Source organism: Pleurodeles waltl, chromosome 5, assembly GCF_031143425.1.
Source record: "Pleurodeles waltl isolate 20211129_DDA chromosome 5, aPleWal1.hap1.20221129, whole genome shotgun sequence".
Lineage (NCBI taxonomy): Eukaryota > Metazoa > Chordata > Amphibia > Caudata > Salamandridae > Pleurodeles > Pleurodeles waltl.
In genome coordinates, this window is record NC_090444.1 from 138,079,833 (window position 1) to 138,151,921 (window position 72,089).

Consider the following 72,089-nt stretch of genomic DNA (forward strand, 5'->3'; position numbering starts at 1 on the left):
TGTGTCGCGTATGTGTGTCCCCGTAATTTTTTGCCTCCCCCCTCCGCTGTGTCGTAGGTGCTGTACTCACCGTTGTCTTCTGCGCCGCCGTTCGTGCTCCTGGTAGAGGAGCAGGAAGACAATGGCTGGGAGGATGTGTAGTTCCGGTTCCATGCTATCCAGATTCCTCGTGGAGTGTGTAGAGGTGAGCGTTTTCCGTTCGAAATGTCTGTTTCCGCCGTGTTTTTATCGGCGGGGCTACCGTCCCGGAAAAGATGACGGTTTGGTGGGTCGTGATAGGGTGGGCGGTACATTGTCTCCCGCCTGGCTGTTGGCGGTGACCGCCGCGCTGTTTGTTTGTCCCGCTGTGGCGGTCGGAGTGTTAAAGTGGTGGGCTCTGTTGGCGGTTCCCGCCAGGGTCAGAATTCCATTTTTTTGACCGCCTGCCTGTTGGCGGGTTGGCCGCCGCTTTAACACCGACCGACAGGGTCAGAATGACCCCCTCAGTCTCCCACACCGTGGACGATCTTGCTGCTCAAAATCCAGTATTCTCATTAGAATAATGAGAGCCTACGCGACATGGCACCGCCAACGTTTGGTCAGGCTCTAATTTTCAGGTCCTCCGGAGTATCTCTGTCTCATTATATATCATGACACCTCAATACCATATGCTAAACCAGACCATTCATATAGAATAGTCTTAGACTACAGACATTTAAACAGTCATACAGGTACCTATGCTATTCAAAACTTGCATAGCACAGCACTAATGAGCAACATAGTGCGTACAAAATACAAAACCACACTGGACATTTCCCATGGGTTTTACTGCCAGAATATAGCGCCTGAGAGTAGAGACTTAAGAAGTTTCAGTGCACTAGGCTCCCAGAAAAATTCTGTAATTTACCTCAGGGGTATAAGAAAAAGCCCAGGACTGTTCGCAGCTCGTGTCACTGCTATTTTGCACGAGATTGACCCTGAACCATTGTCCTATATAGATGATATCTATCTCACGGATGATGAATTACTATAACATTAAAGACGGGTAGCCCGCATTGTTGTAGGATTTGCTAAATTTGGCTACACATTTAATTTTAAAAAAACAAAAATTGCCTACCTTCGCGTCCTGTTTTTTGGATATGAGCTGTCAAGTGATTGGGAAGAACCTAGTGCCACAATTCTTAGAGAAATGTGCACAGTTACAACTACCGAATACGATTAAAAAACTCCAATAACTATTAGGTTTCCTAAATTTTGGCAGAACATACATTCCAGATTATGCTACACGCATAAAACCTTTATATGACTTAATACGTCCCGATTTTTCAAGTAATTTCTGGACAATTGAACATACACGTATTCTTCGAGAGTTGCAGACAGATATGCTTGCAGACAACATTTACATACGAGGGACAACAAAACACATTTGGTCATCAGAGTAATAGCTGAGGCCATTGGTTTCACCTATGTGACATTTAATGAAGGTGAGACAGTTCCAATTGCATACAAATCGCACTTGTACTCCGTGGCAGAACAACGCTTTCCTCCCACTGAGAAAATTCTCACTGCTGTACAGATGGCTGTCATCAAAGGAAGACCTCTAGCCCAAGGAAAACACATTATTGTCGTTTCTCCAATCCCAGCACTAGAGGCTGTTACAAAAGCTAGCGTTCCAAACGCAAAAGCATTATATCCACATTGGATACAATGGGCTACGTCTCTGACAGCCACTGGTGTAGACTACATTTTTAACCCAAAGCTTCAAACTGAGGAATTCTTACAATATCAAATAGAATACCCAGTTCCAGCAAATACATTGCCTATTGAACAATATCATAGAGTCATGTACACCAATGGCTCAGCACAACCTGCAATTGGAACTAAACATCAATATTCTGCTGCTTGCGCAGTCGTAAGTGGCTACATGGAGGGCAATAAATGTTGTCCTCCACATACCTTTACACAAACCATAGGGGATTGTACAGCACAATTGGAGGAGCTAAAAGCTGTGCTGATGGCACTGGAACACACGGATCCTGCACAGCCTACGCTAATTATTTGTGATTCATATTATTGTGTCCAGTCCTTTAATGAATACCTGCATTATTGGCGCCAGAATGGGTTCAGAGATTCCAAAGGCAACACCATTAAACACAGATTACTGTGGGGGAAAGTAGCTGACCTGAAAGAGACGCTACCGAGTGTCCATGTTGTACACACACTTGGACACCAGCATGTTGGAATACATGTTGCTGGAAATACACTGGCTGATGAAGCCGCAAAGTCAGCAGTGGCTGTGGCCGCTATAGCTGCAGTGACACGCTTGAATTCAAAACCGGACGCAGACATTTGGGATGCTGTGACAGCTACGGCTGATGGTACCCCCTATCCTAAAGGATTTCCTAGAAAGTATCACTATTGAATGGGAGGTATGCTGAACGCTGAGGTTAAGATACCAGGCGTAGGTGTACGAGACATTCCCAACAAAGACATAAGATCACAATTGATTAAAGCAGCGCATGAGGGGGTGGCATCTGCCCAGGCTGGTGTGGCGGCTACAATTTCAATCTTGCAGGCACGTTATTGGTGGCCAGGTCTCTACAAAGAGACTAAGAAGTATGTCCTTTGGTGTGACATCTGTCAACAAATCAAAGTTTCCACTGCCAAGCGCCTGCCACAGACATCCCTCTTAATTTCAAACAAACTGTTACAATGTGTGTACTTGGACCACTGTGGTCCCCTAACACCTGATAGTGCATACAAATATATTTTAGTCGCTGTTAATTCATGCTCCAGATTTTTATGGGTGTGGCCACAACACTCGGCTGACGCTAAGACCGTTATTAAAGATTTGCGAGTCTTTATCGGTACATATGCAGCTGTGGCTTTCCATTCGGACCAGGGCCCTGCTTTCACCTCAAGGGCATTCAGGGACCCCATGGCTTCATTGGGGGTCCAACTCCAGTACTCGTCTCCATATCATCCAGAGGGAAATAGTGTTGTGGAGCGATTAAACCGTGATTTAAAGCAATCCTTAACAGCCAGAGTCCTAGGTATGTGTCGTAGTTGGCTTAACCACCTGTAGGGAGTCCAGAGAGCACTAAATAATCTGCATAGAAGGTCCCTGGGGGGTCGTACTTCATATGAGTGCCTGTTCAGAACTCAAATGTATGTTCAGGATCTTGATGGTCCTGGCGTGGAGGCAGCAGAAACAACTTTTGATATAAATGAACGTGTCACTGTCTTATAGGAATTGCAACAGTTCCGTGATGATAATTCTTCTAACAGTGCCGCCTCCACAGGAATTAAGGATGTGGCTGTAACATCTACCGGCTGGATTCCCAGAGTTGGGGATCTTGTACGTGAAAAAGCTGCTGTGAAAAAGGAATTTGGCCCGTCTTATTGTGCACCAGTCCCTGTACTAGGGATACACGGTACCAGAACTGTTAGTCTACCACCGTTGGCGGGTGCCAAAGAAAATCGTTTTGTCTCCATTGACAATGTCAAACTACACCATGTGGCCGATCCTGCAAAGCCGACCAAGAGGAACATCCAGTAGTCCCCGAATCCCTCTCACTACTGGCGAAGAAGTTCCTCTACAAGTTGTTTACACCAACACCGACACCTCTCCGAGCTTGGGGAGGGTGGAAGATGATCTAGCATTAATTCCACTAACCTCAACTAATTTAGAAACAATTGACCAAGTCAACTCGACTCCAACACAACGGATGGTGTTATATATAGTGTGCCACCTCAGGAAACACCAACTCCACCACTGACAACGGCTCTGCCATTCGCACAAACTGCTTCTGGTTATTTTGCCTACTTCAACGATGATTTCTCAGACTCATTTGCCTCTTCGACAGCTGATTTGTCAAGTACACGTAAGCTAACAAACTGGCTTAAAGAAACGCATTTTATTTTTCCATGGAACTATCTATGGCTCTCTTTGACTGTCCTAGCCTTTCTACTTTGGATTGGTTTTGTCATTACCTTTTTCTTATTAATACATAGTCACTTTCTTCCTGAAAGATTAACACTTGAAATGGTGGAGGAGGTTTTGAAACCACATTTTTCATCACATAACATCCAAAGAGACTCATGCTTTATGAACATTTCCGCAGTGCCAATTCCTGATGGGATTGTTTGGGAAAAAGTAATGTTTGATATATATGGTCCCACGGAAGTTATTCAAATACCGTATGTGTTCAAATTATCAATGAATGATATAGTGATACCAGCCATTGTTTCTGATGATTGGGATGTGAAAACAGTTGATTCTATGATGACTGAATTGTAATATCATACTGTCTTTGAAAATGAAGATGTTTACCAATTTAAAGAAAATTATGGTGATATGTTTTGCTATAATTACTATGGGCACCATTTCATACATAGAGCGAGCAGTCCCAAAACTGTTTTTAATTACACACAATGGGAACATTGCCCGACTCCCCCACAAGGGATTTCCAAAACATATTCTGAAAAGTTTGCATATTTTTCTGGGCACAATCAAAAGAATGCTGAGTCATATTATTTTAAAGTACCACCTACCAAGGATATACATATGTTACTCACCAATACGAAATTTATATATTCAGAATCCTTTCTTTCCCGGTTATCGCTAGAAGGCTATGAATATTGGCTTAAATCAATTGTTCTGAAAAGTGTGTGGGAAACAAGAAATTGGCAAATTAAGGGAAAGGAAGCTTTGTTTAGAGCATGCCTTATTCTTGTACAAATGATTTTTATAAACAAAACGGTACAACAGACACTTTGTTTAGGCTTAGCTAAAATTAGGGAATTAAACATGCCCAGTATACCTGCCCCTGCAAAGTTTTATAAATGGCAAAAATATACAAATGCAATTCAAAATGAGCTCGATGAGTGGGTCCAGAATGGTACATTTAATGCTTCAGTGACACGTCCTGGTGGGTGGTTATTGTGGCCAATAGATACCAATGGGTGTCACCGATTCCTCTATCCAGTTGGTCTCCAGTTGGTCTCTGACCTTCATGATGTACAGTTACTCATGTACTTAGAATATGACTGTAGGGCAATAGAAAATAATCGGGCAGACCTGGGGATCTCTGAAAAAATTAAAAAAACTACGAGATTTAAACCCCGATCTAAATTTACACCAGCCAACACTCATAGTAACATCGAGTTATTTGCTAAAAGAGTGTCTTCGGATCTATATCATACTTTGAATACTCGTATATATAATTGGCATTATTTAGACAATCTGTCGGCTACCGAAAGGGCGGCTTTTCGGAGCCTCAAAAATGATCAATCTATCGTTAAACGTGAGGCTGACAAGGGAGGTAATGTGGTAGTTATGAACCATAGGGACTATATGGAGGAAATTAATAGACAATTAGCTGACACTACCTGTTATAAACACCTCACACACAATCCCATAGGTGATTTAATTGAATATATTAATAACAAGCTATGGGGTTGGCATGAATCAGGTCTGCTCTCTGATGACGAACTTAAATACCTAAGTGTCACAAATCCGAAGTTTCCTTGCATTTACACACTTCCTAAGGTACATAAGGGTGGCATTTTTCCCCCTGGAAGACCCATCATCTCTGGCATTGACTCCCCAACAGAAAAAATAGCTGAATATGATGATTTTTACTTACAGAAATTTGTTAGTAATTTGACTTCTTACATACAGGAGAGCAAAGATATCCTTAATAAATTTGATGATTTCACCTGGTCTGAGGATCTTATCTTTGTAACTATGGATGTGCACAGTCTGTACACATGTATACGCAAATCCTTTGGGATCCAAGCAGTCACCATGTTTCTTAATTCTAGGACCGCTGACTGCTTTGCACATAATCAGATGCTCCTCCAGATGATCCACGTTATTCTCTCAAGGAATTACTTTCTGCACAATAACGAGTGGTACCAACAGACACAGGGGACGGCGATGGGTTCAAAATTTGCCCCATCATACGCCTGTTTATTCATGGGCTGGTACGAAAAAATCCATGCCTGGAGAATGTGGTAGAAGACTGGCATTGCCCTGGACTGACTTCATTGTTTATTGGGGGTGTTATATTGACGCCATTATCATTATTTGGAATGGGACTATAGATCAACTCAATGAGTATCACGCCTTCCTTAACAATAACCCTTACAACGTACAACTCAGTTTACAGCACCACAAAAATACCATAGACTTCTTGGACATTAGATTTTTCATAGAACATAACAGTATACAGAGTACACTCTTTAGAAAATCCACCGCATGCAACAGCCTTCTTCACGCTACCAGTGCCCACCCTGCTTCGGTCATTCATAACATCCCTTATGGGGAAATGGTACGTGTTAGACGGAATTGCAGTACTAACGATATCTTCTATACACAGATTCAGCACACACAACATCGGTTCACTAACAAGGGCTATGATGTTAATAGTCTAACACAGGCAGTTCATCGCATCATGAAGACTCCTAGAAAAGACACTTTGGCTGTCAAAACACAGGGGAGCAGGAAGACCCAGAAAGATTTTTTATCTTTTGTGACTCGATACACGGCCCATGGTCAGGGTATTTTTAAAATTCCTAAACGCCATTGGCCTTTGTTGACTGATGTCTTGGGCCTCAAAGGAATGATGTCTAACAAACCTAGGATCACCTACCGTAGAGGGCTAACTCTCAGAGACCACTTATGTCCCAGCTACATTGCTTCTCCTAGTCCCGCCACGTGGCTTCCAGTGAAACCTAAGAGTTTCTACACTTGCCATGATTGTAACATTTGTACTTTTGGTCGCAACAAAATCAAGGACTTCTGTTATCATAACACGAGGAAATTCACTATTCACCAGTTCCTTAATTGTAACACCAAATTTGTTGTTTATATCTTGGGTTGCGCTTGTAATAGGGTTTATGTGGGCAGCACAATACGGCCCTTGAAACCTAGAATACAGGAACACTTACGAGCCATAAAAAAACATGATTTTACATATCCACTCGCCACACACATGATATTAGTTTATTTTAATGATCCAACAATTTGGTTCCATGGTATTGAGCACGTTCCAACTCACCCTAGAGGGGGGGACAGAGAAATTATTCTGCGCCAGAAAGAGGCGGCCTGGATCTGTTGCCTCCAAGCGGTAGATCTAGGTCATAATACGGATCACGAATTTCATTATTTTCTTTAACGTGTCTGGTTTGCAACTTCACATGCTGTCTTACATAATGGTGAACTATTTAGGGGGCTACCATTACATTGTCATTTATTTGCAATTTCTTATGATATGTTCACTATTTATCATGATGTACATTATTTCGATGTCTTCAGAATTACGGTTCACTTTGTAGTACCTTATATATTCAGGTTCACATTATGTTCCAATTGGTTGTATTTTTCATTGTACTTATTATTACAAATGTCTATATATTTTTGTTCATTGGTATTTATATGCCTTTCTGTCGGCCAAGTGGACTTATTTTTATATATTTCATTCTCTTGGGTTCTGTTTGCCGTTTCCTTCTTCACTCTCCCTCACACTTTCTCATCTTTCTACTTCCCTCCTTTCCCCCCACTTTCCCTTCCTCAGTTTCCCTTTTCTCCTTCGTTTACTTTCTCCCTTCACCGTTCACTGCTCACATTTTATTTTATTTTATTTTATTTTATCCTTTGTTTGTGTTACCCAGTCAGTTATTTTTTCTTTTTTCTAATAGTAAAATATCTTTTTTCCTTTATTTACATTTTTTTAATATATATTTTGCTTCTTCATGGTTACGTGTTCTTTTTAAAAAAAAAAAATTTTTCACTTTGATACTTAGCCTCAATATTTATTCCAATATGGTGTGTGTCTTCTTTTTGTTATTGTCCTTTTCTTATTTTTACTAGCCCCAATATGGCCCCAATATGGCGGGTTTTTTTTTTGTCCTACCTTTATCTCCACCCTAGGGAGGTTCTTACTCCCATTTCTAGGTTTCGGTGCCTACTCCTTGCACACCGGGACCGGATTACACTTTTCCGGCGTCTTTCCGTTGCGGCGACCACTTTTAACTGGGAAGGCCAAACGTGTTTTCTCGATCATTCAGATTGCGCTCTGAAGCTAATTGGAGTTCCTTTCATAATGCCTGTGCGGACGGGCGGTAAGCCTTTTTGAATATGGATTTACAATTTGAGTCTAGGGCTAACTTATTTGCTTCTGTAGTATACTTTTTTTACATTTTGGGACATTGTTTTTTAGGTGTATTCGTCCTCTTCCTGTGGTGTTCGGCTGCATAACATTGGCCCAGCCACACGTGATTTTCCGCAGTCAGTTGGACCTGCGTTTTGGAGTATTTTGTCTGACTAGAATCACATCGTACGCCCGAATAGCGGTAAGCTTCTCATACACCTCTCAGTCTATCGCAGTTATTTCTGCACACTATTGTGTATTATTTTATACAATTCGTGAACTTGTATTCATATTCGTTTTATGGGGCATACTATTTGCCTTTATATCTTTCACCTTTTTTCCTTTGTATATCTCTTTATTGATATTTTTCCCCTTGGGTTCTAGACATCTCAGGGTTCTGGTATTTTTTTACTCTCAGTATTTCAGAGCATCACTCTGGTGGATGCTTGTTCTTCTTTCTCATGTTATCTAATTTGGTCCATTTCTATATGTGTTTTGGACTGTGATAATTTACTGAATTTTACTTTTAAGGTCAGTTGATTTTTTAATTTTTTGGTTTCGTTTTCAGGTAATTGAATTAATAAGATATTTGTCTTTATCACTACTGACTGGATACCATTCAGGGTATGCTTTTCTGGATTTTTACTTCACTTACCTAATTTAATACTAAGCTGTCCCCTCCCTCGTCCTTTGGGATTTTATCTCTCATTACACTGGCTTAACTTTATAATTTAATTTATTGCCTGCTCACTTGCCATACACGTTGTACAATATATAATTGCATGGCTAAGAACATATCTCACACGGATTCATCACTATCATAAATGTGTTGGTACACAATATGGCCTTTTCCTTTTTGTGATGGGCATTCTCACACTTGCACTTTTGGTTATATTTTTCTGTATAATGGACAGCATAGAATACATATGTTGTTTCTGGTTATGTTACAGCCCTGAAGAAGTCCTGTGTAGGGCGAAACGCGTTGGCTGCCTATCCTGAACATATCTTTTGTCCATGAATTTGTAGTGATTACAAGAACACAAAACTTTCTCTTTACCATTTCTGGTTACAATCTACATTGTCCACTGGATTATGTGGAATCAACATTTTGCACTGTCAACGAAACATTAAATAGAAGGAACTATTTATTTGTATTATCACACTGGATATTTTTCATATATACTGTTTTCTATACAGATTGCGGTGCACCGCCTTTTGGAGTTTTTACCAATGGGTGTCATCAACGTTTTATTAACTCCTCGGGGGTTTTAGGATGAGTAGGCCAGACCCTCGCTATATATCATCAGAGCATGCGGGTATAATTACAACATATAGGTGGTCATTACAACCCTGGCGGTCGGTGTTAAAGCAGTGGTAAGACCGCCAACAGGCCGGTGTAAAAAAAAAGTGAATTACGACCGTGGCAGAAACTGCCAACAAAGACAGCCTCGTTAACACTCCGACCGCCACGGCGGTACAAACAAACAGCATGGCGGTCAGCGCCACCAGACAGGCAGAGGACAATGTACCGCCCACAGTATCACAACCTACCAATCCTCCAACTTTTCTGGGGCGGATTCCCGCGAACAAAAACATGCCGGAAACTGGACTTCGAAGGGAAAACGCTCACCTCTACACACCCCACAAGGAACCAGGATGCCATGGAACCAGAGCTGCACATTCTCCCTGCCCTTATCTTCTTGCTCCTCTACCAGGAGCACAAACGCCGGCGGCAAAGACCACAGTGAGTACTGCACCTACGACACAGGGGAGGGCGCGGGAAAAAACAGGGACACACACACGCAACACCCCTACCCCCACCCTCACCCACTACAACACACACACTAATACAGCATGATACATTACAGTTACACCCCCAAACTCCCCCCCCCCGGAAGAATGCAAAGACAAAAGCAAATGAGTGTAACCATTGTAATATATTAAAATCCAGTATGGAAAAATATATATACACTATTCACAAAAATATACACCAAGAATAGTAGTCCAGGTATTGCTCCATTGAAGTCCGTGGAACACTGGGCCCACACTGCATAGGCGAGGCCCACATTCAATACCCGAACATGATGGAGAGAACACTGCAGGGGCATCAGATAGCAATAAAACAGGCACCTCAGGGGAAAGGGGGGGGCACCTCAGCCGGTTGAGTGCACAACGCCAAATCCACGAGGGGGCCCCATGCTCACTGTTCAATCCTGGGGAGTGCAAAGCCACAGTCTCTCAAGTCTCTACAGTGGGTGGGTTGCCCACTGTTCAATCCTGGGGAGTGCAAAGCCACAGTCTCTCAAGTCTCTACAGTGGGTGGGTTGCCCACTGCCATATCCTGGGGAGTGCAAAGCCACAGTCTCTCAAGTCTTTACAGTGGGTGGGTTGCCCACTGCCATATCCTGGGGAGTGCAAAGTCACAGTCTCTCAAGTCTCTACAGCGGGTGGGTTGCCCACTGCCATATCCTGGGGCGTGCAAAGCCACAGTCTCTCAAGTCTCTACAGTGGGTGGGCTGCCCACTGTTCAATCCTGGGGAGTGCAAAGCCACAGTCTCTCAAGACTCTACAGTGGGTGGGTTGCCCACTGCCATATCCTGGGGAGTGCAAAGCCACAGTCTCTCAAGTCTCTACAGTGGGTGGGTTGCCCACTGCCATATCCTGGGGAGTGCAAAGCCACAGTCTCTCAAGTCTCTACAGTGGGTGGGCTGCCCACTGTTCAATCCTGGGGAGTGCAAAGCCACAGTCTCTCAAGTCTCTACAGTGGGTGGGTTGCCCACCGCCATATCCTGGGGAGTGCAAAGCCACAGTCTCTCAAGTCTCTACAGTGGGTGGGTTGCCAACTGCCATATCCTGGGGAGTGCAAAGCCACAGTCTCTCAAGTCTCTACAGTGGGTGGGCTGCCCACTGTTCAATACTGAGGAGTGCAAAGCCATATTCTCTCAAGTGGATAACAGTATCCACTGGTTCTGGAGGGGGCTTTGTGCCCAGAGTGCTTCATCCTGCTAAGGACAGAGGTAGTGGATGCCTTTCTCCACTGGTTCTGGAGGGGGCTTTGTGCCTAGAGTGCTTAATCCTGCTAAGGACAGAGGTATTGGATGCCTTTCTCCACTGGTTCAGGAGGGGGTTTTGTGCCCAGAGTGCTTCATCCTGCTAAGGACTGTGTGAGTGGATGTATCTCTCCACTGTTTCTGGAGGGGGCTTTGTGCCCAGAGTGCTTCATCCTGCCAAGGACTGTGTGAGTAGATGTATCTCTCCACTGGTTCTGGGGGGGGCTTTGTGCCCAGAGTGCTTTATCCTGCTCGTGGCAGACAGAGTAGCGTCCGTGCCCTTGGCGCTCATGGGCCAGCGGTACTTGTGGCGGCGGTGTCCTGTTCAGCGGTGCTTGTGGCGGCGGTGTCCTGCTCAGCGGTGCTTGTGGCGGCGGTGTCCTGTTCAGCGGTGCTTGTGGAGGCGGTGTCTTGTTTGGTGCTTGTTGTGTCGGGGTCCTTGGCAGCGACTCAAGTGCTGGAGGTCCCTTCTGGCCCAGCGGGGCTGGTGCTGGCGGTCCTGTCTGGCCCAGCAGGGCTGGTGCTGGCGGACCTGTCTGGCCCAGCGGGGCTGGTGCTGGCGGTCCTTTCTGGCCCAGCGGGGCTGGTGTTGGTGGTCCTTTCCGGCCCTGTGGGGCTGGTGCTGGTGGTCCTGTCTGGCCCAACGGGGCTGGTGCTGGCGGTCCTGTCTGGCCCAGCGGGCTGGTGCTGGTGGTCCTGTCTGGCCCAGCGGGGCTAATGGTGGTGGCCTCCTGGGCAGCGGGGATGATGGCGGTGGCCTCCTGGGCAGCGGGGATGATGGTGGTGGCCTCCTGGGCAGTGGGGATGATGGCGGTGGCCACCTGGGCAGCGGGGATGATGACAGTGGCTTCCTGCGCAGCGGGGATGATGGCGGTCTTCTCAGCCGTGCTGCCCTTCCCAGACTTAATGACTTTCTTGTGCCCCTTCCCCACCTTGGAAGATGTCGCAGCTGACTCCACACTCCCACCTGTACCCCTGGGAGCGGCTTTGGTGGCTGGAGTCTTCCCCCTCTCCCGCCGGGCACTGGCCAACTTTTGATGCTTGACAGGTGGGGGACTGTCTGTGCTGTGGCTCCTTGCCACACTGTCTGCCCTGCTGCCTGGTGCACTCCAGAATCCAGTGACTACTGGCACCACTGGTCCCGGAGATTTTGTGGCTGAGGTGCTTGGTTGGAACCTAGAGAGTCGGGCCCTAGGAGACTGACGGGGTGGGGGAGGTGAGGGAAAGAGGTCAAGGGTGGACAGGAAATGGTTCTTGGGAACATTGGGACGGGTAGCTGGAGGGGGTTTGGGAGTGGAGGAAGAGGTTGTGGTTGTAGGAGGTGTACGTTTGGTGACTTTGGGTGAAGGTGCATGCGCTGGAGGCTGTCGTGAGGTGGATGGCTGTTGGGTGGGTGTGTGCCTGCGTTTGTGTATCTTGGGAGGTGGCGTCACAGACACACTGGGAGAGGACACAGGGGATGTGTGAATGGTAGTGGGGGTGGTGACTGCACGTGAGCGGGGTGTAGTGGTGTGTGTGCTGGTGATGGAAGTAGTGGCTGTAGATGTAGTGCATGCAAGAGTGAGTGGAGATGAGACTGGGAGGGAGGAGGGAGACGAGGAGGAGGGGGACACAGTGGAGGCAGTGGATGTTGGTGTGTCTGCATGTGTGTGATGCTTGTGTGAGTGCCTGTGGGATGTGTGGTGCTTATGTTTGTCAGAGCTTCCCTTGTGTGTTGACATGTGTGCATGCTGGTCTGATGGTGGGCTTGGGATAGGCTGAGGTAAAGGGGTGTGGGTCTGGGTGGAGGTAGTTGGAGGGGGGAGGCTAGACACAGGAACAATAACTGCCATCAGTGCTGAGGCCAGAGTCTGAAAAGCTCGCTGAAGGGCTGCCTGACAAGAATGAATGCCCTCCAGCAATGCATTTGTTTGTTGCAACTGCCTCTCTACACCCTGGATGGCATTCAAAATGGTAGACTGCCCAACAGTGAGGGACCTGAGGAGGTCAATGGCCTCCTCACTGAGGGCAGCAGGGGTGACTGGGGCAGGGCCTGAGGTGCCTGGGGCAAAGGTGATGCCCACCCTCCTGGGTGAGCGGGCACGGGGCAAAGGCTGAGGGGCTGGTGTGAGGACAGTGCTGGTAGGGGGGGTGGCGGCTGTACCTGTAGATGCGGGGGGCACAGATGTGGCTGCCAACACCAGGGAGCTCCCATCAGAGGATGAGTCCATATCACTGGTCTCAGCTCCTGTCCCCGCCGTGGAGCTCCCCTCGCCCTCCGTCCCACTGGTGAATTCCGTGTCCGTTGTCTCGCCCTCCAGGGCCATGTGGGATGCAGCTCCCTCCTGCTCCGGTGCCACTGCTCCTCCGCCTGATGATGCTAATGCAGACAAGAACAGGGAGACCACAAAAGGGGGGGGGATGACAGAAGAAAGAAAGACATGTTGAGTGCATGCATTACCGCTACCTTTGGCGGACATGACAGACACAGAAGCCCCTTGCACTACGCCGCGCACTTGGGGTCCACTCTTCGATCCCTGGGACATGGCCTACAAGGCTATGGCCGACATCTGCGCACATGGATGTCACAGGTACTGTACACAGGTGGGGTGGGGTAGCGCGTAACAAATATCACTGTTAAATCCACATGATATGAATTGCGCGTCCTGTCAATTCGGAAAACACCAGTTAAATGTCCTCAAATGTTAGAGCGTAATAAATAACAAAGCTAAATACACATGAAATGAATCGCGCTTCTTGCTGATTCGGAAAACACGTTTTACATGTCCTCAAATGTTAGAGCGTAATAAATACCAAGGTTAAATAAACAAGAAATGAATCGCACTTCTTGCCGATTCGGAAAACACCATTTAAATGTCACTAAACACTCAAATGTACATTTTACTCATACAATGTAATTTGCCTAAAACAAAGAATTAGGCACAAGAACATTGGATGTCTCAACAACGGCGTCGTGGGATTAAGCCCAAACACCGTCTTCCCACCCAGAAATGAAGATCATCAATGAAGGATGAAAGGTAGAGGCCTGGAAGATGAAATAGGCCACCGGGACAGGAGCTCAAGAAGTATCTGCTGCTCTGCACCGGGACCTCTGAATAGTGAGCACTGGGAGTTGGGCTGGCTCTCTTTTATAGAGTCTTGGCCCAGCCCAGAACCACGCCCAGGCATGTTGCAGGGAAAGTCTCTGGAAGGCCCTGGAAAGGGGCCACACCCTAACACACTCTGAAAACCTGCAGCAATACATTGCAAAGGAACAGTATTTGTAAGCATATTAAAAATAAGTTTTCAGGATTGAACTCTGCAATGCAAAAGGTTAAACCACAACATATCAGCATAATGCATAAATTGTGTTGTTTTGAGAGTGCTGGGTTTTTGCATTTTTGTCGCCAATAGAGCGCGTACTGCTCTGGTGTTGACAACTCACCCCCTTGTGGCTGCTGTGATGCCCTCAAGCGCCCATCCAACTCCTGGTACACCACAGCCAGGATCCTGAACATCAGGGGGGTCATGGTGCGACGGGCACCCCTCCCACGTTGGGAGGCCATCCCCAGCTGGGCCTCCGCCATCTTCATGCTCCAGCAGCGAATGTCCTCCCATCTCTTATGGCAGTGGGTGCTCTGTCTGTGATAGACCCCCAGGGTCCGGACGTCCTTGGCGATGGCACGCAAAATGTCCTTCTGGTGGGCGCTGACCTACATGAATTGTACAGGGGAAAAAGAAAAGTTATTACCAACTGCACAGTCACAGTCATTGGCCCCCATCCCTACCCTTGCCATGTGGCACATGCACTCACTGTCGTTACATGCATGCCTCAATCTCCCCCTCCGCCATCTTTCATCCACCCCACTCCACACAGGCATAGCCCATACAGCATGCTCCCAGTGTACTTACCTGTTTGTCTGGAGGACCGTAGAGTAGCGTGTACTGGTGGAAGACCCGATCCACGAGTTTCTCTAACTCCTCCGATGTGAAGGCAGGGGCCCTTTCCCCAGACATACGAGCCATTGTCTCTTCCAGACTGAGGTCACCCCAGCACTTGCAGTGTAGGTCCTCTCCTGTCGAAGATCAGGTATCGAGTGATTGAACAGATAGAAAATGGCGGTCACATCCGCGGTGGTGCGTACCGTCACCGCCGGCGTACATCTTCATTGGCTCCTGGTGACCCATAGGGTCCAATGTTAACCAATGCAGAATTGCGCCGCGGTCTTGGGCCGCCTACCGCAACGGTGTACAACGCCAGCGCAGTTACCTCACATCCCATTGTCCCACTTTACAGGTCAGGCAGCCGCCATTTTAGGGGCCCACATGGCTTTATTTTTTACTGCGTCACACATACCTAGGCCTTGCCTCAACACTCATACATGCTTATTTTGTATTATGAATTTTGTACTGTGTAAGCTGTGGCTACGTACCTCTGAGTTGGTTGACTCTGTGCTGGCTGTTGTCCTTCATAGGCACCGTCCACTGGGACATGTGAGGAGATGGCGGCATCCTCCGGTGTACAGGAAAGACATGTGATCATCACCTACAGGCTTGATCGTGCCACAATCCTGGAACTGTGTGCCCAGTTGGAGCCAGACCTGGTGTCAGCTATCCGCCATCCCACAGGAATCCCCCCTCAAGTGCAGGTGCTGTCAGTACTCCATTTCCTTGCAAGTGGGTCATTTCAAACAACAGTGGCCATAGCATCAGGGATGTCCCAGCCTATGTTTTCCAACGTGTTGTCCAGAGTGTTGTCTGACCTGCTGAAACATATGCGGAGCTACATCGTTTTCCCTCAGGTGGAGGATTTGCCTACAGTGAAAGGTGATTTCTATGCCCTGGGACGTATCCCCAACATCATAGGTGCCATTGATGGGACACATGTGGCCTTGGTACCCCCCTGCAGGAGTGAACATGTGTACAGAACCCAGAAGAGTTATCATTCGATGAATGTGCAGATGGTGTGTTTGGCCGACCAGTACATCTCCCATGTTAATGCCAAATTCCCTGGCTCAGTGCCTGACGCTTATATTTTGAGGAATAGCAGCATCCCTTATGTGATGGGGCAAATCCAGAGGCACCGTGTGTGGCTATTAGGTGTGCACCTGGAAGCAAGTCAGTGGAAATGGCTGTGTGGGTCTGAGGATATCCCTACAGGTTAGTGTGTGTCTAACAGTTGTCCCTCGACATTTGCAGGTGACTCTGGTTACCCCAACCAGTCATGGCTACTGACCCCAGTGAGGAATCCCAGGACAAGGGCAGAGGAATGCTACAATGAGGCCCATGGGAGAACTCGGAGGATTATAGAGCGGACCTTTCAGCCTCCTGAAGACCAGGTTCAGGTGCCTCCATATGACAGGTGGTTCCCTATTCTACTCACCAAAGAAGGTGTGCCAGATTATCGTGGCCTGCTGTATGCTTCACAACTTAGCTTTGCGACGACAGGTGCCTTTTCTGCTGGAGGATGGTCCAGATGGAGGTGTTGTGGCAGCTGTGGAGCCTGTGGACACTGAAGACGAGGAAGCAGAAGAAGAGGACATCGACAACTGGAAGTCTGTGATCCTGCAATACTTCCAGTGAGACACAGGTAAGAACACAAACTTGCCTACTACATGTACTTTGACACTACTACCTCTCTACTGTCTGTCGTTTACACCCAGTGTATGGTCACTGAGTTTTCACTTTCCCTTACGATTTCACAGATGTGGGTCCCACTGTGTGACATCTGCTTTGTTTCCTCATGGACTAGAGCTGTGTGACATATGTATGTTGACATTACAATTGAAAGAGCATTTTGTCACTGTAATTGCTAATACACTATTCCGAAATCACAGACAGACTCCAGATTGTTTTGTGCTTTAAGGGTGTTTAGTTAAGTGCTCAATATTGGAGGGTGCTGTAAAATGGTGAGGGGTGATGGTAAAGAAATGTCCATGGCAGAGTCCAGTCTATTAGTCTCACAGGTGCATTGCCCAAATGGGCTTAGGAAGTGGAGCTGGGGCAGTTTGAGGATGGACAGGATGACAAGGTGGGACAGAAGGATGACAATCGGGGGGCGGTCTCATTTCTTGGCGGGGGTCTTGGCATCATTCTCTGTCTTTGTCCTGGATCTCAGAGGACCGTTTACGGGGTGGTTCTCCCTCTGCAGGGGGTGTGGTACTGGTGTGGTGGTCCAGTGGCGGTGCCTCATGTCCACTAGCGCTGGCGGAGGTGGTGGGTATTTCATCGACCTGGTTAGTGTCAGGGGCCCCTTGTTGTGCCACACTGTCCCTCCTGTTGTTGAGGAATTCCTTCAGCACCCCTACGATGGTGCCCAGGGTGGAATTGATGGATCTGAGTTCCTCCCTGAAGCCCAAATACTGTTCCTCCTGCTGCCGCTGGGTCTCCTGAAACTTGGCCAGTACCGTTGCCATCGTCTCCTGGGAATGGTGGTATGCTCCCATGGTGTTGGAGAGGGCCTCGTGGACAGTGGGTTCTCTGGGCATGTCCTCCCCCTGTCACACAGCAGCCCTCCCAGTTCCCCTGTGTTCCTGGGCCTCTGTCCCCTGGACCATGTGCCCACTGCCACTGCCCCCAGGTCCCTGTTGTTGTTGGGGTGGTGTAGTGGTGGACACACTGCTGATTGACGTGTCCTGGGGACAGAGGTATGTGCCCGCTGGGTGGGTGCTGTGCTGGTGTTTCCAGAGGGGGAAGCTCTGTGGTGGCCTGTGACTGTGTGAGGGGAACTGACTGTCCTGAGGTCCCAGATGGGCTGGGCTGGTCATCTAGATCCAGTTTTACAGAGCTGCTGTCATCACTGTGGGACTCTTCTGTTGTGGTGTGGACATGTGTGGACCCTCCTGTCCGGTGACATTGGGTAGGGGTCCTGCAGGGGTATAAAAGGATGTTTATTGCATCTGTGTGTGCCATGGTGTGCAATGGGTGGGTGACCGTGTACCCCAGTGCTTGCATTCCTGTGTGGGACCTTGTGTGATGGTGGTTTCAGGGGGTATGGGTATGTGCAGTGGTCATGCTTTGGTGATGGGTGTCCATGCTTTGTTGTTGCATGCAGGGCTTGGTGTTGGGATGTGTGGTTTGTGATATTGGGACATTTGTGAGGAGTTGGAGTGATGGGGGTGAGGGCGAGGGTGGGGGTGGGGGTATGTGATGGCATGCAGGTAGGGTGGGGGATGTAATAGTTAAGATTTGACTTATCAGAGTCCATTCTTCCATCTACTCCTGCGAGGCCCTCAGGATGCAGAATCGCCAAGACCTGATCCTCCCATGTTGTTAGTTGTGGGGGAGGAGGTGGGGGTCTGCCACCAGTCCACTGAACCACAAGGTGGTGTCTTGAGACCACAGAATGCACCTTCCCCCATAGGTCGTTCCACCTCTTCCTGATGTCATCCCTATTTCTTGGGTGCTGTCCCACTGCGTTGACCCTGTCCACTATTCTTTGCCATAGCTCCATTTTCCTAGCTATGGAGGTGTGCTGCACCTGTGATCCGAATAGCTGTGGCTCTACCCGGACGATTTCCTCCACCATGACCCAGAGCTCCTCCTCAGAGAACCTGGGGTGTCTTTGCCGTGCCATGGGGTGGTGTGGGTGATGTGTGGGATGGTATGTGTAGTGATAAGTGGGGTGATATTTAGTGTTGTGTTGTGTGAGGTGCGTGGAAGTTATGTGGGTGATGGTATTGTGTGCCTGTGGATGCTTGGTAGTAGCTTGTAGGTTCTCTCTCTGGCCATCTTTTGGTATTTTGGTCGTAGGGGTTTGTGGGTGATGTGGGTATGTGTTGTATATTGTCTTGGGTGTGTGGGAGTGGTGTGTGTATGTGTATCAGGTGTGTGTATTTGGAATTGTCCAATGTGGCAGTGTTTTGTAAATGTGTGTGTATTTTGAGCGCGGCGGTGTGTACCGCCAATGGAATACCGCAGTTGAAAGACCACCACGTGGATTGGTGGGTTGTGATAGTGTGGGCGTATATCTGTTGGCGTGACGGTGGAGGTTTAGTTTTTGCCAGTTTATCACTGACCTTTAGTGTGGCGGACTTGTGTGTGTATCTGAATTTTGGCGGTTTCCGAGCTGTGGATCGTAATAGCTGTGGAGGAATTCCGTGGCCGTGTGTTGGCGGTCTTCTGCACGGCGGTAAGCGACTTTTACCACCAATGTTGTAATGAGGGCCATAGTGAGGGAAAATTATGCCAGCAGTAGCTAAAATCATCCTCACTAGACGCAGTTAGAAAATACCTCAGTCTCCTGTCTAACTCCACTGAATTACAAGATTTCTTGTCATGCCCCAGAACACCACGTAGGAAGTGTTTCTTATATGCAGTATATACAGAGATTTGAAAACTGTCTCAACAAGATGCTGCTGCCCGGTTAAGGCAAATAGATCATGAAAATCTAAAAAAGGCATTAGCTGTTGTGGGTAATGTGATTAACACCTTGTCCGACCGGATATATACCATAAATAATATTGTCTCTTCTGCTATAGACATTATACAATTAGCTATGTCTGGTCAAGCTGTGACCTTGGACAAAGTCAGATCAGGTCCATTATGCAGTTAGGTTGGACACTTCAAACACTGAAGGCGGGTCGCATCCCATGGCAGCATGTCGGTGCAAGGGACATATTTTCTTCTTTGAATTTAATACGACCACAACAACTAATGGCTAAGAAGGAAGCGACTTATGTCATGCTTAACATCGAGAAATCAGAAAAGTTGCCTTTTACTGTGGCCGAAATACCAGCTGCTGTGTGGTTAATACATGGGGTCATTAATCTGCCTATTTATACACTACAATTCACCTCCTCTTTAAAACACATTCCGGTAGGCAGATATGAAAAACTGGGAGATAGTTACATTCATGAGGTGTGGGAGCTTCCCGTCTCGTACAAATGCTTCAGTGGCATGAAAGAGGTCTTTCTTAGCGATAGTGAATGCGAGACTTCAGTCAGCCATTCGATGGTTTGTAAACAGCTGTCTTTGCATGAGGCGTGTAACGCCTCAGCTGCAAACTTGGCTTGTTATCTGAAGGGAGTCCCCTTGATTAGACCTACGTTCCAGGTGCTTTTAAACGGCAGCTACGTCCTCCTCAATGGTGAAGGCTGTTGTGGCATGTGGGCCGGAAATGTTTACGTTGTTTCGGTCTCTAAGGTCGTTACGTTCTGCGGGAACGTACTGTTTGCCCCCACTAAATTTAAGGAGGTAGCTGATATTTGGCCTCACATTGCTACTTTAAACGTGAATTTTGACAAGTTAAGTAGACTCAAGGCTTTATTGTTTCAAAAGCATGGGGCCCTTACATCTGCGCGCGAGACCTAGGCACTTCAAGTGGCAAGGTCAGCAGCAGAAATACATTCCCTGTTAAATACAAACTTTCCGAGACACTTTGGTGAACTCGTGGGATTAATATTTAATGCGTTCAGTACAACTGGAATAGCACATTTTTTCAAAGCTGTTGGTTCTGGTTTCGTCCACACCTTCTCCTCCATATTCGGTTTCATACCTCCAGCTATCCACTCAATTTTCGGTAACATTTTTGGGGGATTTCCGATAACTTTGGCTTTATTAGCTGGCATCCTTCTGCTACTGCTGTTTATGCGCAATGGCTGTCCCGCCACAACAAGGAGAAATGACTGCACTCCCATCAGCACAGCTGTGTCGTGAGCGTATGATGCAGTATTTTGGAGCAACACTCCTGGAGCAATTGAAGTTTGACTGGTCTTTGTCATTCAGACCAGTTTTGCTTTGTGTGCAGCCCGTGTTTCGTGCCCTTTGGTGCTCTTTTGAGCATGCACTGGAAGTCTGTCTTTCTCAGCAGTGCTTGCCTACAGTAGATGCGGATCTGTTGATGTTCTCGCTGAGCGTTCATTACCAGACATGCGCACTGAGGTTGCTTTTGCTGCGTGAAGCTAATTGTGAGTTACTCTTCCTGGAGGAAGTTGTCGACAACTCATCAATGGGCACTCCATGGGATGCCACCTTGGCTGACACTGGGGCTATGGAACACACATTCTCCTTGATCCTTTTTTGCTAGGACTTTCCGGCTTTGACATCTGCCGAAGTGGAAGATCTCCTGTTCTCCATGACTCGCACCTAGTTTGGAACTTTTCTAAATTGACATGTCTTTTTGATTTGCTTATAAGTCACATGCTCATGTTTTAAATTGCCACGTAGTATGCTTGTGTGTCCTTTTAACTTGTCCAAATTGACGTGGTTTTTATATATATCTTAGGTTGAGCTTTTAGCAATGAGATTTTAGTTTTGGCTTTGAACCACTTTCAACCAACAAGGGGAGGGTGTTGTGTAGCCATTTTAGTTATAGCTCCATGCACGTTACTTTAACACACTAGGCCCCTGTGCACTTTAACCTAGATATATTTTATTTGGCTTCGCATTGTTATTTTTACAATAACCATTTTTACGGTCTTGTTTTATTTTTCATATTTCTAACTGTTTTTGCTTAGCCCAGCACTGTGTTCTCAAAGAAGACATTCTTGATCACTCTGTGCTTCATTCAAGGCTACAGTTTGGTACATTGCCGATTAACATGGTAGAAGTTTAGTCTCCAACATTCGTAGAAAATACACATCCTTAGTAGGGACATTTTCTCAGAACATCAGCTGTGTTATTATGAAAACACTTCCTAGTCCCATTATACGTTAAGAGGGAGATTCCAGCCAGGGAACCACGACTATATGCTGATTGCTAAATGCTTTGCTACAGATACTAATGCAGACTACATGCCATTGCTCAGGTATGAGGGTTGATGTCTCCTGGGGGAACCTGAAAGGCAGAATTAGGAGCTTAACATGCTGTGCTCAGGTCATGACTTAGATAGGAAATAATCCATATCATAGTGACAATATTATAGCGTTATTCTTATGCTTCACTCTTCTCGTCACCATTTTAATACTGTCATGTTGTGTCATGCTGGTTATTGCAGCTCACGCTTTGCTAAGATTCAGTTGTTTTATTAAACTAATCATTAAAACATATACTGCTTCTGTTTGTCATTTATATATGAGACTGAATTGTAAATGAGAGAACCGGATGCGACCTGAGTGACCACGACTTCCCTGAGAAGCCTAATATGTCATGCGCTCGGCTGCCCAATCATCACTATCCTCTGGTAGAGATGAAGCACTGCTAGTTATCCGGAGCAAAACCCAGATTTAGAGTGACAGGTGTCACCCACAGTAGGTTAGACTCAGTCTCCCACACCGTACACATCTTGCTGCTCAAAATCCAGTAGTCTCATTAGAATAATGAGAGCCTACGTGACAACCGTAGGAACATGTCTTCTGGCCTTTTCTGGCCTTCTTCATTTGGTCTTCTCAGCTGTTATGAAAACTTTCACTCACCTGTTGTGTGATTTACCTGCACAGAATTGACCTCCGTGGGCTGCTAGCATAACTAACTTTAGAATGCTCTTTTCCCCAACTTTATAGCAATACATAAAAACACATTACCATCTGCGCCCGTCAAGGACGTTTTTGTACGTGATTAATATTTCAGCTGGCAATGATGTGGAGAATTTATTCAATATCAGTTTAATGAATGCCCAGAAAAGGGATCAGACATTCTTTTGCTAGATTCCAACCTTCATGTGTCTGCGTGAAACAATTACAAACTATTGTACTTATGCCGGTCACCCACTGGAAATGTAATTAAAGTGTCTCCGTTAGATTTTCTGACGCCTGGAATGGATCCTTGGATTTTTTAATTTGTCAGAGCAGTCTCGATTGATTAAGTTAGCTGTCTGAAAGAAAGAGTAGAATACAGGTAAGTAGAGCGAGGAAGAGACAGAAAATTGGCCGTGGGTGACAAAGTGTAAAAGGAACCGGATGAGAAAGAGAAAAAATGCGCCCATTTTGGTCCTACATTTATTTGCTCTGTAGTTAGTAGTCTGTGGGACTTTATGTAATTATAAAGTGCTGCATTCTCCCCCAGACGTCATGGCGTTAACAAATTGAAAAGGCAGCTCTCAAAGAGGACTTGGTAAGGGGACTGGTGTAAGCTGCTGTCTTTCCTGCGTCCACCCTGCTCTGTTCTGTTTAGCTGTGTAGTCAGAGTTGTCATTGTAAGGCTGGGTTGACACAGTGTGCTGTGCTGATAAGATGCTGCTCCTGCTCGGGTATTTACTAATTAACTTGTACCCTACCATTGGTGCTTAATATGTGCAAGTTGCTGCTCCTGGCACCCCTTTTTGTCTACCAGGAAATATTTTTTTTTTATTGTCAGACCTTGACCCAGAGCAAGAGAGCCAAAGGCAGAAAGGGGCAGAAACGTGAGAAAGGGAAAAACAAGAAAGTTGCGAGGAAGAGACAAAGAATGAATGAAAAAATACTACAAGAGTTATATAAAGAGACTGGAAGAGTAGGGTGGAGGAAGAAAGAGGCTTGCATTTGAAACAAAAATAAGTATCCCTGATAATCGGGACCACCGGCACCCACCAGCGTTTGTGGTGGGCTATTAAGAAAAGTCTTGGACCCACCACTTATGTGCATATACATTTTCTCAAATTAAGAACTGGAGCACAGCGGTCTTAATTTAAAAATGCAGGGACCTCGGCCGATTACATTGTATTATCTCTTGTGACATACGTATGGTTGAGGACAGATGGGCTGCCATCCCCTCGTTCAGTGAAAGTTATGCTGTTGGCTCTAAAGTTAGCCGCACCTCAGGTAGATTGATTGTGTGGAAAAAGCTTGGATTGAACTGTATCATAAGGCATTTACACATTGATATCGAGGACTTACAATGCCTGGTTGTCAAAATTCCCACTGGATGCAAAATTTCATTTTTTAACGTTTATAACGGAGGCGACTACAAATCCAGGAAATCTGAGGGCCTTATTCAAATTAGATAGGTTTTTATCTTGTAGAGGTAACAATATTGTTACCTTGGTTGCTGAAGAGTTCAATGTCATTTTTGGACTGATTGGAATGCCTACAACATTACAGGAGGATGAAGAGAAAGTGTGGGATACCCCTTTCTCTGGACAGGGGTATCCCACACTTTATCCCAGTGCTATGTCTCGTCAGATGGCCACGTTGCCCGCCATCAGCGGCCCCTGGGCAGCCATTGGGCGCACTTCATTCACCAGTTCCCCATACCCAACCTGCAAAAAGGGGCCCTGACATCCTGCATAGATTATATATTGTTGCATTTTTCGGATTGGCACAAAGCCATTGATACAAAGATGATAGACCTGAAAGTGACCACGAGCCACTCTCTCTTTTAATCAACAGTGGAGATATTCTCAATTTAGCTGCTACATAATGTGCGGGTCTCTGAAATAACTCTATGAAATGATAGTAGGCGAGTGAAATGGGAGACAGCAGTAAAGGCTAGAATTACTGCTAAAATGTATAATGATCCGGGTCCCTTTGTGATGCTGCTGTTACTCGGTTGTTATCATCTATCAGTTAATGCTCACCCTCAAATGTTCCACGTTCTAGTATTCCATTGCACTGGACAGAATGGAACAACATTGAAACACAAACAGAGACAGTATCAGTGGAAGGACAATGTTTGTAAGCTATGGAAACACCAGCCTTCAGCACCTACTCATTCCTAAATAAGGTGTCAGTACGCAAATCTTGAAGGCAGTGTAAAGGATTAGTAAAGTCAAAAAGGTTGCAATGGAAGGCAAATCAACTGTGTGACCTGATTTCTAGCATGTTGTGCCTCATAACAACCTGTTTTACGCAAACGAACCAACAATAGGCCCGTATTTATACTTTTTTAGCGCCGCATTTGCGTCGTTTTTTGACGCAAAAACGGCGCAAACTTGCAAAATACCATTGTATTTTGTAGGTTTGCGCCGTTTTGCGTCAAAAAGCGGCGCAAATGCGGCGCTAAAAAAAGTACAAATACATAATGTCAGCAGAGCGGATTAAGCATTGATTACTTTACGCAGTGACATTGTAAATAGTTCTACTTCTCTGCTCTCCTTCAATTTAAAAAATGATACCGACATATTTATTATCCAATTACTTCTTTATGTTTTTAAAAAAATAATATCGGACAAAGTAGCAGGTGTGGCAAAAATTCCAGGGATTTTTACAACCAAAAACGGAAGATTTGGGGTTGCTACATTTTGGCCTTTAGAAACGCAGCCAGAGGACCACCAATTCCTGAATCCTTGCTTGGTGCTGAGATTTTACTCATTTATAAAGGAAAAGGTCTAATTGATATTCTGCAAAATATTTTTGTAAAATGATATTCATTAAATTACAACAATGGTTTCAGGAGCCAAACATAATCTCTCACGTGCAGTCATGTTTTAGGAAAAAGGTTAGCACGATTGTCTACATTTTTATATTAAATCTTCATTAGTGTAAATAATTATTGTTACATAAGCAGGCTATGTTGTGTCAGTTGGCCTTAAATCAGACTTCGATACTGTTCCTCAAAACACTTCGTGGACATTTTTGAATGTTATGTTATGTTAAGGCAATTTATATTGTGCACACCTACTCAAAGAGTGTCCTGGCGCCCAAGCCAGAAATCTAACAAACGCCAGTGAAAATCAACAGGGCACAGTACATAATTCCAGAGGTAGTTGTTCCAGGCTGATGATGTGGGTCTCCCTGCACAACTTTTAAATTTGACTAAATACCTTAAGACTGTTAATTATGCTTGAGCTCGATGGGGCCCAAACAGTGATCTTACAGATCCAATTCAACTTAACCATGGTGCATGCCAGGGATGTGTTTTGGCATCGACTCTATTTACTTCATAGATCACTGTAATGGTAGATGCCCTTGAAAAGTCTATGAATGATCCACCTCCCTTGAGGATTCCAAAATATATAATTTTTTGTTTGCCAATAATACTCTTTTGTTAATAAAATTCGCAGCAGGAATATAGAAAATTTATTAAAGATTTTTTGTACATTCTGTAGGCATTGAGGACTATCCATTCATCATATAAAAACTTGTTTGTTGGTGATAATCCCTCATTAAATTTCATGTGTTCGATCTACCTATATAATGATCGAGCTTATGTTTTTGATTATCAGAGAGTACATATTTCTGCAAATAGCAAGTGGCTAAATCAAGTGGCAAACTTTCACAATATTGCGCAAGAGAGCTAATGCTGCTATGACTTTTGTCAAGGTGCGGCACTGTGTGGATCTGAACTGTAGGGAGTAGCAAAGCTGGATTTATTATAAACTACAGAAAACAAGTTTTTCAGACAGTTACTTCACCTTCCAGCTAGTTCTCCGTCCCCCGCTATTTTTGATCTAGGGAAACACATTGATCATGAGACAAATGTGAGATATTGGATAAGAATGTGAAGTAATTTGGTATTATTGTGTTACAGCCAAGCTCCCTCCGAAATTTTGAACACTGATTGTGTACAAAATATAGGCTAATTTTTTTTTTTTTTTTTTTTTCTTTTTTATATTAGATCATGCTGTGAGAAACGTTTTAAATTATTTCTAGCAACACTCAGGCCGATAGTCCCACTGACAAAGAACTCAGTACCACATATACTAACATATTTTCCCATAAAAAAACTAGTAAAGATCTTCAGCATAACAGGCCTTTTCTTAATAAAGCATACTGGACAATTGTAGAATCTATCATATTTCTCAACCAGAGCTGCCCTTTGGTTGAGAAACTGAATGTGAGAATTTGGTTGGTTGAGTGGTATGTTAACCCTGCTCAAGCAACATCCACAATACCTGTTAAGGTGAACCACAAAAAAGCACTAAACTAACCTGTGCTTAACCATCGGGTAGCTCGTCACAAAAACAGTGAAGCTTAACTTAGATGCAATGTGTAAAGTACTTATGTAGAACACAAACAGTAATAAAGTGAAAACGTAACACAAGAAAAATCCCACACCAATAAACACATAGAGTAATTTTTAATACATTAATTGACGCTGAAACGACAAAAATCCAGAGTAATGAATTTTTAATGCTTAAGGTAAAAAATAGTGCCAAAAGATCACAGTGCCAATCTATTCACGCAAGATTGGATCAAAGTAAATAAATATGGCTGTCCGCGATGGAGCACAAGTCAGATGTAAAAAGTACATTCGGCCCAGTTGACGCTTACCTTCGGACTTAGAAGAAATGTAAAGAAAAAGTCTCTGAGAAAGTGGAAGTTTAGTGGGACACATCTGTTTCTGGACTTCTCGTCTGGGCCACCTATGTCTGCTTTTTGGGGGAGTTAGTGCTGGGACACTCAACTGGGTAGCTATGCTCTCTATAAAAACTGGGAAATATAGTATATTATAGGTTGCAGGTGGTGTGTGATGAGGAGACGCTGTTGTAGGATAGCTGCTAGATGAAGTCACAGTGAAGATTTCTACCTTCAGGCTTACGGCCTGATTTAGATTTGGTAGACGGGTTACACCATCACAAAGGTGATGGACAGCCCCTCCGCTGAAATATAAATCTCATTATATCCTATGGGATTTATATTTTGGCAGACGGGCTATCCATCACCGTTGTGATGGAGTAATCCATCCAGCAAAACTCAAATCAGGCCCTTAGTCTTTTTTTGGGAAGTCAAAAATCTCCAGCAGGACAGAGCTGGAGGCTATAGGGGGTGACAGCATCACAAGGCCGGATACTCCTTTGGAGAAGGATCCCTGAAAACGATTTCCTGCTGTGGAGAAGAAGGTAGCAGATGTTCCTGCAATGTCACGCCGAACAGCGATACACCTTGGAGGAGGTGGGTCCCGGTCTCCTCTCGATTTTCAGAGTAGATTCTAATCTAAAATTTTCTAAGTCCCAAGTTTTGGATTTTGGCTATCTGGACACCTTTGAACACCATCACCAAGGTTTCAGGACTGTAAGGACACCACTTGGGGGGTTAGGACTCACTCAAGGTGGGTGCAAGTGCGGGTTAAAGACGTTTGGAACCATTAACAACGTAGATTGTATTTAAATTTCAACTCTGGTATATTACCTTTGACTTCCTACACATCAATGTACAGCTTATTAAATGTTGCATGTACTGCACGCAGACACAATTACACTTTATACTGTTTTGCCCTTTACATCATGGATTGTGATCAAAATTAATTATATTGCATTATTTTAAATTTTGGGCATACTCAACTATTTGACGGTGTGTGTTAAAATCTAATACATTTTGTCTGTTTTATTCTGTTTGCGGGAAAAAAATACCTAATTTTTACTTTATTGTGCCATGAATCACATCTATGAACATCTGTCTAGTGCACCTAGTAATTACTTTCGTGGAGTTGAAGAATGATTTTAGTATCATTTTATGTGCCTATTTTAGATCATTGTGTTTTATACTTACAAACACATTTGTACTCATTCATTTTTCACTTGTGACTAATTGGCCATTATTTTTTCTTGTACGAAATATGCATTCTCTGTTTACTTAAAAAAAAAAGACCTACCTTTACAATAAATCTGCAGCTTCCTTATTTTCTGCGTGAAGTGGATGCCTGACTTTCCTTCTAAGAAAATATACTCGATTACCACAGTTGTAACCACGTTTTCACTTCTTTTCTAGGGTAAAAGTAAGTCAGGTTCGAAGTAGAAACGTATTCTATAGTTTTGTTCTAGCCCAGTGGCGGCTGGCAGCTTTAGGAGGGAGGTAGGCGGGCGGGAAGTACACACACACTCATTCTTTCACACATGCATGCACATCCATTAACTACACTCATAACATTTAAACATGCATGCACGCACCAAACATTCATTTTAAAAGATCACACTCAACACACACTTACCTTCAGCCTCGGAGGTCCCAGGAGGGTTGGGACTGCTGCCTTCCCTCACTGGCTGACCTTAGGTCAGCCAGTGAGGGAAGGCAGCAGTCCCAGCCGTGTCACAGAGTGGGATGGGGTCAGTGAGACTGCTGACCCCACCCCACTCTGTGACGAAGTGTCACTTATTGACACTCGCCCTGGGCGCATCAGGGCTTCAACCTGAAGCGCCCAGGTCGAAGTCAATGGGTGACGCTCTCCTCGTCACCCAGGGGAGGGCCTCGAGGCACCTTTGCTGAGCCGAGGAGGTCACGCCCATAGGAGCTGTGACCTCCTCAGCCCAGCAAAGTTCAGCTGAGGCAGCCAGGAGTCTGCGCAGATCGCGCATGTCTGCTCCTGGCTGCCTGACCTGAACATGAAGAGTGTCTGTCAGGTTGAGCTTTGTTCAGCCTGACAGACACTCTTCATGACGGAAAAAAGGTGGGGGAGTATGGCCCCTCCGCCCTAAAGAATGGGCTGCGCCCATTCTAGCCACTGCAAAGGTTCGATCTCCAGTTCCAAACTTGGCAGGCAAAAAAATGGTTCAGACCAAGGGCTGGGTTTTGGAAAAGAGCGAAGGATTTCAGTCCCTTTCAGGCCAGAGGGAAGCTGGTCCAGAGATAAAGGCCAATGCACTTGTTAAAATGATGCAAACACTAGTAGAAGCTCTTTACATTATTCTTTGACTGGACAGCTTTAGAAAGTTCACCGGCCAGCTGTTTCAGCTGAGTTTTTTGATGCACTCAGCGACGTACATAGCTAACGGAGATCACTAAGTGGCATGGAGTCACACAAGGGAAATAATTAAAGGACAAGGGATAGGAGGAGTTTGCCTCATCTCATAACCTTTCCCAAACATACCAAATTTTGAATGATATAAAAAACGTGTTTACTTCTTTGCAAATACAAAATAAATATTTGGGCTCCATATGAAGAAGACAGTTTCCCGAGCATGTATCCTGAATAAAATACATTCCATTCTGAAATATGCACCCTAGCCTTTTGTCTTAAATTGTTTGTACCTGACAAGGAGATATATGCCAGCTTTACAACACACGCCCACTACATTTGTCTGCAAACCTGAGAAAGTAGAATCACATATTCCATGTCCTAACACAGGTGCTTTATTACAAAGAAGGCATTTAACAGTTATGCCTTATATGCAATATGCTATGTGAACGAATTTGATTGTCTTTTTATATAAACACATTAACCTTATTATGACTGGAAAAGTTTCATGTATTTCTGAGACCTAGAACACATTTTATCTAGTGTTGAACAATTGCAAAGTCCATGCACTGCCTAGTAAGTGTAGCCTTGCTTTCTGGACTGACAGCACGAAGCATTAAACTTAGAAATTAGTGGAGTGAGCGTGTGTTTATGTACTGCTGCTCTAAGGACTTCTTGCATTTCTTCTCTTGAGATTATCCTGCCTCCTACTTATTGTTATGCCTTGTTATGCCTTGTTATGTGATATTGATTTGTATAGCGCACTAATCATCCAAGAGGGTATGCAGGCACTTGGTCAGGTGTATAGGTGTGTGGTCACCAAGGTGCTTGGCATTGCCGAATTAATGGTAGTGTTTTCTTCTTTACCATGTCTCCTTTCTTTCCTGGCCAAGTGGCCTTTTTTGTGTAGCCGGGTGTGTGTGTATGCGTGTGTTTGCCACAGGGGAACATTTTGTCTTTGCTCTAAGCCTACTTTGTTCTCCATGTGGCAAGGGGCAATTTAGTGTAGCCAGTGAGCTTTTGCCAAAGGCCTCCAAGTGTTCCTTGTTGTCCATGCCTTCTTGCTTGTTGTTCTGAACATGTGGCCGGTGGCCATTTTGTGTACTCAGTGTGCTTTTGCCCTAGGCCTACATGTGTTCCATGTCATCCATGCCTTCGCCCTTGGTGGTCATATGGCAGGGCAGCCATTTTATGGAGGCAGTGTGCTTTGCCTTTGCCATAGGCCTGCATGTGTTCTTTGTTACCCATGCTTCGCCCTTGTTGGCCATGTGGCTGGTGCACATTTTGTATAGTCAGTGTGCTTTTGCCATAGGCCAGCATGTGTTTGATGCTGTCCATACCTTTGCCCCTGGTGGCCATGTGGCAGGGCTGTCACTTTTACGAGCCAGTATGCTCTGCTTTTGCCATAGGACTGTAAGTGTTCTTTCCTGTCCATGCCTTCACCTTTGTTGGACATGTGGCAGGCAGACATTTAATTTATATAGCACACTAATCACCTGAGAGGGTATCCAGGTGCTTTGGCAGCTGTGTAGGTTTGTGGTCCCCAACATGCTTATATTAAGAGCCAGGTTTTCAGCTTTGTGCGGAACTAAAAAATTCAAGGAGGCTCTGATGTGTAAGGGAAGCAGTTCCATGTAATGGGTGTGATGTAGAAAAGTGAATAGCCTTCAGTTTTGCTTTTAGGGATGCAGGGAATATGTGCAGAGTTGAGTTGCAGGCATTTGGTTCGCATCTAGTCTGCTACAATGGTCATGCAGTTGATGAATTTGGTTCTGGTCATGGTTGTCTTGTCCGTCAGGGAGAGGACGAATTGGGTGTCATTGTGTAGGAGATGATGGTGACGGCTTGTGATCAGATTATGTTGGCGTGCGGTGTCATGTATATGTTGAAAAGGATTGGTCTGAGAGACAATCCCTGTGGGACTGTGCATATAGGTTTCTTGTTCTCTGATGTGAAAGATGGCAGTCTGATCCTTTGGGTTCTTCCAGTGGGGAAGGAACAAATCAATTTGAGAGTGGATCCTTGTATGGCAATCTCGTGTTGAAGGCTGTGAAGAGGTCGAGCAGAAAGACGGCTGCTGTTTCTCCTCAGTCAAGGATGATTTGAATGTTGTTGGTGCCGCGATGAGTGCTGTTTTGGTGCTGTGTCTTTCTGAATCCTGATTCAATGTTATCTAGAACATTGCGAAGTTTGAGGTGGGTTGTAAGTTGCTTGTGAATGGCCTGCTCAATTACTTTGGCTGGACAGGGGAGCAGGGAGATGGTTAGGAAGTTGCTCATTTGGTTCGGGTCAACTGTGGGCTTCTTGAGGAGGGCATTGATTTGTACAATTTTCCATTCTTCCGGAAAAGTGGTGGGCATGGTGGAGGTGTTGATGATGTGGGTCAAGGTGTTACTGATTGGAGATGTTCCCATGTTGTAAATGTAGTGGGGCCATGGGTCTACTGGGGCCCCTGAGTGGATGATCCGCATGAATGCCACTGTTTTGTTTCTGGTGACAGTTGTCCATTCAGTCGGGTGACCGTTTTACTTGGTCATGGGTAGTTGAGGAACAAGTTCCCTCGGGTTTTGTTGGTGTGCAAAGTTGCTGTAGATGGTTGTGATTTTGCTGTGGAAGAAGTTGGATGGATTATCACAAAGTTGTTGGTAAGCAACAATGCTGTTGACCGGCTCAAGGCTTGGTGAAATTCTTAACAATCAAGAAGATCTCCTTGTAGCTGTTGGAGCTTACTTTGATGCGTTTCCGCTAATACTTTATTCTTCATGTCTCTTATTTGCTGGTGATAGCGTGTGAATGCAGAATTGTAGGCACTTCTGTCGGTGGTGTCGTGGCTGGCTCTCCATTTCCTTGCTAGCTCTTTACAGTATTGTTTTTTGTCTTAGAGGTCTTCTGTGCACCAGCTGGCCTGCTTGTTTGCTCTACTTTTTTGGGTTTGATGGGTGCAAGGGAGTTTGCACAGTTTTTGATCCGGATGATGAAGTTGTTGATGTCCTTATTGGGGTTGTGTGTGGAGCTAGGTTGATCCTTGCTGAGGGCGCTTAACGAGTCTGCTTCTGTGATTTTTCCCTGGCTGTGGCTTGGAATGATAAACCTGGCAGGGGTATTAACTTGAGGTGTGTTGATTTGGAAGTGGATGCTGGAGTGGTTGGTTCATGTGAGCAGTGTGGTGGAATTGTATTTAATGCCGTCATTGATGGTGAGGATGGGGTCGGGATTGTGTTCTGTGGTTTTTGTTGGTTGTGGGACAAGCTAGGTCAGTCTGATGTTGCTTAAGCTTTCAAGGAGTGCTGTGGGGCAAGGGTCATTGTGGTCTTCTAGGTGAAAGTTGAGGTCACTGAAGAGAATGTAGTCTCTGAAGTGGATGGTGAGCAGAGCAAAGAAGTTGGTGATGAGGTTGGTAAAGGTGGCTCATGGTCCGGGTGTCAAAGGAGCCACATACCTGAACTCTCCTGAACTGCAGGCAGTTCTGATGAGGTGAATCTGTCTGAGCAATATCCCTAGTGTCAGGTGGTGGAACATTGTACTGGTGGTAGTACCCAAAGGAAAGGGGGATGGGAGAGAGAGAGGATATTTTCTACAGCCTAAATCCTTCTCCTGGTCGCTGATTTGCAGAATTAGAATATCCACCCAGATAACAATAATTAGAACCAGTTGTATCATTTCACCTTCCTTCAATATTCTCAGTATTGACTTATGCAACCCACACCTAAAAATATTTAAAAAAAGCACAGGCCAGCTTTTGTTGTTATACATCGCGCCACACTGCACATGTTTATCTATACCTCCTGTCTCCTTTTTTATTTGTTCTTTTTTATAGGTGCTGAAAGTGAAGGGGGAATGCAGTGGAGGTGAGCCGGCTGGTCCAAGGCGAGGCTGAAGACTAGGGATGCTGCAGGGAGAGGCGGAGGATGTTACGGGAGATCCAAAGAACATGTGAGTCCCTCTAAGGTGAGGCTAAGCAATGCCTTGTGTTTGGGTGCAGATTTTATACCCTCATGACCTAAGATGGCCACCGGAACACATACGTTCACCAGATCTCGGCGGTTTCGAATGCCACATGTCAAATGGCTCAGACAAACATGAATTCAAGGTCTACCACTACCACCAAGGATTTTGGCATGGATATCTGAGTAAATAAATATTACATTAGTACATTTTTGCCTACTGCTTCCACCACAATAAATATTATATTAGTACATTCTGGCCCGCCACTGCCACCAGGGATATGTGCAGTCTAGCACAGGTTTTGATAAACAATACCCCAGGGATGGAGGCCATTATCATGGGAAACCAATATCCATTCATGTTTGGGTCAGGAAATGGCATCATGTGGAAAGTATGTGGTAAGGCTGTGGCGGCGATCATTACACCGGGTGGTCGGTAGGTGAGGGTTCTGTTCAGGGTGAAGTTTTCAGAGATTTGCAACTTGAAGTGAAGGTGTTCTATGAATGGGGTAATATTCTCTGTTGATATTGTGCATTTGATGGATTCTATGTAGATGATAGTAACATTAGTCAGTTTACAGAGGTGGAGCTTAGTCAGTGAGGTTCGTGGGAAGGGTGAATCTCAAATTTCCCAAACAAAAGGCAGTGAACTGAAAGTGGAGGGGTGAGATGACCAGGGTTCAGGATGGACTGTTTCCACAGGAACAGGGTGAGTACTGATTTGCATTAGGGTATCGGCTGATAAACAGTGGTTTGGAGTTGTACTCCGAACAATTGCCATTGGTTAGACTGTTTACTGGTTGCCATCCAATCACCTTTTGGATGTTTGATTGCCAGCAGTATCCCTGGAAACCTGAGACTGGCGCACCTTTCCTAGTCCAGTACTGCCAATGTTTGTGAATTCCAAAAAGCAGTACGTTTGCACTCATTTAAGGAGTATTTCAATGAGTGCAGATTTGCTATTTTTTGGTAAACAAGTAGCTATTTGGTTCTGATTCACAAACGTAATTTACACTTTTGATTAATTTATATTTTCTGTTTACTACTTTCTGGTAATTCCAAAATCTGAGTGCAAATTTACTTCAAAAAATTAACTTACATGGCACCACCAAATTAGAGATCTTGGGGCTGTTCATAGACTAGATTTTGTAGTACATTTTGTAGTACTACAAAAGTATGACAAACACACTACAAAATGCTGCTCACAAATTGCCTTCTAAAGGACTACTGCAAAAAAGGAAGTACTTTAGAAGTGCAGTTTGTGAATAGCATATTGTAGTATGTTTGTACTGCTGTTCTAGCACTATAAAATGAAATGTACTATAAAATGCAGTTTGTGAATAGCCACGATGCCCTTAATGCAAATCCTAAAGTGTTCATATAAACTCCAAACGCCGCTGTAGGAAGTTGGCTCTGTATGTACTATTTCAAAGTAAGAAATAGCATGCACAGAGTCCAAGGGTTCCCCTTAGAGGTAAGATAGTGGCAAAAAGAGATAATTCTAATGCTCTGTTTTGTGGTAGTGTGGTCGAGCAGTAGGCTTATCAGAGGGTAGTGTTAAGCATTTGTTGTACACACACAGGCAATAAATGAGGAACACACACTCAATGACAATTCCAGGCCAATAGGTTTTTGTATAGAAAAATATCTTCAGCGATGCAGGCAGGCAAGGAGGGGGCTCCTCGGGGTAGCCACCACCTGGGCAAGGGAGAGGGCCACCTGGGGGTGACTCCTGCACTGGAGGTCGGATCCTTCAGGTCCTGGGGGCTGCGGATCTAGTGTCCTTACCAAGCGTCGGGTCTTTGAAGCAGGCAGTCGCGGTCAGGGGGAGCCTCTGGATTCCCTCTGCAGGCGTTGCTGTGGGGGATCAGGGGGGGGTCAACTCTGGCTACTCACGGGCTCGCAGTCGCCGGGGAGTCCTCCCTGTAGTGTTTGTTCTCCACAAGTCGAGCTGGGGGCGTCGGGTGCAGAGTGCAAAGTCTCACGCTTCCGGCAGGAAACGTGTGTTGTTTCAAAGTAGCTTCTTTGTTGGAAAGTTGCAGTCTTTGTGGAGCAGAGCCGCTGTCCTCGGGAGTTCTTGGTCCTTCTAGATGCAGGGTAGTCCTCTGAGGCTTCAGAGGTCGCTGGACCCTGTGGAACACGTCGCTGGAGCAGTTTCTTTAGAAGTGGGGAGACAGGCCGGTAGGGCTGGGGCCAAAGCAGTTGGTGTCTCCGTCTTCTCTGCAGGGTTTTCAGCTCAGCAGTCCTTCTTCGTCTTAGGATGCAGGAATCTATCTTGCTGTGCTCTGGGAGCCCCTAAATACTCAATTTAGGGGTGTGTTTAGTTCTGGGGGGTTAGTAGCCAATGGCTACTAGCCCTGAGGGTGGCTACACCCTCTTTGTGCCTCCTCCCTGAGGGGAGGGTGGCACATTCCTATCCCTATTGGGGGAATCCTCCATCTGCAAGATGGAGGATTTCTAAAAGTCAGAGTCACCTCAGCTCAGGGCACCTTAAGGGCTGTCCTGACTGGCCAGTGACTCCTCCTTGTTTTTCTCATTATCTCCTCCGGCCTTGCCGCCAAAAGTGGGGCCGTGGCCAGAGGGGGCGGACAACTCCACTGGCTGGAGTGCCCTGGGGCGCTGTAACAAAGGGGGTGAGCCTTTGAGGCTCACCGCCAGGTGTTTTACTGTTCCTGCAGGGGGAGGTGAGAAGCATCTCCACACAGTACAGGCTTTGTTACTAGCCACAGAGTGACAAAGGCACTCTCCCCATGTGGCCAGCAACATGTCTGGTGTGTGGCAGGCTGCTAAAACTAGTCAGCCTACACTGGTAGTCGGTTAAGGTTTCAGGGGGCACCTCTAAGGTGCCCTCTGGGGTGTATGTTACAATAAAATGTACACTGGCATCAGTGTGCATTTATTGTGCTGAGAAGTTTGATACCAAACTTCACAGTTTTCAGTGTAGCCATTATGGTGCTGTGGAGTTCGTGCATGACAGACTCCCAGACCATATACTCTTATGGCTACCCTGTACTTACAATGTCTAAGGTTTTGCTTAGACACTGTAGGGGCATAGTGCTCATGCACTTATGCCCTCACCTATGGTATAGTGCACACTGCCTTAGGGCTGTAAGGCCTGCTAGAGGGGTGACTTATCTATACCTGTAGGCAGAGTGAGGTTGGCATGGCACCCTGAGGGGAGTGCCATGTCGACTTAGTCTTTTTATCCCCACTAGCACACACAAGCTGGCAAGCAGTGTGTCTGTGCTGAGTGAGGGGTCCCCAGGGTGGCATAAGACATGCTGCAGCCCTTAGAGACCTTCCCTGGCATCAGGGCCCTTGGTACCAGAGGTACCAGTTACAAGGGACTTACCTGGATGCCAGGGTGTGCCAATTGTGGAAACAAAGGTACAGGTTAGGGAAAGAACACTGGTGCTGGGGCCTGGTTAGAAGGCCTCAGCACACTTTCAAATCATAACTTGGCATCAGCAAAGGCAAAACGTCAGGGGGTAACCATGCCAAGGAGGCATTTCCTTACAGCCGCCTAGACTCTTATTGTAGGTGGAGTAAAATTATAGCCTATTAACTCAATCTTATTAGGTGCTTGTAGAGCTCACATCCTGAACTCGAGTAAAGTGCTCCCATATGTGTTAAGAAAGCAAAAAGGAAGGCCGTATTTATTCCAGGTTATCTGGTGTTACATTTTGAAATGAATCCAGGTGTATAGCTCTGTCTCTCCTTTCAATTTTGCAGCAAAGGTCACTGTTTTTTATTTTTGGCCCACAACAATAAACCCACAGACTTGGCGGACCCGACTCTGGCCCTACTGACCCAACTTTAAGGTCATGAATGCATGTTTTGGGGATTGTCTAAACCCAAACACCACCCACAACCCTTCTCCCCGCCACACCCCAAAGCTACACCCCAGTTAGTTTAATTGAAATAGCAATTTCTATCATGTGTTCACGTTTATATTGACTTGCATTGAGACTAAGATATTTAAAAGTGTGTTTGAAATTTGTAATATATTCTGTAACGAGATTTTGGGCGAAAGCTCGGGTTCGTTGAAATAACAGCTCTCACCAATTTTGCTTGCATATTAGCTATTTTTGTATTTTACACGTATTTGACTTTTAGGCTACCCGACGTTTTGTGTTTTGTTTTACAGACCTAAAATCAGAAACAGCACCTATCTGATTTAAGGTCCTTTGAATTTGTATCAGTTAAACTGTTCTCCCCAATGCCCACTTTGGGGGGTTATTTACTAAGCTTTTGTGCAGGTGTTCATGTGACACAAAGCAAGGCAAAGCATTGTATCGATTTACATACACATTAAAAGTGCATGCAGGGACAGCACAGGAGCATCTGCGCAATCCTTAAAGAATCCCCTGTTTCTTTATTTTGATGGCTAATGCTAATTCTAATGTTTAACTAAATAAACTCCACTAATATGCAAGAAATATGGACCTTTATCTGCACCTGCAGTGTGTAACAAAGTTAACATTTTAATCCATCTTCCTGTGATGCCTTCACCAAGAGTTCTCTTTGCCAAAGAGTTTCATTACGGAGAATGAAAAGATCCCCAGTAGGATAAATGTATTAATGTGATAAATCCCCAGGTAGATTGGCATCCTCTGTAGCATGTGGTCATCAGGGGTAAGTCTGCACTCTGTACTCTCTGTAGCAACCATAAAGAATCAACGAATGGTAGCTCTGTGGGTCTTGAGACCCTTTGATGTGAAGCATTTGGAATGGCCCAGTCGACATAGAGGGTCTTTTAAAAAAATCCTTTTTAAAGCACCGTGAAGTGCAGTGTTCAAGGCTCGTGCAAAGAATCTTAAAGGATCACAAATTATCACCAATGGGGTTGGTGTCTGTCGAGTCCTGTTCAATCCATTAATATTCAATTGCGACATTTTTTGGACCTGTGAGAGATGATACTGAATCCTAGCATGGAGTCCCCTAAATAGGATGGGACAGTAGTTAACTTTGTATTTAGTTCCGTGGGGGAGCAAGGCCATAAAGCATCTACAAAACTCCAAGTTAGACAAATCGGTTGCCCTTGAACATCATTGGCTGAATCCTAACATCTGTTTGAACCCAGCTAAGGTCAACAGGAATTTGTGAGACTCCCATGACATCAGCAAACTTTCTAAACACTTAACACATGGAAAGACATTAGTTTACAAGAAACCCTAAGTTTAAAGTAAAGCTTTCTGGAGAGCCAAACCTCTCTGGCAAACCAACTAGAGCCATGAACAGTAATTCTCCGTTCTGAATCCACCCCTCAGCAACAACTCCTATACACATGTTAATTGTTTCTGACCATTTCTAATCCAGCATAGGTTTTGGGGAAACACAGTGTACGATTGCATTGGGAAAGGTTAGAGTAAACGTGTATTGCAACTTTCCATAGCTGTGACCTTATGTGACTGTGAGGTCTAAAGTGCCTCATTACGAGTGTGGCGGTCCGAGCCAGGGCCAAATTTAGGGAAAGTTCTTGCACCTCCCTGGCCCACCCTAACGCCACCATGTGTGCTCCGTATTTACCATGGCGGTAGTTAGAACAATAGCATCAAAATTATTGATGCTATTGTGGCTCTTTGCTACACTAGCGTCCAAAATGACAGAATGAATGGCACAGTGAAATATTTTAAATTTCACTGCACCATTTTTTCGGGCCTCCTAACGGTGGAACCTCTCCCCACTTGCACACCTTATTCCTGTTGTAGGCATAATGCGGCGCAAGGGGTTACAAACTGATGCAATGCATGCATTGCGCCACTTTACAAATATGGTGTGGGGAATAGGCCACCTTAACCCCCTTAGGGGCTCTTAAATCTGCCTCATGGTGCTGGTAACTTAATGGTCAAAGAAAGACAAAAAAAAGAGGTACTTGATCGGCATATGTCTTAGGGAGTAGATGTGCCCAATTCAGCAGGAACTATGTCAAGGAAGAGCAGGGCTTTGAGCAATGAAACATGGCACAGACCATCCCCAACATTTCACACCCCCTTCTACACCGGAGGCGCTGTTTGCAGTCATCACATTTGCTGTGAGTGGGAAAGGAGAGGTGAGAGACAGAACCAAGCAAACTCTGCCTCTCTGGTGGCATTATTCTTCAAACTTACAATGAATGTAGGTGTAGAGGAACCAGCCACTGTGTTCAGAGATTCACAATTGTGTCACATTACCTCACTGCATGAGTTCCACACTGCCAATGCACAATCATCCGAAAGAAGAGCGAACCTGCTTCACAAGGCTTGATTTACATTGGTAGTCGGGCAGATTCACTAGACGTTTATAGGATTACACTCTGTTGTTCTGAGATATTATATTATGCAGGACAATATGCTGTTGATTTTAGGTAATTATGTAAACCGATGCAGTAGAGAGGATGTCCTTTATTAAAATGTCCCAGTGACTTGGATTCCTAAATAAAGTGTGCAGGGAACCACGTTCATTTTACAAATTGTTCTGCACACAAAACCTAAGGCTATTTTTTTACCATAGTTGTCAGCCTGTGGGCTTTTCAAACGCTCGAACAGTAAATAGGACACACTATATATAGAGTTGTTTTCTGTGCACAGAATTGAAAGGGCGCTTGTTATCACCTTTGCACGCTATTCCCGTGGGTATTATTTATTCTTGTCCATGTGTTCTGCCTCACCCCATGTCCTCTGACACCGTGTTTCAGCTGGCCACATGTTTCACTGGCTCGGTGGAAAGGACAGAATCTCTCCAGAGATATCAACCCTGGTCTTCTCCCAATATACCTGCCTCATTTAATTGGTTACATTATTTCCCTGGCATTGTATTCTCCTAGGCCGTTGGGTACTTCTTTAGGATCGTCTGATGGGTATTTTTATTCCCAGCGGAGTATCTTAACAGTACGTTGCTTACGGTGTTGTAAGGTGTATTATTTATGATTGGAAAATATTCTCCAAGGTACTATTTCTGCTGGGACATATTCGTCCGACCAATGCGCTTTAAATGGCTATGTGGTTTACAGAAATGTATAGCAATCTTTCAAGCAACCTCAATGCACCACAAGAAAAGACCCCATATAGGAATAGGATGTATGTAAGAATCTGAAAATCCTCTTTCTGCCCTTGAAAACGATGTATATACTTACACTGCTTCTGAAAACACATGACCTTTGAAGGGAGACTGAGAACTACAAACTTTGAATGTGCTCTGAACTGGCATTCTACCGGATTTTACAACTCCTGGCCAACGCTGCAGGGACGCATGTCCGCATAGGACTGAGTGCACTGAGGCCCGAATTTAAGAAAAGTGGTGCCGCATCCAATGCAGCACCATTTTTCTTGCGCCCCTTAGCCCCCCCCCCCTTACCGCCACCATGTGTACACAATATCTAATATATGGCACACCATGGTGCAAGGTAGGGGCAATAGCATCAAAAATGTTGACTGTATAGATGTACTGTGCAGGATTAGCATGAAAATGTTGGCGCTAATCCTTCAGAGTGCATAGGGGCCCGTTGAAAACAAATAGTGTGCCGCTTTTAACGCCTGGTCTGTGCAGGCATTAAAAATAACTGCTAAAAACGGTGCGGTGCCCCGAACGGGAGAACACCCCTCTTTCATACATTATGCCTGGCACAGGTATAATGTGGCGCAAGGGGTTACAAAGTGACACAATGCATGCATTGCGCCACTTTGTAAATATGGCATGGTAAATTTGATCTTGTTGGGCCACATTAGCGTCATAAAAATGTTGCTAATGGGGCACAAGGAGGCGCTAGAGGCTCTTAAATATGGGTCAGAATGTTTAATTTTACATGCCTTGTCTGAGAGTTGGCCTACTTTCTTACCCAGAATGCTCTTTCCCATTCTATGACGTAATGCCTCTTTTTCTTGTTGACTTTTATTGGTCCGTCATGCAGTGTGAGTCCTTCCACAAAATTATTGTGATTTTGTTTGTCCTTAAATGAATACCAAAGATTTGATGCTGCTCGTTTCACAAACACCCAATAAAGTACAAAACAAAGTGATCTAAATCAGTACGCAAGAAATGTTTTGATGTTTTTTAAGTGATTTTCGAGTTGCGAAGTAGGTTGCCATGCTTCCTAAACCAGTATGAGCAAGACTATGAGACAAGCCACTTGAATTATGTGATTGTGCGGCGGCAGCGTTCTTCGCATAATTATAAATCTGCCGAATTTTCCACATATTCTATCACTTGCTGCATAATCTGCAGGCTCCAACCAAAAAAAGTCTCTAGCTCAAACGTTACTAAAATTGTAGCGACAATTGTTGCAGCTCAGTGGAAGGTCATTTGCAAAGGTTGACTAACCACCTTTCTGTTGCTTATTGGTATGTTTGGGTGTTAAACCGAGGTGCAAGCTGTGCCCAGATAGCGTGAAGTATAAAAATGAAAAAATAATGTAGTGATACTATCAAAAAATGTGCCGCATCGCACTGAACTAATTGCCTTTTCGTGCCGCATAATTACACCGCTGATGCTGAATTTATTAATGCGCGAGAGCACTTAATCTGCGAGTATTCATAATTAGTGAAAGAGCAGCGCGTGAACAGTGGTGGTGGGGGCGGGGGGGGTGGGGAGGTCAGCATCTCGCTTTTGTCAGAAGTGATGCACGTTTCATTCACTTGTTCTTTGATAGCGACTGGGATGTTATCAATGTCCACGGAGTGGGCTGCATGGAGAGCTTTGCCGCCATTATCTCTCTAAGGATGGAGCCCAGTAATGCAAAGCCGCGTGCTAGCTCTTAATGCATCACGCTTTAAACCACTGTTAACTATTATGAGATGAGACACTTGGAAAACAGTTTAACACCCGCAGGGAGATTATTTTTTTGCAGGCTGTTAATTACCAACGAGCTTGAAAATCTTCCAGGTTTCACAGTCGTTAATTATTCACTCTCATGCATATTCATTATTTGCCTTATGCTCAAACCGTGCTGATAGCTGCGGGCAACGGAAAGCCACATAAAAAATACCTACATGCTATAAGTGATTTTATATTTGACTTTTAATTTCAGTTCACCGATGCTTAGTGGACTTTGCGGAGGAAAGAAGCATATTAAAGTTTTATTTAAAAGCACAGAGCAGATAAGGCCCTCCCGAGCGATGTGAGGAGCCATTTGTGACTCTTACGCTGAACAGCTATGTGTGGCTTTATTGCCAATTATAAATTACTTTCCTGTCTCCTCCGCATACATGAAGCAAAACCAAGTCTACCTATCTAAAGGTAATTTCACGCCCTTCCCCCTCCAGGAAGCGAGCACCTTCCCTTAAAAAAGCAGCGCGTGCCCTGGATTGGGTTGTTATATTGGATTGCGCATCAAAGAAATTCCATTATTTGTTGTTTGTATCCTGGGTACTTGCATAGATTACATCTTTTATCTAAAGAGAAAATTAGTTCTTCTGTTCTAAAATTCAGTTCTGAAAGTGTTCTGAGTTGGTGTATTTCTAAGAATAGATTTAAAGTGCCACGTACCCATTCACTGTTTTTTGGCACTCCGTTCTAGTTTGTGTTATGTCTGTGTAAATTTTTGCCCCATCAATAACACCTAGGTTCAAAGATGCTATTGGTCCTCATGGTTGCAAAGTAAACCCCTGAGAAATTCTCGGTAAACCTCAATTTCCAGACTTTTTCCATGATCCTTGCAGCCACCGGAATCATATCCATGAACAGCAGAATCCTTCAGAACCATTCCACGCTGGGTGATAGAAGTACTGGAATAATCTTTTTTTTTATTTCTTGACCCACAAGGTGGTCTGAAAGAGGGACCTCTCGTGCCACTGTTCCCAGAAACATTCTTCTACAACAATCGAGTACCACTGTTAGATGACTCGTGCTTGGAACAGGAAGAATGATTCACTCTACAGCATTTTGCCTTACAAAAATGCAGAAGCGCACAGCCACTTCACCTTCAGTCTGCGTCCGGGCTTAAGTGCACGAATGGACCATTGTAGATGTTAGACCTGGCATCCTTGGCGTGGTCTCTAACTTTTTGCCTCTACCTCCCATGTTGTTGCTGTGTGCTGGACTCTGTTTTTGCTGTTTTTGTTACTCTGAGCACTTTACCACTGCTGACTAGTGCTAAAGTGCAAATGCTCCCTGTTAGACTTGGCATCCTGGGTGTGGTCTCCCCCAACATTTTGCCTCTGTTTCCCAAGTTGTTGATTTGTTCTGGACTCTGTTTTTGCTGTTTTTGTTACTCTGGGCACTTTACCACTGCTATCCAGTGCTAAAGTGCAAGTGCTCCTATTTAAAATGTATGTGTAATTGGATTTCCATGATTGCATATTTTATGTACTGATAAGTCCCTAGTACAGTGCACTAGAGATGCCCAGGGCCTGTATATCAAAGGCTACTAGTGGACCTGCATCACTGGTTGTGCCATCCACATGAGTAGCCCTGTAATCATGTCTCAGACCAACCACTGCAGTGTCTGTGTATGCAGTTTTAAACTGCTAATTCGACTTAGCAAGTGTACCCACTTGCCAGGGCTAAACCTTCCCTTTTCTTACATGTAAGACACCCCTAAGGTAAGCCCTAGGTAGCCCCAAGGGCAGGGTGCAGTGTATGCTGTAGGTAGGACATATACTAATGTGTTTTATATGTCCTGACAGTGAAATACTGCCAAATTCATTTTTCACTGTTGCAAGGCCTATCTCTCTCATAGGTTAACATGGGAGCTGCCTCTAAATATGATTAAAGCATAGATTCCCTTTGGGAGCAGATAGACATATGGAGTTTGGGGTCTCTGAACTCACAATTTTTTAAAAAAAGTTGTTTTTGAGATTGTGTGTTCGAACATGTCAATTTTGTAAAGTAGGCATTTTCTTGCTTAAACTATTCTTTGACTTTGCCTGTTTGTGGATTCCCTGTCTGGGTTAGTTTGACAGTTGGGCTGTTTGCACCTTTCTCTAGACAGTGACACAAAGGGAGCTTGGGTGTAGCCTACATATCCTATTGAGCCATCTGTGCTAGGAGGGAGGGGAGGAGTGGTCACTTACACCTGAAAAGGCTGTGCCTGCCCTCATATAATGCAGTCTCCAACTTCCTGGTGTGTGTCTGGGGCCTGGCCTGGACAAGGCAGGATCTCACAAACAAGGGAGACTTCCCTTTGAAGTAGGCCTACTTCAAAGGCAGAAAGGAGTATAAGAAGAGCACCCAACCACCTGAACATTACATCACTTCTGGACTCAAGGGGAACCTCTGCCAAGGAGAAGAGCTGAAGAGCTGAGGAGAAGTGCTACCCTGCCTGTGACTGTGCTTTCTGGAGCTATCCTGCAGTTGCTGCTTCTGCGTGTGAAAGGGGACAGAGACTGGACTTTGTTGTGCATTCCTGCTTGTGAAGAATATCCAAGGGCTTGAACTGAGCTTGCCTCATGTTGTTGAAATCTCAGGGCCATCAAAGACTTCCCCTGCCAGCACATGGACTCTCTGCTGGGACTTCTGCCCTGCCAAGTGGTGCCCTATACAGTTCCTGGGCACTAGAAAGGTGAGGCTGGCAGAGAAAGACTGAAAATCCATGCACAGACTGCTGTGCGGGGGAATTTTCGATGCACCTTCTGTGACCCGGCTGCCAAACGACACACTGCCAACTTTGCAGCTGAAATCAACGCTCCACCTGCATCGCGGCTGGAAGATTGAGGCAACGCAGCAGAAGAAAGACACGCAACAGCCGGTAACAGAGGCTGATAATGCCACAAATCCCACACAGCGCAGTTTTGTGATATTGTGCAACTGGATTTTCAACGCAACATCGCTGGGTGCAGAAAAACAATGCAAAGCCTGCCCTGACCCGAGGTGCCTGTCCAGAACAACGTATCGCTCTCTTGCGGAAGAGGAAAAACGACACACGCCGACCCAACCGGAGGAGGAATGACGCACGGTCTCGCTTGCGAGTGAGAAATGGATGCATCGCTGGGCTTTTCCGATGCACACTCACCCGTGCGGTGTTATTTTGACGCTACCTAGGTGCTTTTGCATGCTAACAGTGTTCTCACTGTTTACTAAAGGATTTAAAACTCATATTCTTTAAAAAATCATAACGACTTATGTATTTTGTAATTTTGGTCTTGTTTTATTTAGATAAATATTATCTATTTTTCTAAACCTGTGTGGTGTCATTTTGTAGTGTTTTCACTCAGTTACTGTGTGTGTTGGTACAAATGATTCTCCTTAACCCTGACTAGAGTGAGGGTCCTTTCTTGGACAGGGAGCAACCTAACTGCCAATCAAAGACCACATTTCTAACATTGGTTATCAGCGGTTAGGATTGGACTAGTATTTGTACCTGACATACAGTGATTAAGTGTACACTACTGTTTTCAGTGCAGACCACTACGTGAGCACATACTATTTGTCTTGTGATTTTTGCTTTTTCTCTTTTGGGACTCTTTTTGTTCTACTTCCATATTTTTCTGATCCCCTGATTGACTTTTTTGAACATCATTGGGAACTCGTTTTTCTGCCTTTGGAACTTTGCACTTTTAACTCTCCATCATGTCTCAGTCTGGAGATGCATCAAACTGGGGAGCTATACAGTTGCCCAGTTAAAGCAGTTCTGCAAAAACCTTGCTTGTCCGATTAAAGGCTACACCAGGAAGGAGGAGCTGTAGAAGGCACTGAGGGCCTGGGTAACAGCAAAGGAAGCTGAGGGGCACACAGAGGAGGTGAAGGATGAGGAGGAGGAGGCTCAACCCATTCACAATGGTATAGTGGGTGGGCCTGTTATGTCCAGGGAGAGAGTCTCCAGGGCAGGTAGCAGTGTTCCCTCCAAGAGTCTGACCCCTGAAGAGTTACAGGACAGACAAGCAGAAATAGAATACCAGTTGGAGCTGAAGAAGCTCAAGATGGAGAGGGAGAGGAAAGAGAGAAAGATGGCCATTGAAGAAAAGAAGATACTGCTGGCTCATGAGGTTAACTTGAGGGAGCTAGACCAGAGGAGTCAGTCTAGTAGAGATGGTGGCAGCAATATCAGAGTGCAGCCTGAGAGGATGGTGCACATTCCTAAAGATCTTGTGAAGGATTACAAAAGGGAGGATGACATATTCTTGTGGTTCAAGGGGTATGAGTCTGCTCTCCATATGAATCTGATCCCTGAAGCTCATTGTGGGGTGAGTCTGTGAAAGCGCTTTGAGGTAGAGGGGAGGGATACGCTGACATCCTTAGTGGATCCTGAGGGACTCACCTACTCTATCATGAAGGATGCCCTACAAACAAGGTATGGTCTCACCCCTGAGCAGCATAAGGAAAGGTTCAGGTCCTATCAGAGGACGGAATTCCAAACATGGTTGGAATGTGTTGATTCATTCTGCAGGTCACTGGATGGTTGGGTGAAGGGCAGTAAGGTGACAACGTATGAGGGGCTTTACAATTTGATTGCTTGGGAGCACTTGTACAGTTTGTTTTCCAGAGCTGCGCCAGCACCTAATTGACAGCAAGCTGACTCACCCCAAGAAGCTTGCACAGGAAGCGGACTGCTGGGAGAGCACCAGGGTCCAGAAGAGGTATGGGGGATACCACGCCAAGGGTGGGCAGGGTCCCTCTCAGAAGAAAGGGGGGTAAGGGTAACAGGGGGAGTCCTCTAAAGGGCCCCAACCTATTTCCCAGGGTAAGAATTCCCAGAGTTAACGCGTCTGACCTTAATAAGTAAACTTACAAGGGGACGCGAATAGGTCGATGAACCTTTTGACTCTCAATTAAGATGATCGCACCATAATTCCAGTGCATGCAGATCAATAATCAATAACCAATACACAATATCAATAAACAACACTAATCAATAACATTAATAATCAATAGAGTAAGTAATTGTCACACTCCATGAACTTTCAGCCATGAATAACCACACCTTTAGTAAAAGTTAGGATATTTATTTCCCTATATTAACAATGCTAAAGTCATGTAAATTAATCCCAAAATCAAATAAAACACATACCGAAACAACACTGTCTGTCCAAAGTGACGGAAAAACATAATCTAATCAAAACTTGATCTATTACACTTTCTAGGGTTACAGTGCAAATGAATAACAAGAACAATTTTGTTGCGAGATCACATACAAGTAGATTTAGCAAAGAAATTTATCAAGCATCATTCCTTATTAGCAGGTTTTAATTAGTGGGATCCTTCAGTAACACCAGATTAGCATCAGCATGTTGGGCTTCATTCAAAACAATTTAGTAACACGAATTTGGAAAAAAACATCTAACTATGACTCTTGCAAAACAGTGCGGTTGGTACCTAGAAAGAAAACGCAAATATGCATAACAAACACATGGGTACGATTAATACCTCTCCTTAGTTGGATCAGCAAGTCAAGATAGCCCTCGTTATCAGGACAACAGTCGATCAGCAAGGCATCAGGAGTCAGCATCAAAGTTCAGAAAACACAAAGGCCCTCATTACGAAGTCGGCGGGAAATCCCACCGAATTCGGTGCTGGCAGTCGAAACAACAACCGCCAGCACGTTGAAGACCCCGCCGGCCCAATAAACAACATTCCGCTGGGCTGGCTAGCGGAAACAGTGTTTCTGCCAGCTGGCCCAGCCGCATGCTGGAGCCGTCTGCAATGTAGCAGTGCGACGGGTGCAGCAGCACCTGTCACACATATCACTGACAAGCATGATGGGGCTGTGCACAGGGGCCCCTTCACTGCCCATGCCAAGTGCATGGACAGTCAGGGGCCCACAGTGGGGCCCGAGGCACCCATTCCGCCAGCCTTTTCCCTGGTGGCCTAAACTGCAAGGGAAAGGCTGAGGAAAAACAGGTTCTTTATCCGGGAGACAGCACTGCTTGCAGCGCTTCCCTGTCGGATAAGGAGCTACGCCATCGTCAGGCTGCCTGGTGGTGGTAGCCTGGCAGTGGCGGAGTTCCGACTATGGAGGTTTCCCAATGTCCATAATATGGCGGTCCGGACCGCCATGCCGGTGGCGGTAATTTCCGCAACCGCCGGCATAGCGGTCTGGCCTGCCATGTTCATAATGAGGGCTAAAGTCTTTAGGCAACTTGTAAGAATAAGGGTAAACCCTCAAGAAGAATAGAAAGAATGGCATCAGGCAAAAGCGCAATGGCTCGAAATGCTAGTTTCTTCTCAGTGCAGTCTTGTTAAGTTAAATTCACTAAAACTACTTCCCAAATCCTTGTTGGTCAAGGGATTGCATGTTCACACTTTGTCCAATAAAACTAAAACTCCAAATCTATTAATTCTACCACTACTCCGTTCACATGTCGCTGATTGGTTTTTCCTGCAATGTTCTCATCATCCGGCTCGTCAGGTAACAATATTGTTGCAGCTTCTACTCCAGCCAGTCTCTCCATTGTTCTCCTCATGAGAAAGTCAGTCTTACACACATTACACACATAGGGCCATATTTATACTCTGGTTGCGCCGAATTTGCGTCGTTTTTTTCGACGCAAATTCGACGCAGAACTAACGCCAACTAACGCCATATTTATACTCTGGCGTTAGACGCTTCGGGCGCCAAAGTGCCCGGAGTGTGCGTCATTTTTTAGCGTGAACCCCTTCCTTGCGTTAATGATATGCAAGGGAGGCGTTCCCGTCTTAAAAAATGACTCCCAGGCCTTTACGTGGTATTTATACTCCCGGGCAAAAGAGACGCCCGGGAGTGGGCGTGGCCAAAAACGGCGCATTTGCGCCGCTTTTTAACGCCTGGGTCAGGGATGGCGTTAAGGCACAAGTGGGCTCAAAATGAGCCCAGAGTGCCCTCCCCTGCCCCCAGGGACCCCCCCTGCCACCCTTGCCCACCCCAGGAGGACACCCAAGGACGGAGGGACCCATCCCATGGACATTAAGGTAAGTTCAGGTAAGTATTTTTTTTTTTTTTTTTTGTGGCATAGGGGGGCCTGATTTGTGCCCCCCTACATGCCACTATGCCCAATGACCATGCCCAGGGGACAGAAGTCCCCTGGGCATGGCCATTGGGCAAGGGGGCATGACTCCTATCTTTACAATGATAGGAGTCATGTTGATGGGGGATGGGCGTCGAAAAAAAATGGCGCAAGTCGGGTTACGACGATTTTTTCGACGTAACCTGACTTGCCCCATTTTAAGACGCCCATACGCCATTTTCCCCCTACGCCGGCGCTGTCTGGTGTACGTGGTTTTTTTCCACGCAAACCAGGCAGCGCCGGTCTGCTTGCGCCGGCTAACGCCATTCCATAAATACGGCGCCCGCATGGCGCTTCAGAATGGCGTTAGACGGCGCTAAATTTTTTGACGCTAAACTGCGTTAGCGCAGTTTAGCGTCAAAAAGTATAAATATGGGCATAATGTTACATTTAGCAAGAATAGCATCTTCTAGCAGTCAGTTCTCATGAGAAAAGATTCTCAGCTACGAGCACATTTACACAATACAATTGAAAATCACAGTTTAACTCTCTAGGACAGACATTTAATAAATGTTAAGAAATACAGGTTGACATGAGAACTTTGCTAAGTTAAGGCCTACAACTAATAAAGCTAATTCATAATGCACAACTTTTAATATGACATATTACCACATTATTCAAACATATGCTTCCCATTTCACAGCATTAGACTATTAATAAGTACACTTCTTGAACATTGACAGCCACTCATCGTAATTACATTTTCAAATGCGTGCATTATTTTCTAAATTATTTCATTTTCTACGCAAATCCATTCCACAGAATACACGAACATTCAATAACTTTTATTAAAAGACCTGTGCTAGCAATCCCTCCTCTGATGACTAAATGCGTCATCAAACTAACTACCACCCACAAATGTTTGCATCAGCTAAAATTCTGTCAATTCAATCCCTTCATACTTGTGTTCCCTTTTTGAGTTTTCCCTGTACAATGTTTCCCTTTTCTTTTCTTCCCTTCTCTGATTATTCATTGACCTTTACAATTTAATTATTTTGCATAATTTACACAATACCCATATTCCAGTTAGGCAAACCACAGTAATCAATATCTCCTGCAAGACTTTCAATAGAATCCCATTCCAAATGTTGCTGAGCCAATTTCCCACTGAAGCATAACCTTTGGCAATCTTTTCCCAAACACCTGGTTCTTTCAATTCTTTCAAATCAGCACTTTCGTTAGTCAGATTAATAATTAAGTCTCTAATTTCTGTACTATTATTAGGACTATACAAACAACAATGCCTAGAATTAATCATTCTACGAACTCCGCCATCCTTCGCTAAGAGAATGTCTAAAGCAAGACGATTCTGAAGAGTCATAGCTCTTTCAGCAGCTAATTCAGTATCTATCAGGAGTATGGCTCCTGAAAAATTTGTCAGCATGTTATCCACAATAGTAGACAACTTTCAAATCTTTATCAAATTCAGAATAACTGCTACTGAAGAAATCATTGCTCCAAGTATATCTCCAGTCACTTCAGTCATTTTCAGAAACTTCTTCAAATCATTCATTTGATAAATCTTTGGGAAAACTATCCCCAAGTAACATGTCCCATACCATCCTCTTGGAAGACGGTAATATGCATTAAGACCACAGATGTAATAAATCCCAGGAATAGCTGGGTCCTGTCCATTCAACATAAACGTCCATTTACTCTGACACAAAAACACATCTACATTCACTTGTTCCCACAAACAAAGTGTTAGTGTGTGCTTTAGGTCTATATATACAAAGTTTCCCTATGTGTTGCTCATCTAAAGCTAATTTTCCTTGCATTTTAATTGCACTATAAGCATAATCATTCCCGTAAGTCCTTTTCTCTAAGCATTTTTCTAACTTCTCCTTTAATGCCTTTCTCCTGTCATCTGTGCGATCTAAGAAGCTTTTCTCTAAGGGTGTAAGCAAGCATATCAGATTATACCTGTGAGCATAAACTGTGCTAAACATCAATGTAGGTTCAAAGAAACCTCTAACTAATACTATGTAATTATCCTTAGCTACTCTACTCCAATACCTAATTGTAGGGGCAAACTAAAACACAACATCATAATTCAAGTAAAAGTACTGGCTGTACTCCTGGTTATAAAATCTTGTTAGTAGCAGACTACAACTTATTCCATATGTTAAAGGCAGACTATGATACATAACTCCTTCCTCAACTGATGAAAGAATCTGTGTACACACACAATTCCTCACATCCATCGTCTCAACATACTCACTCAAGAAGCGATAGAAGACATTAGAAGAAAGTTCTTGTACATTAGTTAGAGTGCACATCTATACTGAAGACATAAAAATTCTAGCACTGGATCCGATGTAGGTAACAGACAGACACTGCCTAACTTGTCAACCCTCTACTCTGACCTGCAAAAGACGCTTATTCTGAATTGATTCCTGACAGCCGTCACTTGATTTGTATTTGGAATTCCTTCACTGTCTGGGGAAATGGAGGGACTGTTTGGGATCATTTGGAATCTGTCCATGGACTGTGTAGTTGCACCAGAGATCAGATATCTTGCAGTTCTGTATCTCTAACTGACAGATGCTCCCAAACATGTGGGCTTTCTCTGATAGGGATTGTGAGAGTCCAAAATACTGAAAGCACTTAGTAGAAGCCATTAGGCTGCTGTGCTGGTTGGCTGTGGCTAGAACCGTGCACACAAGGTCAAATTCTCAGATACAATTTACAAAGAAGGACATTGTGACAACTAATAGTAATCATAAACAAATGAACAGTAAGGGTTTAGATTATGCTGTTAATCTGGTGATCCCTAACTGTTTACCTCTAAATACCTTCAATTGGTTTGTCTGTTATGCCTCCAAAGAAATTCCTGGGCATCCCAGTTGTTTGGGCAAAGTGTCAGTCATGGCTGAAACCAGGAAGGGGTGGGGCAGCGCGTGGAGCCGGGTGCAGCCTGTGGAGCAGGGGGCACACGGGGGGGGGGGGCAGTTAAATAAAAATAAATAAATGTACCTGCCCCTCTGTGATGCACCGCTCTGCTCCAGCCACCTCATCTTCTCTCCTCAGCCAATCATGATGCTTCTTTCATGCTGATACACAGCATGAAAGAAGTGCCGCAATTGGCCTGAGTGGGCAGAAATATCGCTCAAGGGAGAGTGGGGCACTGCGCTTGGTCTCCACCCGGCTGCACTACGAAGGCAGAAAAATAAATGGATAATAAGATAGTTTTATTATCCCTTTATTTTTCTGCTTTTCGTCAGTGGGGCGATGTTTCTCCACCATAGCGTTGTAGTTCCTATTGTGGGTACATTCTGTATGGCAAAAAACTATCCCCAGGGTCCATGCACCCACAATTCCAGTATGGGCTTTTTATAGCTCTCTCTTACCTCCCAGCTCAAACGTAGCACATCCAGATCAGCGAACTGCACCACGAATGAAGTCTACTTTCTTAATCCTCCATTACTTCAATGCCTTCTATCACGCCTGGCACCAGTGGGGTTGGAAGGGTCACTTCTGTGAATAGGAAGAGTGGTACAGAGACCTGTTCCAATACAGATGTCTAAATAAGACCTACCTCAGCAACAGGATTCCACTTCTGTTCTTAGACCTTGCCGACCAACCTTAATGGTGCACAGGCTCCATAGTCAACCCCTTGGGAACAAGGATAGGAGGAGAGAAACACAAAGACAGAAGCATCTATCAGTGGTGCTCGTGTGGCAGGTTTCGTTATTGGTAAAGTAAACACATAATTTAGCCTAATGAGGCAATTAAATAAGTCTACTGCATGTGTCATCAAACAGCAAATTATCACAGTCACATACAAGAAAAGAAGAAAGACATATCTCTATTGTGGCTTGAGAGAGAGTAATGTTCTTAGTAGCATCTAACTGCAGTGGAGCTGAAACATATTGGAGATTTCAACAATTGGCAATTGAGAGATACCCTATGTAGAAAAGAATAAAACCAACACTGGAGTACCAAGGGCCTGATGTACAACGCGATTATGTGGTCACAAAAGGTGAATTTTGCCTATTGCAACTGAAAACTGTCCATTCCCAATGTACTATCCCTATTTTGCGAGCCGACATACAATTACCAACTGGCAAACTATGGATTGCAACTCCCAATTAGGAAGGGGTGTTCTGAGGGCGTCCCTTCTTAATTGCGAGTCGCAGGGGGATGGATATTGCTTTGTGACCGCAATTGCGGTCGCAAAACAATCGCAGTTACCACCAATTTCAAATCCTTCCCCTTTGTGAATGGATGCGAAAATATTTTTTCAGAGCAGGCAGTTCTACGAACCACTGCCTACTGTGAAAAAATTAAACTGAACCGTTTTTTTAAAAAAATGCATCCAGTTCTCCTTTAGGGCAAATGAGCTGCATTTTAAAAAAAAATGCTTTATTTAAAAAAGCAGTCATAGACATGGGGGTCTGCTGTCTCCAGCAGGCCACCACCCCTATGAGTGCAGTCATTCCCAATGGGGTCGCATATTGCGGCCTACCTCATGAATATTGATGAGGTACGTCATTTGCGACCCCATTGGGAATTGCAAGCAGTTTGAGTTACACTGTTGTGCAAATCGCAGTTGTACATCTGTCCCCAAGTCCAATAACTGAGGGGAACAGGAAGAAGAAAAATAACAGAGCTAAGTAATGAAGAGCCAGCTGTTACACTGCAGTGAATGCAGGGACACCCACACAACCACAAACATTGCCAAGTAGGGAAATAAAAAATGCAGGGTCATCAAATACCATTCGGAATGGCATTACTAGGAAGGCCATCCCTTATGTCTTGTATCCTGGACATAGTTCCAATTCCCCATGTACCAAATGCCCTCCTCCCAGATCTGCTCAGGAACGTTTCCCTATTTACATGAGGAGTTTTCAATGGATATCTCTTCTGTTTCCAATAGCACCTTCCTCTCAGTTACGTGCTGTTGTGTCTTCCCCACTGCCCCTTTTGGTACACAGTGGCTTCACCGTCCCATCATAGGCATTGTTTGGCTGGTCCTTTTGAGTAACACCGCTCATACAAAGGCAAACAAACGTGTGAATTTTGTGTGATCATACATTTTGAGGTGCACTTCTTATGAGCTCAGTCAAAATATATGTAATTTCCCAAAACTGCTACCCATGACAAATGCAAGTTCACCGTTTGGTAATTTCATCCTAGATGACCAATGTGTTTCAGTTTGATTTTGATAGCCTGCTGATGTCAAAGTTATAGATTTAATATTTAAATAGATTATGTACAGTAGGAATGTGTGTTGCAGCAGGATCGATGGAAAGGCACAATAATATACTATCACATGCTAAGCTTTTGGAGCTGGTGCGCCAAACAAATGGTTCACTATTACTTGTCTTACCTGTACCGTATGAAAATGTGAAGGGCACCTGGAGATTCAAAGTAATCATGTCCGAATGGCATTCATGGCACTTTCAAAGGAAAACTGTTTATCCTTTTAACAGAGCACATCTGGCTTGACATGTACAGCAGTTGAAAGCCATGGCACAGATGAAAACACAAAATATCAACACCTAAAAAACGGAGAAAAGACAATCCCCATGCAAATACTTCTCATCTAACCTAAACCTCTCTATTGAGGTTAGTGCAGTAGTTGCCTCAAAAGCAGAAGTATGGTTGGCTTCACTCTTATCAAGAACAGACATATCCACAATCAATACCACAAACAATATCCCACACATAATCGGCAAACCAATATTCATATATTTACAGAACCTAGTATTCCTACCCTGCTGGCTAATGTTACTCATGATCTGTAAAGAATTAGAAAGCAGAAGAAAATTTTGAAAAACTGCAGAAAAAATCGAAAACAAACAACTCTTCTTTCAGCAGTTATTTACAGCTTTCAGTCTCACTTCCAGGATCCCTTGTCAAAATTGATAAGCAGCTTGTCAAAATCAGGTTTCAAAAGTCAATTAGGTTATCAATGTCTCTTCCAGATACTTTCAACAGTCTCTTTCTCAAAAAAAAATTCTCTCAGATTGTTTCAACAGTTCAGTTCATCAGTTTCCTTCAGGTGCCAAAATACTGACCCGGAATGTCTCTATCAAAACAAAAAGACAAAAATCCTTGCTGCCATTCACCTGTAGTTGCATTCGCCCATTCAGGACCTGCATATCTTCGACTTGCTATTCTCTTTCTCCTCAACTTTCGATGGCCATTCAATTCTCCTTCACTTAGATCTTCTCTCCTTGTTGTATTTACTTCTTCCTCGATTGTTGTCTCAACAACCACTTCCTTTCCTTTTCCTTGCAGCCCCGGCCACTTATCTCCTTTCAGTGGACCTTTTGTCAGTGTTCTCTTCAGAGTCAAGCTTGAAACTTCTCCTTGTTCTGCAGTGTTTTCTCTTGACGGACCTGCAGCAGGTTCAGGAGGAGTCAGATCACAGTGACTTCGAAACACCTCAACTCCTTTCCACTCTGGGTCTGGCAATTGCTCTGCTTGTCTCTCAAGATCATCTGCATCTGGGAAAGTCCTCCTCTGACTAGGCACTACTGCTGCCTCAATTGAGATAGGCTCTCCGTCACCCTGCTGGAGGTCTTCTTTTTCGTCTCTCACGGGAGTAACAAAACCATCCTCAATGGGCTCAGATCCGGTCTCAGTTCCTCTTTGTTCTCCTCTGGCCCTGAGACTTGTTTTGCTGTTGTTAGTACTCTCAACAACCCTTCTTCCTCAGGATCCAGTCGACATGCCACTTTCTTCTTGTGACTGGCATGGATCTGATTTGGAATTCCAGCACACTTAACTGCTGTGGTAGTTGTCAGAACTACCTGGAACGGTCCTTTCCAACGAGGCTCCAAACACGTTTTCCTCACGTGTTTTCAAACCACAACCCAGTCTCCGGCTCTCAGGTTGTGCCCTTGGACATGGATCGGTGGCAGTGTGGTGGCTTACACCTGCTGAGAGAAAGAGCGAAACCCAGTAGCCAGACCTTTGCAGAAGTCCAACACCATATTAACTGTAATGTTGACAAGTGCATTTGCATGCACCACTGGCAAACTCATGGCTCGGCCCATAAGGATCTCACGTGGCTACAATCCTGTCTTCCTGTCCGATGTGTTCCTCATTGACATCAAAACTAAAGGCAATGCGTCAGGCCATTTCAAATTCGTGGACACATCTTTGCAACTCTTGACTTCAAGGTAGCATTCATATGTTCCACTAGTCCTGATGCTTCAGGGGGTACCTACAATGCAACTTCTGCTCAATGTTCAATGCTGCACACAGTAATTTAATTACTTCATTTTTTAAGTGACTTCCCCAATCTGATTCTAAAGAAACCGGAAACCCAAAACGTGGTATCAGTTCCCTAAGCAGTAGTTTTGCTACTGTGAGACTATCATTTCTTCGTGTAGGGTAAGCTTCAATCCAGTGACTAAAAATGCAAACAATCACCAACACATATCTCAAACCTCCACACACAGGCATCTCAATAAAATCCATCTGCATTCTGCTGAAAGGACCTCCTGCTCTTCCAATGTGGCTCAAATAAACCACTGTCCCTTTCCCTGCATTCAGTTGTTCTCAAATGACACAACGATGGCAAACTGCTTCAGCAACCTGTCTAAACCTTGGGTTGAACCAGTCATGTTTGAACAACCGAATCCTGGCATCCTTCCCAACATGTGCTTGACCATGATAATACCTAGCCATTTGAGACAACAGACTAATTGGCAAAACCAATTGACCCTCTTCTGAAACTCACAGTTCGTCTTTGCACACATTTCATTTTTCTCCATGAACGTTTTTCCTCCCTGTCAGCAATATTCTGCAACATTTTCAATTCTTCCAAGGACATGTTTTGTCTTCTTCAGGTAACAGTTCCCACTTATCTTTCAACAATATACAGTTCAATGTGCAAAACCTTGCGACTTGATACGCATATCCATTTCCCAATGATACAAAGCCCTGAGACATCAGATGTGCACTGCATTTTACCATGGCAATCTTTTCAGGCATTTAAATAGCATGTAACAGTTCTTTAATCCTTTCACTATTTCTCACTGGTGAACCAGAAGAGGTCATGAAACCTCGCTGTGACCACAACTGGCCAAAATCATGGACTATTCCAAATCAATACGGGCTATCCATACAGATTGTAACTTTCAGCTGAACAGAAACATGGCATGCTCTAGTAAGGGCTACCAGTTCCGCTACTTGGACAGAATATACTCCTCGAAGCCAGAAAGCTTCCAAAATACCAGTAATTGTGCACACGGCCTATCCTGCTCTCAGTGTCCCTGCATTGTCTCTCAGACAAGAACCATCAACAAACATAATTTGGTCATTCTCTTCCAATCGGGTATCTCTAATTTCAGGTCTCGGTTTTGTGCACAAGTCAGTTACTTCAAGACAATCATGCTCAAGGTCTTCCATCTTTTCAATTTCAACATTTTCATTTGAGAATAAGGTTGCCGGGTTCAGCACTGTACATCTTTTCAACTACACATTTGGTGTCCCTAGAATACTTGTTTCATATCTGGTTAACCTCCCAAAGTCCTAAAGTCAAATATTGTGTTTTCGTCCTTGTAAGTAGAATCTCAATAGAGTGAGGGACCATTATAGTCAGGTGATGTCCCATCACAATGCCTACACACTGTGTGAGGCTTTGACCAACCGCTGCAACTGTCCGTAAACAACCTGGTAAGGGTGCTGCAACTGGGTCCAAAGGAGCCCGAAAAACATGCTACTGGGCTGTTTACACCTCCATGGTCCTGTGTCAAGAAAGACAAAGAACATGCATCACGCTCATGACAAAACAATGTGAAAGGTTTCGTGTAGACAGGCATACTCAAAGCTGGAGCCTTGCACAGACTCTCTCTCAATTCAGTGAATGCTTTCATTCCAGAATGGTCTAACACTATAGTTGAATAGTGAATTCCTTATGAGTCAGATTCTGCACTGGTCTTGAAATGACTGAAAAATTTGGAATCCAGAGGCGACAATAGCCTACCATCCCTAAAAACATCCTGACATCTCTCTGTGTGGTTGGGGGATTTATCTGCAACATGGCTGTAATCCATTCTCTGGATATCTTTCTTGATCCTTTCTCAATCTGGTGACCCAAGTATTTCACAACTTTTTGACAGTATTGTAATTTAAGCGGAGACACTTTGTGACCATTCTTTCCCAAATGGTTCAGTAAGGCAATCGTATCATACGTGCACTCGTCTTTTGTTTTAGACGCAATCAGCAAGTCATCAATGTACTGTACCAAAGTCGATTGGAAAGGCAATTCCAACAACTCCAAATTGTTTTTCAAGATCTGATTGAATATGGAAGGTGACTCTGAAAACCCTTCAGGAATTCTGCACCAACAATAAACTCGATCCACAAATTTGAAACAAAAGAGAAATTGGCTGTCCTCAGGAAGAGGCACAGAAAAGAAGGCTTGTGACAAATCAATGACAGTGAACCATTCAACATCACACGGAATCTGAAACATTATCACAGCTAGATTTGGCACCCTGGGGCAACATTTGACCACAGTCTCATTTATTTTTCTCAAGTCCTGGACAATTCAAACTTTTCCACAGGGCTTTTGCAAACCCATTATTGGTGAATTACATGCGCTGCTCAATACGTCCTTCAAAACCCCTTGCTTTACAAAGTCTGCAATTATTTGGGTGACCTTCATAAGGACAACTTGCGGCATGTGGTACTGTGGAAGTTGAGGAAAAACAGCATTCAGCTTTACAGTAACTTTTACTGGTTCAACTCCCTTTATCAGACCTAATTCTTTTCCTGTCAAATCCCACACTTTCTCCTTAACCGTTCCTTGCAAATCATTATAAAGCTCCTTCACTTTGAACATCGGGAAATATTCAATCAGGGGTTACTCCTCATTTGTAGTTTCACCTTCTATCTCTGGGGCTTGGTCATCTTCATCATCACTATTTGTCTGAATCTCAATTCTATCATTTGAACCAGTAATCGAACATTTCATTTTACACAGCAAGTCTCTTCCCAGTAGGGATACCGGACTTGAATCACAGACTAAAAATGCGTGCATTCCCCTGAAAGTTGCCAATTTTATCCAGAACTGGTTCTGTAATTGGGTTGGTCAAATATTGATTCGCTACTCCTGCAATCTGAACTGCTTTATCTGAATGGGGCAAGTTTGGTACTTCTGCACTTCTTACTGTAGAGCGTGTAGCTCCTGTGTCAACCAATATTGAAACTCTGTGACCCACAACCTTTCCCTTCACACAAGGACCTCTCTGATCTACTTCTAAGGAAGTTGCAAGCACAAATGTCTCCTCATCGGAACTGTCACTCATTAAATCATTATTTATTCCATTCTCACTGTGTAACGGGAATTGGTGCACTGTTATTACTTTGGTTAAGCCTGTGACCTGTTGAGAAAGCATCATCTGTTGCTGTTCCATTGGGGCCTGAGGTATTTAAATTTGCTGTCTAGGTACCATGGGAACCTGCTGTTGCATTGGCTGCAACTTTGTCATTTGTACACATGGCATTTGCACCTGCTGCATGTGTTGAAAATTCTTCCCTTTATTCACAATATTTTGAAAATTTGGATTAGGACTTCTCACTCTTGGTCCTCTCATGTTCTGGAATAAATTGACGTCATTACTTTGCTGAACGACACCTTTGTGCACCATCATTGGACACGCCAGTTTCCAAAGTCCAACGGCTCAGCAAACGTGACATGGCAATACTTTCTTCATTCCCTGCACATCATTCTGAACCCCTACAGTACCCAAGTCTGGACCACGATTCACATTATCTCCATGACCTCTACATCTCATCTGGGGCTGGAACATCATATTTCCCTGCTGCTGCTGCAGGAACTGTTGTGGAAAATTCCCTTGCATTCCCATTTGAGCAGCTTAATCTGCATCACCATCGCCTTCTCTTTCAGCTTTCTCTGCTTCAACTCACTCTCATCACTACAGAACTTTGCATACTGCAACACCTCATCAATCGGCTTTGCTTGTCAGCAAATCAAATGACTCTTAATCATTTGGTTAATTTCAGGTCTCAACCCTTCCACAAATCTGAACACAAAATTAATTGTTTCTTTTGCCTCAATTGTCTCTGTACCACTGTAATGCTTGAACACCTGTAACAATCTCTATAACACGCATGTATCAACTCCTTTGGTTCCTGAGCTGTCCTGTCAATCCTCTGCCAATCAATATTCTTGGGCGAAATTCTCGTTTTCAAAAACTCAATCACCTTATAGTAATATTTCATTACCTCAGGAGAAGGTGCACCTGTATTCTTGTCTCTCTCTCTCTGGTTCGCTTGTTGGCCAATCTACACTCTTCTTAAACTCTATCCACAGACCAGCTGGAACCACTATCTCTAGCAACGTGTTCAAGTCCTCCACACAGGCACTTCGCAAGTTTCACAAACCTGTCTGTCTGCTGATACCACTCTACTGGCTTCTCTCTTTGTAAATGATAGAATGTCACTTCTGCTCCAAGGGACTTTAATAAAATTCCCTTCTGGAATCCCTCTCATTGGTAACATTTTGACTGGATCTTTATCCTGCTGCACATTTGCAGTGAGCTCCACAGAATTCCTTTTTCTCTTGTCTCTTTTCTTTACCCATCTGCCTTCCCATTTGTCTAATGCTCCCCAAGTCTGGGCACTTTGAAGCAGCTCCCTAAGTTGTGCCTTCATTTTGGCAGATCTCATGTGTTCAAAATCTTTAGTCTCAAAACCTAATCTGTAACTCCTTTTCAAATGCTTTATTTTCTCTGTTTATACCCCGTACTTCTCTGCTAGGTCTGCTAGTTTCAGGTGCACATTGCCCACTTCCCTCACAATCTTCGGGCACAAATATCTCAACTTTGCCTCTGTGTAGGATTCTAACCTGTTCACACCCATAGTTACCTCAATGAGTTTGCCCGCTTACATGGTTGGCACAGCATAATTCAAACACTCCTCTCCTTTAGGAGCACTCTGCGGGATATTCACCCTGTCTACCCATTCAGTCAGCTGCTGAGCTGTCAAACCGTGTAACAAAATGTCACTGGCTTGGACTGGTAGCACCTGCTGTGCAACTGTATTCAGGGTCTGCAGTGGCAACAATTTCAAACTCTGGCTAAAATTTGACCTTACCATAGTATCTGGGAGTGCTACAAATGGAGTGAGGTCTAACAATGATCTTGATCTGTCAGAAGTCTGTCCCACAGGAGAGACTACCCAAGCCTTTTCATTATGTCCTCCAGTCATTATATTCTGGGACATGGCATCCTGCTCACCTACAGTAGGCTTCTTCTATGCAAATAAGGGTACGGCTGGAACAACAGTAATAGGTAACGATATAGCAACTGGGGTTGGTCTGGCACGTACGCTCCATGGGAAATTAACTCCCATGTTCTGATTCATCATTGAAGACATATCTGACTGTGTCCCTGTTACTGGAGTGAATCTTGGCATGACCTGAGGCTGCACTTGGGGCAGTAAAAGTAGAATTAGTTCAGTCTGAACCAACATCAGTCTCTGAAAAATCTGTTCTGTAGGCACCATTAAATTCAACGTTGTTTCCACAATGGGCACATCAGGGTAAATTCTCTGAACATGTGGAGGTTGCACCTGATTTTGCACTACAGGCATAGTAGGCACATTAAGACCACTTTGCATCACATTCTGTGTCAGGCTAGCATTAACCTGCATCAGACTCATTGTCCCTTCAACCTGTGTGGGGGTTGTCGGATCAGCACTGGTACTCGGACCACTCTCATGTGCTGCATATGGTGGTGGGCGATTTCTCAATAACTGTAAAATAAACTCATCATCATCTGATTCCTCCTCCACTGTTGAAGACTTTCTAGCCTCCCTACTTTCAGACGGCCTTCTGTTAGTCTTTCTAGTAGCTTTCCTTCCTTCCTTTTCATTGTTCTGCGTAATTGCCGGAAACAACTTAATTCCATGCAAAGTCTCCATCCTTCAAACTCTCTGATCACTTTCCCACCTAGCCTCTGTTAAAGTCTTTCTGCTTTTCCCATTGTTAGAAATTGGGTCTTTGGTTGTCAGTTAAGTTACCCCCTTTTCAAGCAAGGACCCTCACTCTAGTCAGGGTAAAAGAGAATCTCCCTGAGCTAACCCCCGCTCACTCTCTTGGTAGCTTGGCACGAGCAGGTAGGCTTAACTTCAGAGTGCTAGGTTTAAAGTATTTGTACCAACATACACAGTAACTTAATGAAAACACTACAAAATGGCACAACAAAGGTTTAGAAAAATAGAAAATATTTATCTAAACAAAACAAGATTAAAACAACAAAAATCGCCCATACACAAGTCAAGTTATTCATTAAAAAGCAAAAAAGAGTCTTCATGTCCTTTTAAACACAACACTAATGCTGTTAGCGTGAAAATGTACCTGGGTCGCGTCAAAATAACTCGCAAGGCGAGTTTGCATCAAAAAAGGTAAGCAGTGCATCGATTTCTCACCCACAAGTGAGGTCGTGAGTTGTTTCTCTTTGTCTGGTCCGATCGGCGTGCGTCATGTCTTTCCTCGCAGGAGAGAGATGTGTCGATCTGGACAAAGCACCCCGGGTCCTGGCAGGCTTGCGTTTTTTTTAAGCGCCCAGTGATGTTGCGTCGTTTCAGCCTCCGTCAGCGATGCCGAGCGGCGTTTCTCCAGCCGCATGTGTTGAGTTCACAGCTGAGCTGCAAGCGCTGCGTCAATTTCAGCCGCAGAGATGGCAGCGCATCGTTCTTTTAGCTGCTCTCGGAGGTTGCGTCGAAAATTTCCCCGCACGGCGATCTGTGCCTGGATTTCCAACCTTGGTCCACCAGCTTCACCTGTCAAGGCCCCAGGAACTGGATAGGGCACCACTTGGCAGGGTAGGAGTTTCAGCAGAGGCTCCAGTGCTGACAGAGAGAAGTCTTTGCTGCCTTGACACTTCAACAACAGGAGGCAAGCTTGTTTGTGAAATCCTGCCTTGCCCACGCCCGGCCTCAGACACACCAGGTGGTTGGAGACTGCATTGTATGAGGGCAGGCACAGCCCTTTCAGGTGTGAGTGACCACTCCTCCCCTCCCTACTAGCACAGATGGCTCATCAGGATAGGCAGGCTACACCCCAGCTCCCTTTGTGTCACTGTCTAGAAAGAGGTGCAAACAGCCCAACTGTCAATCTGACCCAGTCAGGTAATCCACAAACAGGTAGAGCCACAGAATGGTTTAAGCAAGAAAATACTCCATTTCTAAAAGTGGCATTTTCAAACACACAATCTGAAAATCAACTTTACCAAAAGATGTATTTTTAAATTGTGAGCCCAGAGACCCCAAACTCCACATGTCTATCCGCTTCCAAAGGGAATCTACACTTTAATCATATTTAAGGGCAGCTCCCATGTTAACCTATGCCAAGAGTAACAAAAACAGCAAAAACAGAGTCCAGCACACATCAACAACCTGAGAAACAGAGGCAAAAAGTTAGGGGATACCACGCCAAGGATTAAAAGTCTAACACTCTTCCTCCTCTCGAATTTCTGTTGCTGTTACTGTCTGACTTCGAGCTCCCAAATTGCTAATGCCTCAAACTGTGCTCGTCTCGGAAGGGGCTTCGATTCATGTAGCACCATCCTTAAAAGCTCTAGATCCCTCAAATTGAACGCCCCATTTGTAGGAAATACTAAGTTACCATCCTTCTCTGTCACTTTGCACCATTGCTTTAGCCAAAAACATGGCGCAACGCCCTTCTCTTCCATTACAATGTAAGCTGGTGTACCTTCTGGCGGTGTAGCCTTGCTTAATATAAATATCTCCCCTTAAAGTGCTCTTTAAAGCTTTGAAAAATGTCATCTTTTTGACCTTTTGTTATTGAAAATCAAATCAGGAAGTGACTTTTAATCCCAGAATTCCCTTCTCCTACTTTCTCGACCAATTGCTTTCTCACAGACGGCTGCCAATCCATGCACGACCCTTCTCACTAATGACCTATCCCAGTGTGGCTCCAATGACCTCATACTCACACATACTGCCCCTGACAAAGTCTTGCAGCTTGTCCTCTCAGACTTGGATTCACAGAAAATGAATGCAAAAATTGCGAGCACTAATCAAAAACCAAAAAACTAAGGCCCTCATTTCAACCCTGGCGGTCGGTGTTAAAGGGGCGGTAAGACCGCCAACAGGCCGACGGTAAAAAAAATGGAATTATGACCGCAGCGGAAAACCGCCAACATAGACAGACAATTTAACACCTCAACCACCACGGCGGTAGAAACAAACAGCATGGCAGTCACAGCCAACAGACAGGCGGAAGCCAATGTACCGCCCCACCATTATGAGAGGCCAATACGCCACCTTTTCCGGGGCGGATTCAACGCGAACAAAAACACGGCAGGAACAGGACTTTGAAGGGAAGACTCTCACCTCTACACACCCCACGAGGAACCAGGACGCCATGGAGCCGGAACTCCAGATTCTCCCTGCGATAGTCTTCTTGCTCCTCTACTAGGAGCATGACCGACGGCGGGGATGACCACGTGAGTACTGTGCCTACAACACAGGGGAGGGGGGAGGGAAAAGAGAGTGACACACACACGCAACACCCCCACCCCCACCATCACACACAACAACACACACACCAATACATGCTGAAACGTTACATTCCCCCTCTTACCCCCCCCCCCTTTAAGGAGAAAAGGAAATGAGTTGAACGATTGTAATCATGAAAAATCCATTACTCAAAAATATATATACACTATTAACAAATATGTACACCAAGAATTCAAGTCCATGTACTGCACCTACATAGTCCGTGGACCACTGGGCCCAAAATGCATGGGTGAGGCCCACACAAGATACCCGATCCAAACGGAGAGAAGACTGCAGGGGCATCAGATCGAAATAAAACAGGCACCTCAGCCGGATGAGTGCACAACGCCAGGTCCACGAGGGGGCTCCATGCCCATTGATGTGTCCTGGGGAGTGGAAAGCCACAGTCTCTAAAGTCTCTCCAGTGGGTGGTTTGCCCACTGCTTCATCCTAGGGAGTGCAAAGCCACAGTCTCACAAGTCTCTTCAGTGGGTGGGTTGCCCACTGCTTTATCCTGGGGAGTGCAAAGCCACAGTCTCTCAAGTCTCTCCAGTGGGTGGTTTGCCCACTCCTTTATCCTGGGGAGTGCAAAGCCACAGTCTCTCAAGTCTCTCCAGTGGGTGGTTTGTCCACTATTTTATCCTGGGGAGTGCAAAGTAACAGTCTCTCAAGTGGATAGCAGTCATTCTGCCAAGGACTGAGGTAGTGGATGTGATACTCCACTGGCTCTGCAGGGGGCTTGGTGCCCAGAGTGCTTCATCCTGCCAAGGACTGAGGTAGTGGATGCCTTTCTCCACTGGTTCTGGAGGAGGCTTTGTGCCCAGAGTGCTTCATCCTGCCAAGGACTGAGGTAGTAGATCTGAGGTGGGGCAACACGGAAGCCGACCTCCAGCCTCGTACGAATGACCACTGGGGATGGCAGCCATGTCTGCGGTGGTGCCACTGGCACAGGATGTGGCATGGCCGCTGGCGGTGCTGGCGGCGGGCTCAGTAGCCGCGGTGCTTGCAGCGCTCAATGGGCAGCGGTGCTGGTGGGGTGCTCACTGAGAATGCTGCTGGTGGCAGTGTCCTGAGCGGCGGTGCTGGTGGGAGGCTTAATGAGCTTGCTGCTGGCGGCGGTGTCCTGAGAGGCGGTGCTGGTGAGGGGCTCACTGAGCTTGCTGCTGGTGGCGGTGTCCTGAGCGGCGGTGCTGGTGGCGGCCTCACTGAGCTTGCTGCTGCTGAAGGGCCCAGTGTCTGCAGTGCAGGTGAAGGTCACAGTATCCTGGGTGCTGGTGGCGGTGCCCGTAGTGGCGGTGCATGTGGCGGTGCCGGTGGCGGTCTTGTCTGCCGTGCAGGTTGGCGGCGACTTCCCTTTCTTTCTCTGGCCCTTCCCCACCTTGGATTATGGCGCAGCTGTCTTGCCAATCCCAACTGTTGCCCTGGCTGAGCCCTTGGTAGCAGGTGTTTTGGCCTTCTCCCTCCGGGCAACTTGTTTTGTTTTGGAGGTGGGGGAATGTCCTTGGCCTCGCTCCTTGGGACACTGGCTACTGTGCTGCTTGGCGCACTCCAGAAGCTGGTTACCGCTGGCACCACTGTTCCCGATGATGTGGTGGCTGAGGTGCTGGGTTGGGACCTTCGAAAGGCGGGCCCTAGGGGATGGTAGGGGTGGGGGAGGTGAAGGGAAGAGGTCAAGGTTTGACAGGAAAAGTTTTTTAGACACACTGGGACGGGTAGATGGAGGGGGTTTGGGAGTGGAGGAAGAGGTTGTGGTTGTAGGAGGTGTTCGTTTGCTGACTTTGGGTGAAGGTGCATGGGCTGGAGGCTGTCGTGAGGTGGATGGCTGTTGGGTGTGTGACTGCGTTTGTGTACTTTGGGAGGAGGTCTCACAGACACAATGGGGGAGGACACGGGGGATGTGTGAATGGTAGTGGGGGTGGTGAGTGCACGTGAGCGGTGTGTGGTGATGGGCGTGCTGGTGATGGAGGTAGTGGCTGAAGATGTAGTGCATGCAGGTGTGAGTGGAGACGTGACAGGGAGGGAGGAGGGAGACACAGTGGAGGCAGTGGATGTTGGTATGTCTGCATGGGTATGATGCTTGTGTGAGTGCCTGTGGGATGTGTGGTGCTTATGTTTGTCAGAGCTACCCTTGTGAGTTGAGATGTGTGCATGCTGGCCTGATGGTGTGCTTGGGATAGGCTGAGGTGCTGGGGATTGGGTATGGGTGGAAGAAGTTGGAGGGGGGAGATTGGACACAGGGACAATGGCTGCCATCAGTGCTGAGACCAGAGTCTGAAATGCTCACTTTTGGGCTGCCTGGCCAGAATGAATGCCCTCCAGGTATGAATTTGTCTGTTGCAACGGCCTCTCTACACCCTGGATGGCATTCAGAATGGGAGACCGCCCAACAGTGAGGGATCTGAGGAGGTCAATGGCCTCCTCACTGAGGGCAGCAGGGCTGACTGGGGCAGGGCCTGAGGTGCCTAGAGCGAAGGAGATGCCCACCCTTCTGGGTGAGCGGCCACGGGGCACACGCTGAGGGGCTGCTGGGAGGGCAGTGCTGGTAGAGGGGGTGGCGGCTGTACCTGTAGATGCGGTGGGCACAGAGGGGCCCGCCACCGGAAGGGAGCTCCCATCAGAGGTGGAGTCGGTGTCGCTGGTCTCAGCCCCTGTCCCCGCCGTGGAGCACCCCTCGCCCTCCGTCCCACTGGTGAATTCTGAGTCCATTGTGTCGCCCTCCAGGGCCATGTGGGATGCAGCTCCCTCCTGCTCCTCCGCCTGATGATGCCAATGCACACAAGAACATGGAGACCACAAAAAGGGGGGGGAAGACAGAAGAAAGACATGTTGAGTGCATCCAATACCGCTACAGTTGGCGGACACTACAGACACAGAAGCCTCCTGCACTATGCCGTGCACTTAGAGTCCCCTAATTAATCACAGGGACATGGGTTACAAGGCCTATGCCTGATTGCTGCACACATGGAAGTCACAGGAACCTGACTAGGTGTAGTTGGCTCTGAACACAGGTGGGGTGCCACAGGGCCTACCTTAAGAAGGGACCTTGCCTACTAAACTCACCCTGGCCTAGGGGAAGCCCCAGCCCACCTCCCCCTCCCAGACACCTACAATGCGCGCTGAATCAGCAGAATGAGAGTGTACTCACCACCTTGTGGCTGCTGTGATGCCCTCAAGCGCCCATTCAACTCAGGATACGCCACCGCCAGGATCTGGAACATCAGGGGGTCATCATGCAAGGGCACCCCTCCCACATTGGGAGGCCATCCCCAGCTGGGCCTCCGGCGTCTTCTTGCTCCAGCGGCGAATGTCCTCCTATCTTTTCCGGCAGTGGGTGCTCCGTCTGTGGTGGACCCCCAGGGTCCAGACTTCCTTGGCGATGGCACGCCAAATATCCTTCTTCTGGTGGGCGCTGACCCTTGCATGATGCACCGTCGTATCATGCACGCCTCATTCTTACCCCCATCTTTCATCAACACCACTCCAAACAGGCATTGTCCATACAGCATGCTCACAGTGTACTCACCTGTTTTTCTGGAGGACCATAGAGTAGCGTGTACTGGGGGAGGACCCCATCCACTATTTTCTCCAACTCCTCCGTGCTGAAGGCAGGGGCCCTTTCCCAAGACACACGAGCCATTGTCTCTTCCAGAATGAGGTCACAGCAGCACTTGCAGTGTAGGTCCTCTCCTGTCGAAGATCAGGTATCAAGTGATTGAACAGAGAGAAAATGGCGGTCACGTCCGCGGCGGTGCGTACCCTCACTGCCGGCGTACATCGTCAATGGCTCCTGGGACCCATAGGGTCCAATGTTAACTAATGCAGGATTGCGCTGCGGTCTTCGACCACCTACCGCGACGGTGTACAACGACAGTGCAGTTACCTCATATCCCCTTGTCCCACATTACAGGTCAGGCAGCCGCCATTTCAGGGGACCACATGGCATTAATTTTGACTGCGTCACACATATCTAGGCCTTGCTTAAACACTAATACAGCCATATGTCGATTTTCAAACATTTTCCTTTTAAGTTGTGTTTACGTACCTCAGTGTTAGCTGAACCTCTGATCGCTGTTCTCATCCATAGAGCACGTCCGCTGGGGCAGGTGAGGAGATGGTGGCATCCTCCGGTGTACAGACCGCTGGTGGACCTGTCGACAATGGAGGAGCGACATGTAATTGTCACCTACAGATTTGATCGTTACACAATCCTGGAACTGTGTGCCCAGTTGTAGCCAGATATGATGTCAGCTATCCGCCATACCACAGGAATCCCCCCTCTAGTGCAGGTGCTGTCAGTACTCCATTTCCTAGCAAGTGGGTCTTTTCAACAGTGGCCATTGCATCAGGGATGTCTCAGCCTATATTCTCCGTGTTGTCCAGAGTGTTGTCTGCCCTGCTGAAACACATGTACAGCTACATCGTTTTCCCTCTGGTGGAGGATTTGTCTACAGTGAAAGGTGACTTCTCTGCCCTGGGACACATCCCCAACATCATAGGTGCCATTGAGGGGACACATGTGGCCTTGGTCCCCCCCAGCAGGGGTGAACAGGTGTACAGAAACCGGAAGAGTTACCATTCTATGAATGTGCAGATGGTGTGTTTGGCCGACCAGTACATCTCCCATGTAAATGCCAAGTTTCCTGGCTCTGTGCACGACGCTTACATTCTGGGGAATAGCAGCATCCCTTATGTGACTCCAGAAGCACCGTGTGTGGCTATTAGGTGAGGACATGGACCCAATACAGTGTGACTAGGTGTCTGGGTCTGGAGATGTCCCTAAGAGTTAGTGTGTGTCTAACAGTTGTCCCTCGCCATTTGCAGGTGACTCTGGTTACCCCAACCTGTCATGGCTACTGACACCAGTGAGGAATCCCAGGACAAGGGCAGCGGAACACTGCAATGAGGCCCATGGGCAAACTAGGAGGATTATAGAGAGGACCTCGGCCTCCTGAAGGCCAGGTTCCGGTGCCTCCATATGACAGGTGGTTCCCTATTCTACTCACCAAAGAAGGTGTGCAAGATCATTGTGGACTGCTGTATGCTTCACAACTTGGATTTGCGATGACAGGTGCCCTTTCTGCAGGAGGATGGTCCAGATGGAGGTGTTGTGGCAGCTGTGGAGCCTGTGGACAGTGAAGAAGAGGAAGCAGAAGAAGAGGACATAGACAACAGGAACACGGTGATCCAGCAATACATCCAGAGAGACGCAGGTAAAAAGATAACACTGCCTGCTACATCTGATTTAATTATTCTACCTCTCATTTTCACCCAGTGTATGGACACTGAGTTGTCACTTTCCCTTTCGATTTCACAGATGTGGGTCCCACTGTGTGACCTCTGCTTTGTTTCCGCATGGACTTGCGCTGTGTGACATAGGTATGTTGACATTACATTGGATTTAGCATTTTTCCACAGTTATTACAAATACACATTTTTGAAAGCACAGACTGAGTCCAAATTGTTTAGTGATTTAAGGGTGTTTATTTAAGTGCCAAATAGTGGAGGGGGTTGTAAAATGGTCAGGGGTGATGGTGGAGGAATGTCCATGTCAGAGTCCAGTCTATTAGTCTCACAGGTGCATTGTCCAAAGGGGCATAGGAAGTGGAGCTAGGGCACTTTAAGGATGGACAGGGTGACAAAGTGGGACAGAGGGATGACAATCAGGGTGGTCTCATTTCTTGGCAGGGGTCTTGGCATTGTTCTCTGTCTTTGTCCTGGATCTCAGGGACCGCTTGCGGGGTGGTTCTCCCTCTGCAGGATGTGGGGTGCTGGATTTGTGGTCCTGTGGCGGTGGCTCCTGTCCACTAGTGCCGGAGGAGGTTGTCCAGGCTAGTGTCAGGGGCCCCTTGTTGTGCCACAGTGTCCTTCCTGGTGTTGCCGAGTTCCTTCAGCACCCCTACAATGGTGCCCAGGGTGGAATTGATGGATTTGAGTTCCTCCCTGAACCCCAAATACTGTTCCTCCTGCAGCCGCTGGGTCTCCTGAAACTTGGCCAGTACCATTGCCATCGTCTCCTGGGAATGGTGGTACGCTCCCATGATGTTGGAGAGGGCCTCGTGGAGAGTGGGTTCCCTGGGCCTGTCCTCCCCCTGTCACACAGCAGCCCTCCCAGTTCCCCTGTTTTCCTGGGCCTCTGTCCTCTGAACCGTGTGCCCACTACCACTGCCCCCAGGTCCCTGGTGTTGTTGGGGTGGTGGGTTAGCCTGGGTTCCCTGTAGTGGTGGACACACTGCTGCTTGACGTTTCCTGGGGACAGAGGTAGGGGCCCGCTGGGAGGGTGCTGTGCTGGTGTTTCCAGAGGGGGGAAGCTCTGTAGTGGCCTGTGCCAGTGTGAGGGGAACCGACTGTCCCGAGGTCCCAGATGGGCCGGGCTGGTCATCTAGATCCAGTTGGACAGAGCTGCTGTCATCCCTGTGGGCCTCTTCTGTGGGTGGAGTGGACATGTCTGGACCCTCCTGTCCGGTGACGATGGGTAGGGGTCCTGTAAGGGTGTAAAGGCATGATTATTGCATCTGTATGTGCCATGGTGTGCAATGGGTGGGTGACCTTGTACCCCAGTGCTTCCATTCTTGTGTGGGACCTTCTGTGATAATGGTTTAGGGGGGTGTATCGGTATGTACAGTGGACATGCTTTGGTGATGGGTGTCCATGCTTTGGTGTTGCATGCAGGGCTTGGGTTTGGGATGTGTGGTTTGTGATAGTGGGACATGTGTGAGGAGTTGGAGTGATGGGGATGAGGGCGAGGCTGGGGGTAAGTGATAGCATGCAGGTAGGGTGGGGGATATGGTAGTTTAAGGTTTGACTTACCGGAGTCCATTCCTCCAGCTACTCCTGCGAGGCCCTCAGGATGCAGTATAGCCAAGACCTGCTCCTCCCATGTTGTAAGTTCTGGGGGAGGAGGTGGGGGTCTGCCGCCAGTCCTAGGAACCGCAATCTGGTGTCTTGAGACCACGGAATGCACCTTCCCCGTAGGTCGTTCCACCTGTTCCTGATGTCATCCCTAGTTCTTGGGTGCTGTCCCACTGCGTTGACCCTGTCCACGATTCTTCGCCATAGCTCCATCTTCCTAGCTGTGGTGGTGTGCTGCACCTGTGATCCAAATAGCTGTGG

The 72,089-nt window shown here is 45.8% G+C and overlaps 1 long non-coding RNA gene across 1 annotated transcript; it reads left to right on the forward strand.

The window, feature by feature from the left end:
- Positions 1–7,861: 7,861 nt before the first annotated feature.
- Positions 7,862–33,697, forward strand: LOC138297225 (uncharacterized). The gene is made up of 3 exons (XR_011203945.1): positions 7,862–8,106; positions 8,205–8,337; positions 33,450–33,697. It is a non-coding gene; the product is annotated as an uncharacterized lncRNA (long non-coding RNA).
- Positions 33,698–72,089: the final 38,392 nt, after the last annotated feature.